At 46.5% G+C, this 63,322-nt stretch overlaps 2 protein-coding genes across 3 annotated transcripts in view; both read right to left on the bottom strand.

Annotated features, from left to right (window-relative positions):
• Positions 1–21,249: 21,249 nt before the first annotated feature.
• On the bottom strand, positions 21,250–38,925 carry P3H4 (prolyl 3-hydroxylase family member 4 (inactive)). 2 transcript variants are annotated; one of them, XM_063137846.1, is made up of 9 exons: positions 38,657–38,925; positions 38,332–38,554; positions 33,455–33,604; positions 32,130–32,301; positions 26,874–27,002; positions 26,160–26,305; positions 25,641–25,724; positions 23,298–23,439; positions 21,250–22,776 (listed from the first exon to the last, which is right to left on the bottom strand). In XM_063137846.1, the coding sequence occupies exons 1-9, from the start codon at positions 38,923–38,925 to the stop codon at positions 22,763–22,765; spliced, it is 1,329 nt and encodes a 442-aa protein (XP_062993916.1). In that variant the 3' UTR covers positions 21,250–22,762. The 2 variants fall into 2 exon arrangements, with proteins under 2 accessions (XP_062993916.1, XP_062993917.1); XM_063137847.1 differs by lacking the exon at positions 21,250–22,776 and having other exon boundaries at positions 23,290–23,439; positions 38,332–38,516; positions 38,625–38,925.
• A 23,616-nt stretch (positions 38,926–62,541) lies between these two features.
• Positions 62,542–63,322, bottom strand: part of LOC134406863 (gastrin/cholecystokinin-like peptide) — a 1,644-nt gene continuing 863 nt past the window's right edge. Inside the window, exon 2 of the mRNA XM_063138482.1 lies at positions 62,542–62,633. Coding sequence (XP_062994552.1) covers positions 62,542–62,633 — 92 coding nt within the window. The remainder of the gene's footprint in view (positions 62,634–63,322) is intronic.

Raw genomic sequence — 63,322 nt, 5'->3', positions numbered from 1 at the left:
TAACACTTGCATTTCAGCCCTCGATTGCCACAGGGGTGAGTGGGAACAGGGCATGCATTTTCCAGGCCTCCAGAAAGTGTGCCGATCGCCCACGCCATTAGCATGGCTGAGAGGATATCTGAGCATGTGCAGATATTCCCCAGCCAGGCTAATGGGTGGCCCTTACTGGAGGTCTGGAAAGTCGCCTGCTGTTCCAGATCTTCTTGTTAAGGTTCCCAGGAACCTCACGGAGGCTCCCCAGAACATAGTTGGCAAACCACAGCTCTTAGTCCAAAGCCTTTACCAGTGGTGGGCAACCTTTGACCTAATGTCTTGTGGCCCTCGGCCTAATTTCAAAAGACCTCTGCAAGTGATCAATTCAGAGCTTTGGCAAGAATGAAGAATCCCTTCCTGGGTAGCCTACTGGATTTGGGGGCGGTGGGGGAGAGAAAGAGGCAGAGGAATGGACTGTCAAGAGAGACATACACAGTAGAGGCTGGTGGCTCCGATGATGATGGTGATGATGATGATGATGATGATGATGATGATATTTATTGATATCCCGCCTTTTGCCCAATGCTGGGCCTCAAGGCGGCATTACAAAATTTAAAACATATACATTTAAAACCTATAAATAGAAGTTTACAAAAGTTAAAAATATATTCAATATGTTCCAATATTAAAACATTTAAAATGTGAGGCAGTGAATCCACTCCAGGTTTCAGTCAGAACCAGAACAACGTGCTTCCGCACCGTGGAGAGCTCCTTTAGAGTTCTGACTGAAACCCAGAGTGGATTCACCACCCAACTGACTTTGGAGCCACCAGCCTCCACTAGACTTACAAAAAAGAGGGTGGCAGAGAGGGAAAGAGAGGGAGGCCATGGCTAGACCAGGCCTATATCCCGGGATTGTCCCGGGATCATCCCTGTGCATCCAAATGACACACAGGGGATCCCGGGAGCAGGCAGGGACGACCCCTCCATTTGCTTGGGATAATCCTTAGGTCTAGCTAAGGCCACAGAGACAGGATGGCAGAAAGAGAGCGGAAGGGGGAGCCTCTCCTAGTTTTGGCTCTGACCTTGCCCACCACGTGGGCGGCCACCTATGCATCAACAGAAAAGGGGACAAAAGACGACGCTCATTTGCACATTTTCCAGAGTAGATTCAGATGTGTAGGTGCGCATGTAGAAACGATGGCTATAACGGAACAAGAAATACATTTCACCATAGTGGAGGAGACTGCGGCCAGGTAGGCCTGCTGCTCTGTCTGCTGTTCAGGTGTTCACTGTGGATGGGCACCTTCCAGGCTCTGCCTTTCCCTTTGGAGGGTTCTTTATCTTTAAAGTGGACATGGACGGGACATCCCTTCAAACAGAGGGTGCCTTCAAATAAAGGACTGTGTTCTGTAAAACAGGACACATGGCCACCCTACGCTACCACTGGCTTCACCCTCATCCACCACTGGCATACTTCACTCACACCCACCCACCCCACCTCCAGACAGATTATCTCCAAGGGAATGTGGCCTCGGAAAGGAAAAAGACTCCCCGCCCAGGCCTTCAGACCTCTTCATAAGCACTTCGAGCGTTATGGGAGTGTCTTTGGCGTGGTAGGATTCCATGCCGCAGGAGAGCACATGTGAACAGCAGACCATGTGGGCAGAACCCATTGCGCATCCGATTGGTACCCGCCCTCCTGGTGTGTACATATTCGGAGGAGGTTTGCCGTGACTCTTATATTAGAGCAGAGGCTAGAGGAGGTGCAGGGTAAACGTAAAAGTCCAGGGCAGGATCTACACTACTGCTTTAAAGCGCTTTATAACAGTTTTGACAACTGTTGGGGCCCAGGACGCACCATATACAGTTGTCAAAACTGTTATAAAGCGCTTTAAAGCAGTAGTGTAGATCTGGCGATAGAAACTGGGGCAGGAGACAAGAGTAAGGCCAACAGTCGAGAGAACAGGAAGGGGGGCAGAGGGAAGCTGGGTGGATGTGGCAATAATAATAATAATAATAATGATGATGATGGTTGGATGGTGTGACAAGGCTGTGTTGCCTGCCTTGTCATCTCAGCTCCAAGAGCAACCAAAGAAAATCTCTGCAGCGCCTGAAATCTCTTGATCAGATTTGGGGGCCACTGCAGCAGAGTCGCCCTGACCCAATTATCAGAATGCATTTCCCCGGCGAGGAGCGAAGCGCCTTGAAGCTTCAAAGAGCTTTGTAGCTATACAAGGCCCAGCGTGCTCCCCGGAAGAAAGGAAGCAGCCATCAGAAGATCCCGCGCCAGGTTGCTTTCATCTTGTAGACACACACACACTCCAGCTGTCGCATTTCAGCTTCTGCCTTGTGCCATAATGAGCCGGGCCTCCATTACCCATTTATTTATTCCGTTGCCCCAATGCCGACGCTGGGATAAGCAGGTCAGGGCAGTTCAGGCCCCTGTAAAATGAGACACACGTCATTACTGCTGCTATGCACAGGGCACCCGTAGGGCGGGGGACGTGTTTGAATGGGACGTGTGTGTGTGAAACCAAAACAACCTTTGAAGAAAACCAAACACACACACACACACACGTCCCGCACAAAAACAAGAGAGCTGTGAGGAGATAAGTATTATCTTGTCAAGGGCAGGGCAGGCCTCAGTCAGGATGGGACAGATACACAGATGTTTTCAATCCATCTGGCGTCACAAAGGTGTGGATGTAAAAAACAGGCATCTAGAGCCAGTATGGAACAGGGGCTGCGACACTGAACTCGGCCAGAGGCAGAGAAAGAGGCAGATAATCAACTTCAGACAGACTCACAAGGTAGAACTGGGAAAGTCAGTCTCCCGTCTTCCTTGGACTTGTTTCTGCCATCTTGTTGGGGGCGGGGTGGTGGTGGTTTAAAAAGCGATTTCAAGATGGCAATATCTTATTCAAGTGACTTGAAGGCAGGCAGAAAAAGGGATTGTCATTGATTTGCCTCTGGGCAAACAGGTTTGGTAGGCTTTTTGTATCACTTTAGAAACCTGCCAACCCTGTTCAACAGTGGTGCAGAAGAAACGTGTGTGCACTATTGAAAGCCAAGCTCTCTCACACCACTTTCAGCTCTCTTAAAAACTGTTGCATTCAGCTGGTCTATTGTCTCCATCCTAGACTAAGTATTTATTTATTTATTTAAACGTTTATATCCCGCCCTATATCACAAGGAGCTCAGGGCGGCGTACAGATAAAATCATACATATAAGATAGAATAAATATACAACCTCATCCTTTTTGAACCATAGACACCACTATGAACCATAGATTGACAATAATAGAACAGCCACTTCTCTACTGCCTTCAAATCTGATTTACCAAGGGGGGGATCTACACTACTGCGCTTTGAAAAGGTTTTGAAACCTGTATATGCAGTATGTCCTGGGCCCCAACAGTTGTCAAAACTGTTATAAAGTGCTTTAAAGCAGTAGTGTAGATTCCCCCAAAGGTTGCTTCGTTTCTGATCAATGTCACCTGAAGTATTCCCCCTCCCCGCACCGTCCCCAAAGCTTATTTGTTCCTTAAGGTTTGTAGCTGTGCTTGCTGGGCCAAATAAAAGCGTAGGATAATGGTTGGGGAAGGCGTGATGGTGTGCCACACGCATCCAGACCGGCTGTGGTGCAAAGCAAAGCAAAAAGAAGCACAGGCGAAGAAGGCAATACAGTCAGCTACAGAGCCTTAAACTGCTGCTCATATAATAATAATAATAAGAAGAAGAAGAAGAAGAAGAAGAAGAAGAAGAAGAAGAAGAAGAAGAAGTAGAAGTAGAAGAAGTAGAAGAAGAAGAAGAAGAAGAAGGAGGAGGAGGAGGAGAAGGAGGAGGAGGAGGAGGAGGCGGCTGGTTTTATGCTGCCTCCTGCTGTAGTTTGTTGTTTTAATTTTGCACTTTGATTTTATGTTTTAGTGGCATTTTATTATCTTCGTTTGTAAGCCACTTTGGGAATTTTATCCAGTTGAAAGTTGGGATATATGTTTCCTAAACAAACACACATGAGGACTAGAAGTCTGAAGATGAAAAGAACCACAGGGAGCCACAGCACAGACAGAGTGACGTGATCGGAGCTGTGTGAGAAAAGGATGGATCTAGGAAGGAGAGGAGGAAGCTTCCAGCAATGACTGTTTCCTTGAAGTGGTCTGATATTTAAAGGAGACGTTTGGGGGTTCAAAATGAGGGTTGCCTGAAGATGTGTAGCCCTCCAATCAGAAAGCTAAACCGCTGTGAGTGGGTTATTCTGCAGTTCCATAGCAGTGAGCAGAGAGCCCTCTGCACATGCTCAAAGGCATTAGCTCCTGCATTATTTGCTCACATGTCCTGGGGTTTGACACCAAAAACAAGTTATGAGCATGAGCTGTGGTGAACAATCGCTCTGGGTTCTTTCATGTCTGCCTAAAATTAACTCCGTGGCAATACAGGGGATAGAGCCTGGAGCGGACCCATGCTCCGGCCCTCCCTCCCCGAAGAGGCCCCTGCCCCTCCCTGCCCCATGCCCGCAGGACGAACGCACTGACTCAGTCTCCTGGTTTCAATGCTTGAAGCCAGCTTCAAAATGCCAGGTTCAGCAAAGGAGGGGGGCGAGGCTGGGCGAGGGCGTGAGCCCCAGCAACCTTGGGAAAGGCCTTGCTCACTTCTGCACAAGCGCCAGCTCATTGGGAGCACAAACACGCCTGCCTGGCACCGCCTTGGCCCTGGGCGGCTGGCACCTTTGGCACGGAAACAGCCGGGCATGTTCAGCCACCTGCATTTCGCTGCCATTCCGCCTGCCACACCCCCTCCCGGGCTGGTTGGCTCATATAAAAGAAGGCCGCCTCAGACGCTTGTGCCGCCACTGGGGCGCCCGTTGTTCTCCTTCCTGCTGAGCCCAGAAGACCACAAGGCCGTCTTCCCTAGCAGCCTTCCAAAATGCAGCTGCCTCCCTTCTTCGGGGAAGAGCCTTTGAGCCTTTAACCACTGCGCGACAGGAAGGATGAACGAATCTGGCAGTCTGGGTTTCTCACTCTTCCAACCTGAGGTTTACTATGTCCCGAACTCCGGGATTTTTATTTTGTGTGTGTGTGTGTGCTTCATACACACATTTTTGTTGAATATACACATTTATGTGAGCAACTTTCCTAACATGCATGCATTTTTTGTGTTATTTTTGCCAATATAAACATGTTTGTGTGGGCTTCCCTCATTTTGTATGTTGTATGCATTTTTTGATTGGAGAACTCCGTTGCAAGATTCGGAGAAGTGGAGATTTAGAAGGATAGCACCTGAGATTTGGCTCATGTATTGGTCTGAAAGTGGCCCCGTTCAGACAACACACTAAACCCTTCTGCTTAACCACAGAATGGTTAACCGAATGCATTTTGTGGTTAAACAGCATGGTTTAGCATGTTGTCTGAATGGGGCACTTTGAAATTAGGTAAGTTCACATTCAAATGTGAACCAAACAAACTTTTTCCCTACCTCTAGTGACACTGACAGGTAGGAATGAACAGTTCCACTTTCTTCATCAAAGCATCTCTGTGGCCCAGACATTCACATACCTATTGAGAGACAGTATGGTGTACTGGTTAGAGTGTTGGACTGGGTGTCAGGAAATCCGGGTTCTAGTCCCCACTCGGCCATGGAAGCTCACTGGGTGACTTTGGACTAATCGCAGACTCTCAGCCCAACCTACCTTACAGGGTTGTTGTGAAGATAAAATGGAGAGGAGGAGGATTATGTATGCCACTTTTGGTTCCTTGGCGGGAAAATAGCAGTATATAAATACAACAAAATACATAAAACCTTTCTCCCTCATTTATTATACAAAATATACAGCTACCAAACAAAACCAGATTTCCATGGAGACAGTGAACTAGGGTCATTGTAAGCACCAGGCATAGCATTATGTCACTAGCAGAGATCTCTGATCAGCTTCACTGTGGACAAGACAGGTAGATCCTGACCCTCCAGTCATTTGGGTCAGGACTTGCTAGTCTTGGGATGGATGTGACCTAACGAGAGAGAGAGAGAGAGAGAGAGAGAGAGAGAGAGAGAGAGAGAGAGAGAGAGAGAGAGCGCTCTTCATCCCAGAGGGAAGGAGTGGGTTGTGGTGACTCTCAGTAGTGAGGGAGGTGTACTTTGCACATCCTCAGAGATGCTGGCTCTATTATTAAGTAACTTCCAGAGTGAGGCCTAGCACTGAAAATGACTGAGCTCTCACACAAATTAAACCCTGCCTGGCAGTCAGTCCAAGCTAGAATCTCTCATCACCTAGAGGAAGGGAGTTAGGAAGGTAATAGGCTGTGGTTGCTCTGTGATGAGGGGCCAGGAGTCTGTATATGCTCAGAGGCACTCCTCCGAATATTCTTTAACATATTCAGGCACTGCTATTCGAGCCTGATTGAACACATTTTTTTTTTTTTTAAAAAAAAACAGCTTGGAAGTGTCCTGCTCAGTTCCCAGGTGAGGTCTGCTCAAACGAAACTCCAAGAACAGGCCTGAACAGGCTAATCGGTTATAGCCTTCTAGGAAATAAAATTAATGTACTGGAGAGGCCTGAAAGAACACACCCTACAATTTCCCCCTTCTCCTAAAGACAGATTCGAATGGCCAGCTGACATCTGTCCATTCGTGTGGGGTGGGTGGCCACTTACACACCAAAGACCTGCATAACATTTGTGTCTGCTAATGTAAATGTACAGATGCAAATACAAGAATCTCACCACAGTGGCAGAAACTGTGACCAGATGTGCCTGTTGCTCAGTGCGCTCTCCAGGTGCTAATTGTTGATGAGCAACTTCAAATTCATGTGCTTAGCCATTCTCCCTTAGTGGGATCCGCACGTCGCTCCCAGAGCGCTTCTATGCGACCCCAGTCCACCCCGAAAACGATAGTCTGACTTCCCTGTAAAATAGGGTGACCAACTGTCAGGATTTCCCCGGATTTGTCCTGGTTTTTGTTCTTTCCATGGTGTCAGAGGGGATTTTCTATAATTTTCAATAATGTCCTGGAATGACACACCTTCCTCTTTAAGGCTGCCATTAGCATGGCAGGAGGGAGTGACATGCTTTCTTGAGGCACATCATTCCCCCACCCCGAGCTCCAATTGAGGTCTTAAAGGGGAAAGTGGGTCATTCGTGGACATTATAGAAAAGGCCCCAATTGGAGTGGATGGTGGTGGTGCAGAATGAAAGCCTTTCCCCTCCTCCACTCCAATCGGGTTCTTTAAGGTGGCGGGGGAATAACATACTTTCTGCAGGACTCAGAAAGCTGCTTCCCCCCCACACACTAGGTGTCCTCTTTTTTGGTTTCCCAAATATGGTCACCCTACTGTAAAAGAAACGAGGAAGAGCCGTCCATGCTGCCGCTGACGACGACAAGGAGAGCTCTCTGCTGGCGAGGAGAGCTCAGCAAAAGAAGGCGGGGTAGAGAGCTTCTTCCGCTCTTCACCCCACCTTCTTTTGCCGAGCTCTCCTCGCCGGCGGAGAGCTCTCCTTGTTGTCGGCGGCAGCAGCGGCGGCGGCATGGATGGCTCTTCCTTGTTTCTTTTACAGGGAAGTCAGACTATCGTTTTCGGGGTGCACTGGGGTTGCATAGAAGCGCTCTGGGAGCAACGTGCGAATCCCCCATCTCTGAAGATGGGAATAGCAACAATGTTAAGTGCCCTACATTACAGGGTTCTGGTGATGGCAAACAAGGAAGAAATAATACCAATTCCTTTACTTGTTCAAATGATGTAAAGTAGGGTGACCATATGAAAAGGAGGACAGGGCTCCTGTATCTTTAATAGTTGTATTGAAAAGGGAATCTCAGCAGGTGTCATTTGTCATAATCAAGCTGCAGGTGCCCTGCCCTCTTTTAAATCTGCTCACTCTGTCTTGATGAAGAGGGAATTTCATCAGGTTCTCCATATATACAAATGACACCTACTGAAATTCCCTTTTCTATGCAACTGTTAAAGATACAGGAGCCCTGTCCTCCTTTTCATATGGTCACCCTATGTAAAGTCAAACAAATCAATACATACCCTAACAGGCAGTGGGATGCTATGCCCATTGCAAAAAAAGCATAAAAGAAGTCACTAACACATGAAATAGTTATGTCCTAGGTGGCATTAAAAGAGGATAAAATACATTTCACAGCAAAGAGGAGAAGTCAAACCAACTGGTATTAGCCATGGTAGGTGAATGGAGCATGCAAATACAAGAGCAGTCTATCTCTGAATATCAAATGCTGGTGTCATGCCCAACTGCTTCCTAAAAGGAACTGGATGTCCCCATGCAAACAGGGTCTCAGTCTGATCCAGCACAGCAGTTGTTGGTTTTTTTCTGGCACAGAGATACACAATTTAACACCCACTTTTCATCAGTCCAAAGGCATCACAGATGACACACCTGCTTCTGCATTCACCATCTCTCATAATTGTTTAAAATCTCCATTTCTCCCATAAACACTGAAAAAACCCCATCACTCTTTAGTCTCCTGGGTTGCAAGTACAAAAAGGCTTTTAAAAAGATCTTAAGGGGAAACTAATCTGGTTTAAATGAGCTTGACTATCTACCCTAAGGCGACAGCGCTTCATGGGGAAACCTTCCCCCTTAGGTCAGTCGTCCCCAACCTTGTGCCCTCCAGATGTGTCAGACTGCAACTCCCATCATTCCCAGCCAGCAGAGGGAATTGCAGTCTGACACATTTGGAGGGCGCCAAGTTGGGGAAGACTGACCTAAGGTAAGGCTGTGTCCATTCTGTATACTTTAGCAACACTCATACTGCCCAATAAAACAAAAAACACCACCTTTGATTTGAAAATGTTGAAAGCTGAAAATCCCTTCCAGGAAAATTCCTTCTTCTCTTGGTCTTGGAAAGAGATGCAGACAAACTGCCAGGACAACAAACAGCCGCATCCCCACCCCAAAAGATCTCTCTCTGTGTGTAATTTGTGCATGTGGGTCACAAGACATTTGGGGTCATGGATGCTTCACTTTGGGAATTTATGATATTTATTTACTTATTTACTACATTTTTATACTGCCCAGTAGCTGAAGGTCTCTGGGCGGTTCACAAAAATTAAAACCATGAAAAGCATAAAAACAACCAACAATTTAAAAACACGAATACAAAATACAATATAAAAAGCACAACCATAGCACAAATCGATATAGGTTAAAATATAGAATTAAAACAGCAAAGTTTAAATTTAAGTTAAATTAAGTGTTAAAATGCTGAGAAAATAAAAAAGGTTTTCAGCTGGCGACGAAAGGAGTACAGTGTAGGCGCCAGGCGGACCTCTCTGGGGGGCTCATTCCACAGCTGGGGTGCCACGGCAGTGAAAGCCCTCCTCCTAGTAGCCAGATGTAAAACGATTTCCCAAAGAGGAAACACAAAATTAAAATTCTGCTCGCTTTAACCCATCATCGCTCCATTCAGTCCCTTCCTGCATTTTCATTTGTTTGTTTATTTATTTATTTATTTATTTATTTATTTAGGCATTTGTTGTAACGCCAAAAGTGCTCCCGGGTTTGGCCTGTTGATAAATTGCAGGTCAGTGTTTTATCCAAGCAGCTGCTCAGCCCTGGAATCTGTTTTCAGCAGGGCGGGAGGATCTGATGGGACTTAAGGAAGTGGAATTGTAGTACCAAGAGTCTCTCCAAGCATGAGCAGAGTGTTTTTCTCTCATCAGCGAGTAATTGTAGGCCCTTCCCTCAAAAAAACATTTTTAGGATGTGGGAGAAGGGCTTTTGGGGCAGAGATTGTGGCTTCCAGGCCCCAGGCTATAATCTTACATACACACTTACTTGGGAGTCAGCCTCATTTAACTTAATGGGGATTACTCGTGAATAGACACAAGGACAACTGCATGGCCAGACATTCATCCTAAAGAGGAAATGGTGCTGAAGGGGGAATTTTGGAAGGTTGTGCACAGGTGAGAAATCCTCTCCTCTACAGCCTGCATCCTTATCAAACACAGCCTGACCAGAATGTTTGCATCTTGGCTAGAAGGCACAAAGGGAGGATGCAAAACCTGGGGGGAGAAATCCAGCGGAATCGTTCCTGCTGATCGTGAACACACATTGCTGTCACAGCACACAGCCCTGAGCACTAAGGTGTCCCAAGGCAGTAATGGGCTGCATTTGCCATGGAGTACACTAGTAGAGTTGCTGCCTGTCGTCCTTAGGAAGGACTAGCATCGGTGCAGTCGCTGGCTGCACAACACACCTGGGCAGCCCCAGCAAAGATCATTCAGGAAAGACATTCTATATATGCTCAGTGGCCCTTTGCTTGTAGGCCCTCTGTTTTATTTTCATGCTTCTTCCGCCTCTTGGGGTGGTGGTGGTGTACTCTGCATATAGTCAGAGGTATTCAGCGTGGGGGCCAGAGTTTCTGCTAACTCAAGGTGCCAGCCCCACTATTAAAGCAGGCAGGAGGAGCATCTGTCTTTGCACCTGGCTACTGTAAGCAACCAAGAGGAGTATACTTTACTCCATTTCTTTAGGCTGCACGAGAGCTACCAGGTGCAGGGCGGGCTGGGCGGGCGGGCGGGGGGGGGGGCAGTGGGGCCAGTTGGCATGGGCCTACGATTTTGAGGGGGCCTACTCCGAGGCCCCCTGGGCAAAGTTGCTTGGTTTTTCTGATGATGATGAATTTGCCCAAAGAAAAGCACGAAAATCATTTTTGAATGTGAAGAAGTGATGTCTTATATACATCTTGAATAAAAGTGCTTGCCATTACCTTTTTTTTAAATAAATAGTTCTAGTTCATATGTATTTAGAACTGATTAAAAAAGTACTTAATGAGCAGTTTGAAATGGAGCCTACGTTTTCCATCTGGAAACCAGCTTTGCCCGGCCCTGACCAGGTGTGGTGGGAGCCAGTCTCCCATATTATTATTTCATTTCATTTCATTTCATTTCTATACTGTCTATTAGCAGAGGCTTTCTGGGCAATTCATAACAATCGGGTTTGTTTTTTTTAAGTACAAAAACCTCATTATAAACACATTACAATACAACATTATAATAAAACATGGTCTTTTTTTTTTTAAAGATACATTTAAAACAATTACATCCAAAGACCTGCCCACTCCCTGCTCTGGGTGGTTCTAGTTCGCATGGAGGGGACGTGAGTTACTGCGCTTGGAGGTGTGGGAGAGGACAATCCGACATGAACTCATGACTAGTCCCGGGGTGAAGTCATCAGCTCTTGGGAGAGGCCGGGAAGCAGCAGGACGTCAGAAGGGCGTTTGGGAGGGTCAGGCGCAGCACACCGGAGCCTGTGGAATGGCCATAAACCCCTTGCCAAGGAGTGGCACATGGAGCTAGGCGGTGCTGGCAGCAGGTGGAGCCCGGGAATCATGTGACAGGCGGTGAATAAGCCCCGATTCTGCCAAAGGGCTTTAGGGAATTGCTGACTGGGTGGAGATTATAGGAGAAACTGGAAGGCTGGGGAAGAAGGAAATAGCCTGTGATATCAACCTTACTCAGTGAAAATGAGTGAGAGAAGCACCCTCCAAAGCTTTACACCTCACATCTGGGGGAGACAAGTTGTTGTTGTTAAGACACAGGTTACGCTTGCGTCAAATTCATGGGGCAGGAAATGCTTTATCCTCTGTTGACGTGTTGGCACAGATCAATCTCTCTTTCTCCCCCCCCCCACTCCCTTCTCCCTGATTGACTCACATACACACCTCTCACTTGATTTCCTTATACACCATTACTGGCAAATGGATTATGTGAACAGCCTCGCTGAAAAGTCTTTTTTGAATGGTGCAACAAGGTGTGGAGTGCTGACCTGGCCCATTCACACACGGAAAATGCCATTTGATGTGTGTGTCATCACATTATGAGCAGGCATGTATGAACCAGCCCAGAGCTTTCCATTCAGATACAATTTTGTTTTTGTTTTTTGTTCGACTTCTTAGTGCGTACAGAGTTCTATGCCCGGTTCACACATAATTACAACCCATGGGTTGTTGAGCTGGAGTGTGAGCGAGTGTGCTGCTTCCCAGGTGAGTGCTACATCCGCTTTCCAAAACAATCCAGGAACAGGGCCTTCCTGGGTTGTTAGCTATTACGGTTGAACTTGATTTCCTTATACTTCATTACTGTCAAGGTCCCAGCCTTGCTGCACCATTAAATAAAACCAAAAAGTGGAGGCTGTTCACACTCTATTTGCCAGTAATGAAATATAAGGAAATCAAGTTCAGTCCAATTAAACAACCTGGAGTTTGAACCCATGGTTTGTTGTTGGGTAGTTTCCGAAAGTGGGTGCAAAGTGGAAGCGGTGGGAGGCAGGACGCTTGCTTGTGTGTGGTCCCACCCAATTTATGGGTTGTTGGTGTTATGGGCGGACCATGTCATAATCATGGACTTGGATCTTAAGATAAGCTAACTTTCAGAAAGTTTGTGAAAGGTTTCCCTTCCCTTCCTATGCACAGCAGTGACCTGTGGCCCATCCCAATATTGTTCCAGAGGACACCTGATGAGGATGGCCAGATGCAAGACAAGGCAAGGGCCCTGCACCTAGAAAAGCTGTGTAGAAGATGGGATTTCAGCCGGGGGGATGGACGTCTGCCGGCAGTCTGCAACAGCGCAAAGGATGGGAAACTTTACTTCCTTGAGTTAACTTATCATCACTGGTGCAGTTAGGTAATTTTAGACTCTGAACTTAAGGTCTTATGATAACCTACCTCTCTCAATGGTAATGTGTATTATTTCACTTACTTCAACATGTGCTAAGCCAGATTTCCCGCATTTGGGGGCCCTCTTGCTCATTCTGCTTAGTGGACCCTGGACCTCTGCCCCAAACTTCTGCCCTTAAAACCCCACATCATAGGATCCAAACCATTGTATTCATCCTCACAACAATCCTGTAAGGGAGACCAATACCAAGGTGATCTGAGGCCAAAGGGAAGTGGCAGGCTGACCCATAAAAGTTATACTCAAGAAGGATTTGAACGCAGATCTCCTTGATCCAACATTCTATCCACTAGAACAGGGGTGGGCAGAAGGTAGAACAGCATCTACTGATAGATCTCTGAAAAAGAACATGGGGGCAGGGGGAAGCCAAGAGTGGATTTTCAGGTGGAAGGAGCTGTGAGCTTGTTTCTGGTACTGATCATTAATTCTTAAGGGCTGAGCATGCACCAAAAGGCACCCTGGTCTAATACTTAGTGCCTGCCTGCCTAATTCGGTATTCTGCACGTGACTCCAGTTGGTGGACCTCAGGGTTCTGGTAGAACACCCAAAGTACTTCTCATAAACATTGTTGTTGATTGTTGTTGGCATTTCAGTGACCTCATTCTGGTTCCTGACTTGGAGCTAAGCAGAAGCAGGGAAGAGCAGCTGGCCCAGCTCAAGTAGGAGCTATAAAAGTAAGCCAGATTCCCAGGGAGCGAGCTAACAGGAAGAGCAAACAGGAGTTTGACAGGGGGAGTGTAGGGGAAGAGGAGACCAAGGACAGGGGAAGAAGAGAAGCCTCAAGGAAACCCAGGAGCCTGCCAATTCAAAGAGGCCGTGTGCTTGCCATGTGCTCCTGAGTGCTGAGTGAGAGGTCGGTGTGAATAGTTGCTGCAGGAGCTGAAGGGGGAGTGGCCTGATTGTCAGTTGAACTCAGCAATCAGTGCCTAATTGCTGTTGATTGTTGTTGATTGTTGTTGGCATTTCAGTGACCTCATTCTGGTTCCTGACTTGGAGCTAAGCAGAAGCAGGGAAGAGCAGCTGGCCCAGCTCAAGTAGGAGCTATAAAAGTAAGCCAGATTCCCAGGGAGCGAGCGAACAGGAGTTTGACAGGGGAGGTCAAGGGGGAGGCCTCTTAAAAATAAATAAAATAATAAAAAAATAATAAAAAATAAAAATAAAAAAGAGGTGGGGGAAAAAAAAAAAGAAAAACATAAAGAGAAAAAAAACCCCACAAAACCACCACCAAACAAAAGCAAAAAAACCCCAAAAGATTACTTTCCCTTAAGACATACTCATATAGTTGTGTACCTTCAGAGAGGACACAACAAAGCAAAGGCAATTCTACTATAATCAGAAAGGAAAAAAACCAAAGCAGAAATCGACAATATGGATGGAAAGGAGTCCCTAGAGGTGGTGACCTGCAAAGGGTGTGCAATGTTCGTGTTTCTGCCTGAGCTCAACATGGCGTATACCTGCAACAAGTGCAAGCTGGTGGCACTTTTAGAAGAAAAAGTGAGGGGACTTGAGCAGCGAGTGTCCACCCTCCAAGGAATAAGAGAAGTCGAGGAGTTCTTAGACCGAACGGTGGAACTGCAACAGCAACAAGAAGCACATGAGATTGAAGAACAACAGCCAGCTGAAGCCGAAGTGGAGTATGCTGAGGGGAGGAAAGCCAATGAAGAGGAAACTCCTTGGAAAAGAGTGACAGTTAGGAGAGGAGGAATTAGAGGGCGTTCTGCACCGGTGGGGCCATTGGAGTTAAGCGACCGCTTTCAGCTTCTGGAGAATGAGACTGAAGGACAGTTTGCAGAGGAGGAAGTACAGGAGACACCATGCAACAGTGACCAAGGGACAGAAGGTAGGTCAACCAAGAAGAAGAGAAGAGTAGTCTTTGTGGGAGACTCCCTGCTGCGTGGGATTGAAACCCAAGTATGTCGTGAAGACCCATGGACTCGCCAGGTGTGCTGTCTCCCTGGAGCACAGATTAGAGATGTGACTGAAAGGTTACCGAAGCTCATAAAGACAACGGACACATACCCCTTTCTTCTCATCCATGTGGGAACAAATGATGTCGCCAAGCAGAGCTACGAAGAAATCATTTCAGACTTTGAAGTTCTGGGAAGGAAACTGAAGAACTTTGGGGCCCAGGTAGTTTTCTCATCCATCCTCCTGGTTCTTGGAAGAGGATTAGAAAGGGAAAGAAAAATACTCCGGATGAACGACTGGCTTCGAAGGTGGTGCCGTCGTGAGAGTTTTGGATTCTGGGACCACGGGCTACGCTACTTGGAACATGGACTGCTGGCAAGGGATGGGTTGCACCTCACAAGGGCTGGAAAGAATGAGTTCGGCCACAGCATGAAGAACTTCATCAGGAGGGCTTTAAACTGAATCTTACGGGGGTGGGAGACGTAAATTTTGAGGCAACAATGGATGAAGGCCAATGCACCACAGTACAGAGAACAGCTCCAACAGAGTCCCAAAATAGTGTCTGCAACAAGGTAGGAACAAAGCCAGACTATAAAACACATGGTCTTCGATGTCTATATACTAATGCCCAGAGCATGGGAAACAAACAGAATGAACTTGAACTCTTATTACATGAAGGCAAATACGACTTGATAGGTATAACTGAAACTTGGTGGGATGACTCCCATGACTGGAATATAGCAATTGAAGGATATAACTTGTTCAAAAAGAACAGAAGAAATAGAAAGGGAGGTGGAGTTGCACTATATGTTAAAAATACCTATCCCTGCACAGAAATACAGGCAGATGAGATTGGGAGCCCCGTCGAGAGCGTCTGGATTAAAATAAATGGGGCTAGGAATAAAAAGAATATGATAATCGGAGTCTACTACCGACCACCCAATCAAGGAGAAGACGAGGACGAAACTTTTGAGAAACAAATTACCAGTTTTTCAAGGAAGTGTGATGTAGTAGTGATGGGGGACTTCAATTACCCTGATATCTGTTGGGAGACCATTACTGCCAAAAGCGGCCCTTCCAAGAAATTCCTGACATGTATGGGTGATAACTTTCTCCTACAGAAAGTGGTGGAAGGAACTAGAGGATCGGCAATCCTTGACTTGTTATTGACCAATAGGGATGACTTAGTGGATAAAGTGGCAGTTACGGGAACTCTGGGGGAAAGTGACCACGTCATACTTGAATTCTTGATTATGAAGGAGACAAAAGTCGAGCGTAGCCATACACGTACTCTGGATTTTAGGAAAGCTGATTTTAATAAACTCAGAACTATAATAAGTAAGGTCCCGTGGCAAGGGAGCCTAAAGAGAAAAGGAGTGCAGGATGGGTGGGAGTATCTAAAAAATGAAATTTTAAAGGCACAGTTACAAACAATTCCAACAAGGAGAAAAGATAGAAGACAACAGAGGAAACCAATGTGGCTCCACAAAAAGCTTATTGATGAACTGAAAACAAAAAGGGATACATATAGGAAGTGGAAGGAAGGCCAGGCTACAAAAGAAGAGTACAGACAAGTGGCGCAGAAGTGCCGAAATGGCATCAGGAAGGCTAAAGCTGTGAATGAGCTGAGATTAGCGAGGGATGCTAAAAGCAATAAAAAGGCTTTCTTCAGATACGGGAGTAGTAAAAGACAGAGGAAAGAAATGGTGGTTCAGCTGCTTAATGAGGATGGCAAATTGATAACAGATGACAAAGAAAAGGCTGAAGTGCTCAATTCCTACTTTGCCTCGGTCTTCTCCCAAAAGCGGGTCTATGACCCCCCTGGAAAAAGTGAAGCAGAAGTTGAGGGGGCAGGATTGCAGTTTGAGATTGATAAACAAATGGTCAAAGAACACCTAATTTCCTTGAATGAGTTCAAATCTCCAGGGCCCGATGAACTGCATCCAAGAGTAATGAAGGAGCTAGCGGAAGAACTCTCAGAACCTTTGTCTATTATCTTTGCAAAATCATGGAAGACGGGTGAGGTGCCGGATGACTGGAGGAGGGCTAACGTTGTCCCTATCTTCAAAAAGGGCAAAAAGGAGGAACCTGGGAACTACAGACCAGTCAGTCTGACATCCATCCCTGGGAAAATTCTGGAGCAGATTATAAAGAAGTCAATCTGTAAACACCTTGAAATCAATGCAGTGATTACTAGAAGCCAACATGGATTTGTCAGGAACAAATCCTGTCAGACTAATTTGATCTCATTTTTTGATAGGATAACCTCCCTTGTGGACTGTGGGAATGCTGTGGACGTCATATATCTTGACTTCAGCAAAGCTTTTGACAAAGTACCACATGACATTCTGATTAACAAACTAGCTAAAAGTGGGCTAGATGGAACAACTATTAGGTGGATCCACAGTTGGCTACAGAATCGGACTCAAAGAGTACTTATCAATGGAACCTTCTCAAACTGGGGAGAGGCAATGAGTGGGGTGCCGCAGGGCTCAGTCCTGGGCCCAGTGCTCTTCAACATTTTTATTAATGATTTGGACGAGGAGGTGCAGGGAACGCTGATCAAATTTGCAGATGACACAAAATTGGGTGGGATAGCTAATACCCTGAAAGACAGAAACAAACTTCAAAGTGATCTTGATAGGCTGGAGTGCTGGGCTGAAAACAACAGAATGAAATTTAATAAGGATAAATGCCAAGTTCTACATTTAGGGAATAGCAACCAAATGCACAGTTACAAGATGGGGGACACTTGACTCAGCAATACTACAAACGAGAAAGATCTTGGAATTGTTGTAGATCACAAGCTGAATATGAGCCAACAGTGCGATATGGCTGCAAGAAAGGCAAATGCTATTTTGGGCTGCATTAATAGAAGTATAGCTTCCAAATCACGTGAGGTACTGGTTCCTCTCTATTCGGCCCTGGTTAGGCCTCATCTAGAGTATTGCGTCCAGTTCTGGGCTCCACAATTCAAGAAGGACGCAGACAAGCTGGAGCGTGTTCAGAAGAGGGCAACCAGGATGATCAGAGGTCTAGAAACAAAGCCCTATGAAGAGAGACTGAAAGAACTGGGCATGTTTAGCCTGGAGAAGAGAAGATTGAGGGGAGACATGATAGCAGTCTTCAAATACTTAAAAGGTTGTCACACAGAGGAGGGCCAGGATCTCTTCTCGATCCTCCCAGAGTGCAGGACACGGAATAACGGGCTCAAGTTAAAGGAAGCCAGATTCCGGCTGGACATCAGGAAAAACTTCCTGACTGTTAGAGCAGTGCGACAATGGAATCAGCTACCTAGGGAGGTTGTGGGCTCTCCCACACTAGAGGCGTTCAAGAGGCAGCTGGACAACCATCTGTCAGGGATGCTTTAGGGTGGATTCCTGCATTGAGCAGGGGGTTGGACTCGATGGCCTTGTAGGCCCCTTCCAACTCTGCTATTCTATGATTCTATGATTCTATGAAGTCTGCCCACCCTTATGATAGTACAGATGCCTGGCTCACCCCAGGCCCAAATGATCACAGACTCCTTGCTTTTTAAGATGAAGGTCATCCTCTTTATGTAAAATTTGATCCTGTTAGCTAAGTGGATTAGGTCATGTGGACATTTTGAAACAGAAGACCCTGCATGCATCTCTCCTTGCGATTGAATCTTGTTCATACAAACACCTGAAACACAATTGGTGGGAGAGGATTTTATTCCAGAATTGGCAGAAATCTAGTGTAGAAACACTTACCTCTTCACCATTATATTCTAGAACAATAGTAGTAATATACAGTACACTAGTTCCCCAACCTTGTGTCCTCCACATGTGTCAGACTACAACTCCCGTCATCCCCAACCAGCTTAGGCAACAGATTGGGAAAGGTTGCAGGAAAAGCGTCCATAGCCGGTTTGTGTGAAGCTCAAAACTGCCACCTAGTGGAGAGTTCAAAGAAAATGTTGCACTGGAGAAAATGGAAGGACACAGGACCGTCAGAAGAATTTAGGGTGACCATATGAAAAGGAGGACAGGGCTCCTGTACCTTTAACAGTTGTATTGAAAAAGGAATTTCAGCAGGTGTCATTTGAATATGTCATTTGTGAACCGCCCAGAGAGCTCCGGCTATTGGGCGGTATAGAAATGTAATAAATAAATAAATAAATAAATAAATAAATAAATAAGGAGAACCTGGTGAAATTAATCACAACAGTTAAAGGTGCAGGAGCTATACTAGAGTGACCAGATTTAAATGAGGGCAGGGCACCTGCAGCTTTAACTGTTGTGATGAAGAGGGAATTTCACCAGGTTCTCCATATATACAACTGACACCTGCTGAAATTCTCTTTTCAACACAACCGTTAAAGACACAGGAGCCCTGTCCTCTTTTTCATATGGTCACCCTACCTAATACCAAGTCAGATTTTTGGTCCATGTAGCCCAGTATTGTTGGCACTGACTTGCAGCAATGGCTCCCCACGGTTTCAGGCAGGAATTTTCCTAGTCCTACTTGGAGACACCAGGGATTGAACCTGGGGACCTTCTGTATGCAAAGTAGGTGCTCTACCACTGAGCCATGGCTGCTAGCAGTGGTCTTTCTCCCTCAGTGCTGATGGGGAAGCAGCAATAGGATTATAGCTAGACGTTTCCGGGCCTTGAGGCTGAGCAGACAAAGGTGTTTCCACCTTTCACTTTTTGATCAAGTATGACAATTCTACAATTTATGAGACCAACAACGTCTCTTCTCCCCCTTGCTCTCCCATCTTCCTTCAGCCCCCCCCCCCCAGACAGCTGGGCCTTGGACTGCTGCAATGTGTTGCCCTGCCATATTTTGTGACCCGGAGTGTTGATGCTTACAACCCTGCTGTTTAAACAGACAGCACAGACCAATCTTGTTACTGATATGTGACCTATCTGAAAGCCCACGATTAATTTCAAGAAGGAAATACTTAAATCGGCTAATCCAAAGGATGACAATTCTCACAGTTGGTTCAAAAGTGCACGTACTTCCATTATCTGTGTCCCCATGCTGCACTCTCAGGAAGCTGTCAGGGCTGAGCGTCCACTGTAGGGAGGCCTGCCCTCCCGGCTGACTGGGCCTGGGAAGCTGCCATTTAAAACTTCCCACAATGCCCTGGAGTGATGCTACTTCAAGGTGCTTTGTGGGAAATTTAAATGGTTTCTCCAGGCTGGCCCCAGCTCCTGTACAGTAAGCCTGTCTGGAGGGAGGAGCCCACCAGAAAGCTATCTAGAATGTGGAGCCAACTTTGTGTACATCACCTGGTGATTCAGAGCTGAATATGGGCGCTGCCTTCACTATTGCAAAGTATTTTATTATATTAGAGGCAATACAAAAAACTCTGGTTTGGATCTGGACTCAGACATAGGCCTCATCTACACCAAGCAGGATATTGCACTATGCATGTATATAAAAGGCAGGAGCCACACCAAGCAGGATATAGAGGCATGAAAGTGGCATATGGTATGTGTCAATGGGCCCCAACTGTTGTCAGTGCACTTCAATACCGCTATAAAGCGGTGGTGTGGCTCCTGCCTTTTATATACCGCTTTCATACTGCAGTATCCTGCTTGGTGTAGATGAGGCCTTCGAGCAGATCCACTGAAATCAATGGAATTTGATCATGATTTCATAGGATCTGCTCTAAATATGACTAAGGGCACAATGCTATGCATGCTCAGACAGAAAAAAAGTATTGCAATTCTCAGGAGTTGTGGGACTTTCTTTCTGTCTAAACAGGCATAGGTTTGTGCCCATAGTCTGGATCCAAACCTATGTCTCTAGCATTTAGTCTGTGATGGCTATTTTATACCTGCAGATCAGCTTTTGATGTTGCAGTAAAAAAGCAATCAACATGCATTTGTGGACTTACACCCAAGATGGTTTACAGCGTTTATATACTGCTCCACATCTAAACATATTCCAGAGCAGTGAATAAAAGATTAAAGGATAAAAAGAGAAAAGAAATTTATTCTTTTATTCACACTAGAGGCCTTCAAGAGGCAGCTGGACAACCATCTGTCTCGGATGCTTTAGGGTGGATTCCTGCATTGAGCAGGGGGTTGGACTCGATGGCCTTGTAGGCCCCTTCCAACTCTGCTATTCTATGATTCTATAAAGCACCATATTAAGAATAGTTATTTTTAAATCAGAGTACCGATAAAAACCGTGGCTGGTCAGTCAAGGAAGGCTCCCTGGAATAAAATGCTTTCAGGAGGCACCGGAAACAACACAGTGTTGACACCTGCCTGACCTCCAGAGGCAGGGAATTCCATAGAAAGGGGGCCACCACCCTGAAGGCTCTTCTCCTGGTGGATTCCAATTGGGCCATAGGTCCATGCAGAACTCCAGGAGCGGGCCCTCTGATGACCTCAGTGACCAGGCACGTTGTTAAGGGAGAAGGCATTCTGTCAGGTATCCCAAGTTGTTTCAGGCTTTATACACTAGTACATGGCCACTTGGGCATCCAGCAAGAGGTGTTTAAACCTACTCCATAACCCCACTTTCCCTCCCTTTCCCCAATAACTATCCATACCTCCAGAACCATGATCCCAGTTGTTGTCAATGCCAAACACAGGAAATACAAAGAAGGTTCTTGTTCAAACTATAAGAAGGCAAAGGGTCAGTGCTCTTGAACAAGAGAACAGATGAGAACAAGAACACCACACCCAGAAGACAACTGTAAAAGAACTGGGAGGTATTTTATTAAAATTTAGCTACAAAAGTTTTAAAAAAAACCTGTACAAAGCAAATTAAATTAATGGAAAACAACATTACAAAGAAGGCACTGTGAAGTTTTAAAAGGCACCTAACACGCCCATCTGAATGTACCTATTGTTCTGCTTGAGAACCAGATCTGAAAGGAGCCCACAACTACCGGGTTCTGGCACACAACATGAATGCCCAATACCAGTCAGAACCAGAGCAATGCATTCTGGGATTCTGGTTCTTTAAAAGGCATGGCTCAGGGGCAGGGATGGGCAGAAGGTATATTTGAATTTACTGGTAGATTTTAGGGCGACTGGAAGGAGTTTCCAACTCCCAGTGGGGTAGCAACAGAAATAACGAAAACACCTTTGTTTTCTTAAATTAGGCTGCTGAAACAAAGGGCTTCTCTACATGAAGCTTTTATTCTGCACCTTTACTGAGGCTTCTACTCCTGGTTTCTGTGCAGGATTAAGGTCTGCTCCTTTACACCTTTTTCTCTCAGGGTTTATCTTTCCCTGTTGTTCTATATATTCCATTTTACTACCAATAGTTGGTGCTGTGGTATGGCAGAACTGGGCAATTACACGGGATTCCTATGGTGCTATAAAAGCCATCCAGAAAATAATACTAAATTGCCCCATTAAGAAAAAAAATACACAACAATGGTTGCAGAGCACAGGAGAGGCCCTGGAGGATGACGTCATCGTGTAAAGGACCCGTAAACTACTATTGGTGAGCAATCACGAGCACACAATAAAAGCCTTGTGTAGAAATGCTCAAAGAAACAGGGGAAACAGGAGTACATTTGTGTGTGAAAGGACTGACATCAATCCTGGTCCTTAATACAAATTCTTGAGCTCCACACGTCCCACACACTCTGGTCTAAGTGTGCAGAAGCTCCTCTGTGCTGCCATTTTGCATCTGGCTCTGACTGGTAGATCATGAGGATCTACTAAAAAGCAAAGAAGATCTGCCAAGCCTGAAATCTGCCCACCTTTGCCTTCCAGGTCAACGGCTTATATTTGGTTCCAGGGGGAATCAGCAGCACTGGAAACCAGTTACGCAGTCCACCACGTTCTGTGGGTGTGCGCGACCATGGGTAGTCAAGGTCACTGGTTTCAAGTAGATGTTGTGTTGGGCTCCTTTGCATCTAGGATTGTTTCCAAGCATGCTCTCAGAGCTTTTCTAGAAGTGAAGCACCATGGGACAAAAAACAGCACCACAGATTGGCTCAGAGGCACCCAACCAATCCAATCAGAATTCAGAGTTCTACATGAGAGGTATTTAAGGAGGAACCTTCCCAGGATGGGGCTTTTTACTGAAGAACCTAGAAGAACCTGGAGAGTGAGGTTTCCAAGGCACAAACTTGTTGGAACGCCATCAGAGGGGTGCACCTGCCATTTCCAGACAGCCCATTTCAACCCTGGTGGGTGCAAGGAATTAGGATGCCCCCTCACCTGCAGGTGACGTGGGGGATCATATCACTCATTCCAGCCTCTCTGTGAACAAAGAACACAGTGCATTAGAACAAGTCCTTTCCCAAATTTTGCACAGGGGCATGGCTGCCCGAACGTTGTTCACGCACTCCAGGCAAGTCAGGCCAGAATGCGCTTACTCACTGCTGCCCCCTCCAGGATCCATGCAGCATGCCCCACAGTCCACTTGCAAGCTTCAGAACTCAGAAACAGAAGAGGAAGAGGATGGGGTGGAGACCGGCACAGCTGCGCGAGAACTGGGATCACCTGCCAGACTTCCACAGGGGAGCCGCAGGAGCTCTCATTTCCTGTTCCAAGCTCTTGCAATGCCTTCTAGGAGTTGCCGAAGCTCAGAAGCCAAACTGAGCATCTACGGATGGATGGATGAAAAGACATACCCAGGTGAAAGCAGAGGTGGCACACTGAAGACACAAAGGGTGAGGGGAGACAAAACACGAACACCGAACAGGAAAGCAGGAGGGAGTACATTCAGGACTGTGTGAAGTAGGAAGAAGGGTCAGCCCTTCAGTCCTGCCATTAATAACCTTGGTCAGCTTTGTCGCCTTTTGATTTGGGCTCCTGCCACCACGGGGACAAAAACCCCTCTTCGTAGTCACCGATCCCCTCAAACTCGGCATCCAATGGCAATGCTGCTTCCTTTGCCTCCTCCTCGTCACCCACCTCTCCCTTAGGAAGGAAAGAAAAAAAGGGTCACAAGGGAACAGCTCAGAAAGGGCTTGCCTGTCATTTCCATGGCTGATGTTTTGTGCCATGCACAAAATACTAATGCACCGCACAAGGGCAAAAGGGGGCCCTGCGCAGAGAGTCCAGTGCTGAAAAGAAAAGAAGACAACTACCTTTGCAAGTTTCTAGTCCACATGGCTGTCAAAATGAGCTTGAAATCATGTAATGCAAGGTGAAATGTTAGACGCTGTGGCAAAATGGAGGGTTTAAATATATCTATGGCTATAAGACTTTACCCAACGGTGTCCTTCTGCCAGTGAAACAAACACCGCTGATGGGTCTGATCCTCCCTCCCTCCCAGTACAGACCTCCTCCCCAAGTGCTCCCCGAATATGCTCCGGGGGGGGGGTTGGGGGTCCCTCCAGAGCATTTTTGGGCTGTGTGCAAGCGGAAGCCTGCTCACGGATTCATCCCACTAGCCATAGCTCAAATGATTTACAAAACAAGGTAGCCTAAACATTTTTTAAAATATTGTTGTTTCTTACCATGCTATAAGCAATTATAAAGCCAACGAATGATCTCAAAGCCAGCACTCTGTGAATATAGAGCAGTAAAAACCCCAAACCATCACTGAAGATCTGCCAAGAGTTCTGTGGCATCTTTGAGATGAACAGATGAATTGCGGAATGAGCAAGGGTCATAAGAGTTGGCAGGAGGTAACTTCATGAGAAGCATGCAAAACAAAAGCACGTGGGCCTATGTATCCTGGGGACCGGACTTCTCCAACCTGGTACACTCCAGATGTCTTGGAGTCCAATAGGGGTGGGCAAAGTGAGTCTTCTCTGCATCGAAATCTGATCTGGAGCTCCGTAGAGGTGATTATCTGCCTTGATTTAGGAGCCCCTCCCCCCCCCTTTCCACCTTGTCGAATTATCCTTGAAGAACCGTTCAGTATTTGGGCAACTGGTATTAACAGAAATGCTTACAGCACCCTCATTTTTTAAAGATAAATAGATAAAACTTGGCACAGTGATAGCTCTTAAAGAGACCTTTAGCCCCACCAAGTTTGAATCAAATTGGGTCATGCTTTGATTTTATAGCAATTTTTAAATGGAAATTACATAAATGCTTACATCTGTGTGATTTTTACAGATAAACAGATGGAACATGTCAAGATGACAGCTCTAAAGGAGGGCTTTAGAGCTGTTTGAATTAGATCGGTTTACGCTTTGATTTTTTAGGATTTTTTTTTAAAAAAATCCCCACTCCAGCCTTCTCCAACCTGGTGCTCCCCCCCTCAATCTATTGGACGGAACCCCCCACCCCTGCACCCAGGCACTGAAATAAAGAGCCTGCCTGTGGTTTCCTCAGGTGTAGAGGCTTTCTCACTCACCACAAGCCATCCCAGCAGCACTTTCACACTGGGGAAACGTGGATGGTTGACTTCTATGAGTCCGAGCAAAAACCCGCTCCCTTTCAGTAGCCACCAGTTAGTGTTTCCCACTTCCCTGAATGGAGGCGAACACCGCTGTGGCCGTTCCTATTGGTTAGCCACAGAAGTCAATATGAAAACTACCCCTCACCCCACTCACCGTCTTCTAAATATGGAGATACACACAGAGCAGGTTAATTCCGGAGACTTTAGAAGCACCGATTGGGCACGTCTCTGCTCTGAGAGTATTCAATGGGTTGGGAAGCAGCCAATCTCTGCTCTGGAAGATCAATTTTTGTGGTTACCAGATCATTCCAGAGTAGAGTGCACACCCCTAGAGTCCAACGCATCTGGAGGCCACCAAGTTGGAGAAAGCTGGTGTAGATTAATAGCAAATTCAATCTCAGAGTGTGGATTTTTCTGCAGCCCAAGCCTAAAGACCTTCCCCTCTTTATTCGGAGAATGTGATAATCTGAAATGTGTTTCTCCTCCCCATTAAGTTCCATCGACTGTCTCCAGCCCCAAAGTAAGCAAGCTCTGCTCTGCTGAGCTTGGAGTCCCAATCCAGGGCTGACGAAGACTGAGAGTCAACTCTTAGTTGATCACGGTTTTATCCTACCTCTTCCTGTGACTTTGGTTAAGCTAAGACAGAGAGAGAGGGAGAGGGAGAGGTCGGCCTCAGGTCACCCTGTGAGCTTTGTGGATGAACAGGGATTTGAGCTGGGGCTTCCCCCCAGTGCGCCACACTGGCTCTGGTCTCCTGAGCCCTCACCTCATCGTCTGGTTGGAGATACTGCCTGGCAAATTCCAGGAGCTTCTTCTGCGTGGACGTCTGGTTGTGGTAGCGCAAGGCCTCCTGGGAGGGAGGGAGGGAAGACAAGGGTCAGTCATAGGAGACGAGGGAGCCACAAAATATCACATCAGCCTGCCCACACTTTAAGAGCAGCAAGAGAGGCCCTTCTCATTTGCCCACCCGTGTGGGCAGTTAGGTGGGTGACTACACAAGAGGGCCTTTTCGGTAGTGGCCTCACACCTCTGGAAAAAGTTACTACTGAGGGTTTGAAAGGCCCCACCATTGCAGATTTTAAGGAAGGCCCTGAAGACTTACTACTTGACCCTGGCCTACCCCAACCTGGCGCCCTCCAGATGATTTGGATTATAGCTCCTATCAGCCCCAACCAGCATGGCCAATAGCCAGAGGTGATGGGAGTTGTAGTCCAAACCAACTAGAGGGCACCTGGTTGAAGGCAGCTGCACTGGTCCTGGAGCCTGTCCCTGCTCTTCTCCTCACCGGCCGTGGGTTGAAGTCGTCCTCTTCCAGGTGCCAACGCTCACGGTAGAAGCGATAATAGACCAAGTTCTGCTGCATGACCTCGTCCCCAGGGTCAAAGAGCATATAGCTGGCCACGCTCCGCACGGCGTTCTTGATATCGTTCACTGTGCAGAGGACGATACACCGAGTTAAAGGGAGAGATGGTGAAAGCTCAGCACTGGGGAGGGGGTGAGCAGAGAGGGAGGAGAAAGACCCCCAATGCCAGCTTTGCCCAGCCCGGTGGTGCCTTCCAAAGGTTTTGGACCACAACTGCCATCAGCCCCAGGCAATGTGGGCAATCATTGGGGACGATGGGAATTGTAGCCCCAAACATCTGGAGGGCCACAGAGTCCCTGGACAAATTCAGATGGTAATGGCTACTTGTTCAGTGGGCATGAAATATTGGGATGGCCAGAGCAGGGGGGAAAGGAATGGAATATCCCAGAAAAGAGCATGGCTGGTTAGCTGGAATCCTAAACAGGAGCACCCTATACTGCAACATTTTGTTGCAGTCCCACTTGTATCTTTGGATTCTGGATACAAAACACAGGAGAAAGATGAAGGGAGGATCTGTCTGGCAAACATCTGCTACCCGTATCCCAACCCAGAGGCTTCTGCAACAACCCCTTCCCTGTCCACCAGTGACCGGAATCTCAGCCCTCCCCAAATGAAGCTCCTCCCCCAAGGACTCACACTTGTAGTATGCAAACTGAAGGTAGTGATACATCGTGGCCACAAACTTCTCCACAAAGTAGCCCCCCACGTTTGGTGTCAGGTCAGCCTCACAATCCACTTTGCACTGCAGGACATCAACAAAATGATCTGGAGGGAAAGTTGGTGGGGGAGAGAAAGGAATAATAATAATACTATTATTATTACTATATTATTATTATTATTATTATTATTATTATTATTATTATTATTATTATTATTATTATTATTTAAAAACCATACAAATCCACTAGCCGACAGTCAACAAAAGGCTCATCTACACCAAGCAGGATATTCCACTATGAAAGCGGTATGAAAGCGGTATATAAAAGGCAGGAGCCACACAACTGCTTTAAAGCAGTGTTGAAGTGCACTGACAACTGTTGGGGCCCACTGGCACAGACCATATACCGCTTTCATGGTGTTATATCCTGCTTGGTGTAGATGTGTCATGGGCCCCAACAGTTGTCAGTGAGCTTCAATACCGCTATAAAGCAGTCGTGTGGCTCCTGCCTTTTATATACTGCTTTCATACCACTTGCATAGTGGAATATCCTGCTTGGTGTAGATAAACCCAACGTTCAGAGATTATTACCCTTTCACAACCATTTGTGGAATTGTCTTGTGTAGCCTATTTCTATGCATATTTCCACAGATGCCATTCTCAATTTTTCTATAAGATTTAACTCCAGAGGGATGCATCTGTACCATCTTCCTAATTATTCAGAATCCTGGGCAAACCTTCCCCATTTCCACTTCCAAGAAACATTTTCTGTTCCTTGGGGCAGTTCTGGGCTGGCTCTCAATTCATCTAGCTTTCTCCAAGGATTGAGGCACTCTCTTTTTTACTGAGTGTTTACACATTTGATTGTTTTAAAATGCAAATGCATAATTGCAGGTAATGGACTGACATTACAACGTTAACAAACAACACCCCATCTCTAATCAGTTGATGCCATGATGGACCCTTTTCTTCCACAGGGTAGATAATTAATGGGGCACCCTCTTTCAATTATTACTACCACCCCTGTTTTCCAGCACCCGGACAATCAAAACAAGATCAGAGGGAGGAGTTCTAAGTAGATTCTCCTTTTTAAAAATGGGAATTGAATTTTCCTCAATGAAAAATGTAGCTGGGGGGGGGAATCCACCAAGATGAGAGTTTAGAAAGGGATATCAACAAGGAGAATGTGATTTAAAAGATTAATGACTTTTGCAGACACAAATCTTCCCCAGATGATTCCTTCCTTATGAAGGATCATGGTGAGAAATTGTACTGAGACTTAGGCCAGGGATGGGATGACTTTAGGCTTGTGGGATCAAAATGCCCAAGATGTTTTGCTGCCTGAGGCAGGATAGCAAGTGGTGCCCTTCTTGCTAAGTGTTAAGTGGCCAAGTTCTGGCCAAGTTATTTCAGCGCCTGAGACCGAAAATCCATAACTGCCTCTCCCTGGCAGTGAAAATGCAATAATAATTAGGCATGTGCTCCGCTCCGATTAGAAGCGCAGAAGCAGGAGCGAATTGGCCTGCTCCGCCTTGCCCAGAGGTGGAGTAGAAGCGGACCGCGGACCCCTAGAAGCAAGGCGAAGAGAAGCGGCCATTTTCAGAGCGCTCCGGTTTCCGAGGTCCGATCCGATCGCCATCTTGAAACATTTCGCCCAAAGGATTGCATTGCGGAAAAGAAAGGGGGATAACTGTTGTTTTTGAAGCTATCTTTCTGAAAATTCTTGTGCTTGGAGAGTCGAGGATGGGGGTCATTTTGAGACTACTCTCAGCTCTCTGCGTGGTGCGGTTTGTGTGCTAGAATTTTTTAAAAAACCGGCGGGAAAATACCTTTTCCGAAGGGCTGAGGGGCAGAGTCAACTCCCGGTCATGATCACATGATCCCAAAGTTGGAGGAGGGGATAGGCAAAACGGGTAACTTGGGATTCTGGGAACTTCTTTCTTAGTCTGAACGGACTTTTCCCAGTGTTTTTTAAAACAGTAGCCCCACCAAATGCACAAACACAACCTGAAATCATATACTAAGCCAATAATAAGAGATAGAAACACAGCACTGCTACCCACCCTAACTTTGGGGAACAACTGAAAAGATGTGGTTCAAGGGGATGAGCTCCCCTAGGGCATCCCATGTGGACGTGCCCCCACTCTCTCCTGTACTTGGAGGGCCATTAGAGCCCTCCAAAGAGAGTAACCCGGTGGAGCAATGCCTATCATGAGTTGAAGTGAGAGTTCTACTCCTCGGCTCTCGTGGTGAAGCAGTGGCTTTCATGAGTTGAACTGGCAGCTGCTTCCCCCTCCCCTGGGCACATCCCCCTATTGCTGGTAAAAGACAGATATAGCCTTTTTAAAAAAGTTCTTCTTGTTGTTTATTCAGCAACACTGCTGCTTTTAATTCCACCCCTCCTTTGTTTATTTATTTATTTATTCCATTTTATATGCATTACTGGCTTATCCTTGGCTCACTTCCTTATGCCCCCAGAAATGTCTGCTGCCTGCCTGCCTTCCCTCTCTCCTCCCCTGCCCGCCTCGCAGGGATGTTGTGTGTGTCTGGCTTTGACTCAGGGGAGAAGTCCTTCCTGCGCTCACTTGGAGTTTTGGAAGTTCCAAATCCATTTTTCAAGTGTGGAAGAAGATTCATATAGGTTTATCTCTACTCCCCAATTCATGGCATCTTGGGATTTCCTTTGAAATGGCCCCATTGAGATGTCTGCAGGTTTAAGCCCCGCCAAAAAACAGGGGATGATGGGACTGCCTTGAGTCTGGGTGTGCGTGTGTATCCCTGGATAAGCTATCATGGTGGTGAGTTTGAGGTTTTTAACGTGCAAATTGACAGAGCTATGGAGAGGGGTGTGAATGGGGTGCCCGATTTTCATAAATTCCCCCAAAATCAGGGGATGATGGGACTGCCTTGAGTCTGGGCGTGCATGTGTGTCCCTGGATAAGCTATCATGGTGGCGAGTTTGAGGTTTTAACGTGCAAATTGACAGAGCTATCGAAAGGGGTGTGAATGGGGTGTTGGATTTTCATAAATTCCCCAAAAATCAGGGGATGATGGGACTGCCTTGAGTCTTGGCATGCGTGTGTGTCCCTGGATAAGCTATCATGGTGGCGAGTTTGAGATTTTAACGTGCAAATTGACGGAGCTATCGAAATGGGTGTGAATGGGGTGCCCGATTTTCATAAATTCCCCAAAATTCAGAGGATGATGGGATTGCCTTGAGTCTTGGCGTGCGTGTGTATACCTCCATGAGGTGTCATGGTGCCAAACATGAGGTTTCTAACTTTCACAGAAAAAAGTTGTATACTTTTTAAGCTTAATGCAAGCCTATTGGGGGGGGGGGGAAACGGAGCTCCGATCCGGATCCGGAGATCCGCAGCGGAGCGGAACGGGCATGGGCGGAGCGAAGCGGCCCGATCCGCAAATCGCGGATTTGGAAGTGAAGCGGAGCGGGGGGTCCGTGCAAACCCCTAATAATAATAAATTAAATCATTAACGATTTGCTGCCTTTTCATCTCGCTCAAAATCTGCTCACTCTGCCTAACGGTAGGGCTGGCCCTGTGTGGGATCTATGAGAACCCCGAGGTCCAGCAGCTGTGGAGCCACGTAGAAAACAGTAGTTTTGGAAGGCAGAGTTAGAACTTACGGAATGAGGTGCCTTTGAGCGCATGCTCAGCCCAAGAATTTACGTTCAGTAGCAGATCTGGAGCTCATACACAAAACCTTCCACACAACAAATCTTGCTTTCTTGAGTACAGCAGCCTAGTTTAGGCTATTGTTAAACCACTGAAAGTCAAACACCCTTGTGGATCTACTGCCAATCACCCAGAGACCTACCCGTAGTTCCTGATCTACCTTCTACGTAGGCTATGCATGGATTGTACACACAATGACCAGCAGTTGGTGCCACGGTCTCAGAGCCATTTCTTCAGCTGCACATCATGACGACGGTGGCCGGCTACTGCAGGGTGCGTCCGTGTTCAGCAGGGAAGGGGAATGAGGGCCCCTCTAGGTATCGTTGGACTGCAACTCCCCTCACCACTGGCTGTGCTGGCTAGGGCTGATGGGAGTTGCAGTTCACCAAAATCAGAAGGGCCACACGTTCCTCACCCCTGATGACCAGCCCAGCTCTCATCGTAGTTTCTCCACACGCCCCCTCCCCCCACAGGAAAGAAGCCCATGTAAAATGCTCCTGTGTGTTTGAGAGGGGGTGCTGTGGTGGCCATTTCTTCCTTTGGGGGCAGCTCCTCTCCTGGGGTGCTCTTCTAGCGGGCCCCTTGGCTTGCGTGGGTGGCTGGGGGACTTTTCAGGAGGCTGCCAGTGAAAGAGGAAGAACTGAGAAACTCCCACGTACGCTACTGGGGCTCCCTGCCATAGAAAATAAAATAAAACCCAACATGAGAAGTGGGCTGAAGTAAGAGCAAACTAGAGGAATGTCAGGGGATGGTTCTATGCCCCAATCAGAACAAGGATGAAAAGGAACAGGTAGTATAGTCAACGGATGAACAGTGGTAGGTACTGGAGTAACAGCACAAACTATCAACTTAAAAAATAAAGTTTAAAAGGGGTTGCATTCTCTGAATGCTATCAAGGAAGGTGAGGGCAGTGCTTAATTATTCCTCCTCCTCCTCCTCCTTTCTTCTTGTTTTAAAAGAGGTGCTAGTCCTGGTGAGGGAAAACTCAGTTCTTTATTTAAATATTACCTTCTACTCCATATTTGCTGCTCTGAATGAGAGCCATAAAAGTGAGGGGATGGTACTAAATCAGTCTTCCCTAACCTGGTGCCATCTACGTGTACTGTACTGGAACTCCCATCATCCCCAGCCATCATGGCCAATGGCCTGGAATGATAGGAGTTGCAGTCCAACAGATCCAGGTCGGGGAGAGCTGTGCGAAATGTGTGTGTGGTTAATAGAGCTGGCCGTGGCTAGGGACCAAACAGTACCTGGTGGTCGTTTTTTAAAGGTACCCCACTGGATCAGAACAAGTCCGTGGCCAACTGAACTGAAAATGCAGCACATCTTGAAAGGGTAAAACAATTTGGCAGCTCCTCCCACAGCCTTCGCTATGCCTCTGTGTTGACTATTGCATTGCTTTATCAAGATTCTTTTTTTACTAGGAGGGATCATCACACCTACATGTGCAATGGCTGATGTGTCCCCAGAGCCCATATTTTGTTGCAATGGCTGCACCTTTGCCCTAACCTTCAATGGCTACCCCTTCCCTAGTGCTCTTACCTGCAATGGCCGGGTAGAAGTCCTTAAATTCGCGAAGCTCGTAGCTGCCTTCACAGCCAGCCAAGCAGTTCTCATAGGCCTTGTAGTACTCGGACAGCGCATGCTCCATGTCGGCTATGCTGCTCCGGAAATCTCCACTGTTATAGAGTTTCACTGCTCGCACAAAAACCGCCTGTAGACGGGTAGAGGGAAGATGGAAGGTCGGATTCAACAAAGGAGTCTGCAAGCTGGAAGCTAAGAATTGCCATGCTGGGTGGAGCCCAACTGGCTGTCCAGGTTGGTGTTCTTAGAGCAGTTAACCAGATGCCGCAGCACAGTTCGTAAGAAGGGCAGAAAGAGAGGCAGGCTGTAGCCAGCCCAATGAAGAGAGCAGTTCATTTGGTTTGTAGGCCTCTTAAAGACAAAACTTTGAATTTGTTTGTAAAAAAAATTAAAAAAATTAGGATGGCAGAGAAAATTTAGGCCCACCCCCACAGGCCCGAATGGAGAGATCCACCCCCACTGCTATTCCCACTGTACCTGGTACTTAGAGGTCCCTGAATACACAGGGTGCAATTTTGCCTACAGCAACAACAAACCAACGCTCCGTATCCAATGCTTGTGAGGGCAATGTTTTTAACAAAAACAGTGGAGGCCACTGACCTGGTCAAGCTAACATCCGTTTCCGAAATGATCTCTGAAGTATGAGTAGGTAACAGAAGGGGAAATTCCCTTAGACAGAACATGAAATGCCACCCCGTCCTAAAGAATAGCATTTCTGGTTCCAAACACACTGGAATAACGTTGATCACAGTCAAGATTTTTGCACATTTGTGGTTTGCCACTTGGTGGTTCAGCCTTCTTTGGGGGCCAGAGAGGCAGCCAAAGACCAACGTGTCATAACAACGGAGCCCAAAGATCTGGCACACTTAGCGCTGATTGTTTAAGGCAGCCTTCCCCAATCTGGGGCCCTCCAGATGCTTTGGACTGCAACTCCCATCAGCCGCAGCCGGCATGGCCAGCATTCCTGACCTCTGGCCATGCTGGCTGCAGCTGATGGGAGTTGCAGTCCAAAGCATCTGGAGGGCCCCAGATTGGGGAAGGCTGCCTTAAAGATTCTGGACTTTCAAGAAGGAACAATCAGTGTGCCAGATCTTTGGGCTCCATTGTTATGACACGTTGGTCTTTGGCTGCCTCTCTGGTCCCCAAAGAAGGCTGAACCACCAAGTGGCAAACCACAAACGTGCAAAAATCTTGACCGTGATCAAGGCTTCCGACTGTGGTCCTGCCCCAGCTGACCAGCTCCCCTTTTCTCCAGTGCCCCAAACGGCGCTCTTTCCATTCACCTCATATGGCTGCGCTTCCAAGTCTACGAGGTACTCGTCCACATCCACCATAGTCTTGTAGTAATGCAGGTACCTTTGGGTCATCTCGTGCTTGGGATTCTTCTGCAGGAATGTGTGAGCGGCCGAGACAGCTTTCTCTATCTTATTTGTCTGGCGAAAGCGCAAAGAAATAATTTAAGGCAGGAGACATCAACTTTTTCAGGACCAGGGCTGACCTTTAACCCAAACCTGCACCCATCTGTTAATTTTTTAACCCTATATTTGCATGGTGGGAGTGCCGCTGTCGTGACCTGCCTCAGATCAGCCCGTGACTCAGCAATGGTCATAATCTGAGCCAGTCAAAGGGCTCCCACTATACGGCCTCCCCACAAACCAATGCTGGGTAAAATATTGCAGGCAGTGACAGCTCCAGGTTTTGGAGGGCCCTTGGGCAAGACACCCTCAGTGCCCCACCACCACCAGTGAGTCTCCCTTCTCACTGCCATGGTCACCAGCTGCTCTTGCTCCTCAGCCTGTCTCTCATTGTTGCTGCCACTGGCTTGCTTGGCAGGCGGAGCGCAAAGGAGCAAGTTGGCCAAGGTAGCTGCTGCAGGTTGCAATGGTAAGGAGGAGGAGGAGGAGGAGCAACTCCAGGGGGCTTCCGTCAGTGAGCCCTTGGCAGGTCAATCAATTTATTGAAGGCAACCAAATACAGGTTGGTGCCCAACCACGCCCACCCTTGATGCCAGCCCTATAAGGATGTACGTGCAACTCCCATGCTATAAAAAGGGGTGGTGGTGGTCAGATTATACAGGTGAACACATATGCCACTTCATGTGTGAAATTCTACACATGATATGCATGTTGTGTATGTGTGTGTGCACCGGTGCTCTGATACCCCACTCTGCTACATGCCAGGGAACATGTGAGCTCACCCAAATCAATCTAAGGATCCAGGCCTTAATCACACATGTAGATTAAAAAAGCTAGAATGAAGTCAGCAGGGCTCGCTCACACCGACTATATCGAGATATCAGGCTTCTTTTAATAAATTCAGGGACGGTAAGGCTTTCTCTGCTAAGAAGTTCTCCCGCACAAGCCTACACTGAAATAAGAGGGAGCAAAGACAGACGTCTCTTTAAACGGGGCATCTCAGGAGGATGGGAACATTTCCCAGGGGAACGGTGCCCTGAGACATTCAGTGTGAAAGCTCAGTCCTGGAACATGCATAGTAGCAACACGGAGTGTGATTCGGAGTATGGGTCAACTGCCCCTTTACCCTCGCTAGTGCCTAACCACAGCTGGCCTCTGCACACCAGCCTTATAGGGTAGGGCACATGGGCACAATGTGGGACCCGCCAAGCTGAATGCAGCCCACCAGCCACATATGGATCACCAGAGGATTGGCTGAATGGCCGGTTTCTGATGCCTGCTTGAAACTGCAGGAACACTAGGCCTGCCAAGCAAGTGGCAGGAGCCAAAATACAACACCAATGAGTCACTTGCGGTGCAGTCCTGGGGTAGGACTGCTAGGTTGGATCGCTCCTTTAGAGTTCTGACTGAAACCCAGAGTGGATTCACTGCCCCATTGACATTGGAGCCACCAGCCTCCATTGTCTCCAACCCGTACCAACTATCCAGGGGAAGGCCTCTTTCACCACTGATTTTGTTTTCAGCCTTAAGGGCTAGAAACTTGTGATTTAAAGGAGGGAGGGGGGAAGGAAATCCAAGATTCTCAGAACATTACATTCTGCATGCACCACGGATACTAATACAGTGAGTTCATGGAACAGAACCCGCACAGTCCCAATGGCCTGGCTTCTGCAAAGTTGACTTCCATCGCCATTAGGCTGAGAGGCTCTGAGTCAGCTCTGCCGATCAGCCAGCCTGCGTTTAAGTCATCCACCCAGTGCCAGCATTTCCCTTGCAGCCTGTCCGGGAGTCCTGCCTCTGAGATTTGCATTCCCCCATCAGCAAGGGTTCTCTAACCCCCACTAGTGCCTGCTGTTCTCATCATGGTGTCAAAATGCCAGGATGCTCTGCTGATGCGGGAAGGAAGAAGCACCACTGGGCACATCTCCTCTGCTCCAGGGCAAAGAAAGGAAGTACTGTTTTCAGGACGAGGCAGCGCACAGGGACAGCTTTCTATCTGCTGACTCACTTGCCTTCTCCTTTGGGCCATTCAGTAGTATTGGGCAGGAGAGTATGGATTTTTTATTTTATTTTGGGGGTTAGTCCTTGCCTGCCTGAAGCAGCACACTCTTTCGCAAACTCTACCCTCAGAATACAAAAACAGCATCTCCATATATTTTCTGGTGAGAAATTTCCCCCGAGAAGTTTCTATTTCTATGAGGCTGTAACTGGACTTTGCAACACAAGACCATAAATGTCCACTGTGGAGTCTGGAAGGGCAGCAATAGAAGGAGTATCTCTCTTTAGTTTTAAAGAGAACAAGTTTCTAGACCTCATTAGAAAGATTTTCTCTTGTACTGCAAAGTCCAATTACCAAAACATAGATTTCTGCTGAGACCAGGAATATAACTGAGCAGCAAGGAAACTCACCCATCCTTCAACATGTCCTCTGCATGAGGCCTTCCGATACTGTTTGGGGTGGACAGCAGAGTAGTCTTAATTTGATTAGAGCACGGCCTCATCTACACCAAGCAGGATATTCCAGTATGAAAGCGGTATGTAAAAGGCAGGAGCCACACTACTGCTTTATAGCAGTATTGAAGTGCACTGACAACTGTTGGGGCCCATTGACATACCATATACCACTTTCATACCACTTTCATAGTGTTATATCCTGCCTGGAGTAGATGTGTCATGGGCCCCAACAGCTGTTAGTGCACTTCAGTACCACTCTAAAGCAATAGTGTAGATCCTGCAGTGCACTTCAATACCTCTATAAAGCAGTCGTGTGGCTCCTGCCTTTTATATACTGCTTTCATATCACTTTCATAGTGGAATATCCTGCTTGGTGTAGATGAGCCCCAGGTTTAATTTGAAAACCGCAGGCTTAATTTCGGGATAAGCCAGGCAGGCTGAGCCTACTCACCACTTTTCCAGAGAAGGCCTGGACAACCCACCACTTTTGTATTTACCCATGTGGTGTTACTTGCGCAACCTCATCCCATCCATGTTGGAATGGAGGGAAGCTTGGGAGGAATGGAATGGGGGCGGGGCGGGGCGCTGCTGATGCTGCCCCTGCCTGGGGCAGTTTGCCTAATGGCAGGGGCAATCCTGGAGAGAGGCCTAGTCTGCATGACTCAAAAAAAGGCAAGTTCACGAGCCAAAACAGCAAAAATTCAGGAGGCAGGAAAAAACCACACAGCACAACCTTCATGTGTTTCCTGGAATGTAGGCCAGAACGGTGGCGAATCTGGATGGAAGGGGACGAATGTTCACAAGAGAGAAACTAACGGCCACAAAGGAGCCACTTTTAATTGCTCTGCCCATAGCAGCTGCCTCCGTATGGTGATTTGCTCCATGGGAAAAGCGCCGGCCTCCTCACCCCACTAGGTCTCAAGTCTGCAGACCACCTCATGTGTGCACAGTGCAGCGGGAAGCGACGCAAAGCCCCCGTGGCTAGTCTGGTATCTCTGCCATCACTTTCACACACAGGCAGAGTCTTAAATAGCCTCCAAACTCCAGAAAGAAGAGGCCGTGAGGAGGAGTAACAGGCCCAGAGAGGCTCTGAAGGGAATCTGCTCCCTTGCAACACTTTCCCCTTGGTCCGCTTGAGAAAGCCAGGAGTCCTGATGCGGAGGACGTGGCATTTGAGTGCCTTTGGTACAGGAGGGCCAGGGGGGACTACCTCATTGGTGAAGGAGGTGGGGGAAGAGAGGCGGGGGGGGGGGGAGGGAGGACTGAAAGAAAGAAAGAAAGAAAGAAACCAGAAGCTGTTGGCAAAAGCATTGCTCGCTCATCTAACCCTCCTCCTAGAGGCCCAGACTTAAAGGGCCAGGGCAGATTAAGGTGCTTAAAGGGAAAGCGTATGAAAAAGAGGCAAGTTGGGAACCACAAAACCACAGATGGGCAATATTCTGTTATTGTTGTTGTTGTGCTTGTTTTTATGCTTTTTATGTTTTTAAACTTTGTATATTTGTTTTTAAAGTTTACTGTTTTAAACTTTTATAAACCGCCCAGAGAGCTTCAGCTATGGGGCAGTATATAAATGCAATTAATCATCATCATCATCATCATAGTTTGCCCAACAAACTCATAGGGGACCGTTTCATATATCACAAAAAATCTAATATCGTATTTCTTCGATTGTAAGACGCCATCGATTGTAAGATGCACACTAATTTCAGTACCACCAACAGAAAAAAAAAAAACCCTAAGACACACCCGCGATTCTAAGACGCACCCCATTTTTAGAGAAGTTTATATGGGGAAAAAAGTGCGTCTTAGAAGATATAGGGTATGGAAAACGCCTCTGTGTAAGAATTAGATCGTCACGTCCCATAAGTGTGCAGCAGGCGAGTGGGTGCTTTGCTTCATGAACAAAACAAAACTCCCAAATGGAAGAAAAAAGGCGATCTACACGCATGTTTTACGCTATGCAGTTCCTACACAGAAAATGTGGCGGGGACATGGATGCTGAAAGCAACAAGAATGCCGAAGAAGCCTAAATCTGAATGGAAACAGCACCTCCTCGTCCAGAAACTCTTCCGCCTGGCGTAGCGGAACTCTCTCTCGCCCACTAGCAGCGAAGGAGGCGCACTGTTCCAGCTCAGGGCGGCTGCCGTCTAGCCCGGGGTCGCGCCTGGTCCTGACGGCGGGCAGGCTCAGCCCCGACGTCTGGCTGTAGGACCAGGGCGTCACCCTGGCACGGACGGGGCATCTGCTCCATCGGAGCCCGCCAGAGTGGGTCAAGGCCTAAGCCAGCTCACCTTGAAGAGGGCGTAGTGCAGGTATTGATAAGGGCTGCGGCGCTGGAAGTCCCGCAGGGTGTCGACCGGCGGGTAGCTGAGCTGGAAGACCGGCAGGCTGCGCTTGCACCGCCGCAGGCAGGCGGCGCGCTGGAGGACGAGCCCGAAGAGCTCCATCTCCCGCAGCCACTCCCCCGGCGCGCCCCCTGCAGGCGGCGCGAGTCCCGCGCCGCGCCGGGCGCTGCTCCGGCCAGCCTCCGCCAGCGCCGCCGCGCCTTCGCCTTCGCCCCCGAGGTCCCCGAGCGCCGCCGCGCTGCCCGCCAGCGTGGCTGCCCCGGCGGCCAGCGTCTCGCCCCCGGCGCACTCCTTGTGGCAGTGCGCCTCGCTGTCCCGCAGCAGGCGGTGCAGGCGCAGGCTGGCCTCCAGGTAGCGCACGCTCTCCTTCCAGCTCTCGCCCTCGTACTGCTCCAGCGCGTAAGCGTAGGCGCTCTGCAGAGGCATCAGCTCGGCTTCGGGGAACCCGCGGAAGCTGTACTTCTCGTACTGCGCGGCGGCTGGAGGCGCCCACGCGGCCAGCAGCAGAGCCAGCAGGAGCCCCCGGCTTCTCCGCTCCATGCCGCCCCTGCGGCCGGCGGCTCGGTCCTTGAGAGCTGCCCAGCCGCTCGGAGGCCCATCGGGAGTCTCCGGGAAGCAGGGGGGAGCAAGACGCGGGCCGGCCCAGACGGATTCCGCGGGGTCTTAGTGCGGTGCCGGGCAGCTCATCCGCCGGCAAAGGCGGCCCCTTCCTTCCTCTCTCAAGAGCGCTGGAGTGATTTTAACATCCCACGGAGAAGGCGGAGCTGATGATCCGCTGCCTGTGATGATTCCCCCACACACGTCGTGAGCTGATGCATTCCAGATAGGGTTGCCCTATTCTGGATCCACAAAACCGGGACATTTTTTTTGGGGGGGGGGGCAGGGCCGGTGCCGGACTATTTTGCGCCCTAGGCAAGGTGAGCTACTTACACACACACACACACACACACACCCCGGAAAAAATGCCAACTTTGATTTTTAAGAACATATGTTTCCTGGAAAAAATAAGAAGCACAAAACTTGAAACTGCTGAATTTATTTTAAAGTGCAAGAAATAAATCATGCCAATTATAGCAAACAAATTGGGAACGAATGTCTAAGGGTCTAAAATGCATTATTTAATAGGAATATCACCTCCAAATCATCCCCCCCAACTCACACATGCACGCGTGCACACACACACACTCAGCATCACTCACTCCAAACAAACACATGCATGAACACATGCATTCACTCAAAGACCCCATTCACCCCTCTCCCTCTCCCTCTCTCTTCCGGGCACGTTCCGGAAGTCTGAACGTGGAGCCGCCCCACCCCCACCCTAGCGTCCCTGGCTTCACTTCAGCTGGGCGGACGAGGGGCGCCATCTCGCCCGCCCAGGCCCAGCTGAATCCTCGGGCTGGCCCCGCTCACCGCCAACGCGCGTGAGTGCTGCGCTGTGCCCGGCGCCCCTCTTAGCTTGGTGCTCTAGGCGGCCGCCTGAGTGGCCTCTATGGTAGCACCAGCCCTGGGGGAGGGGGGTAGGATTCTTTTTTTTAAAAAAACCCAGCAATATGTAAAGTCTGGGGCAAGAAAGAAAGCTATCTAAGCTTTAGTTATCTAACACTGCAATCCTATGTGTGTCTACTCAGAAACCAATCCTATTAAGTTAAATAGGACTTATTCCCAGGTAAGTATGCATAAGATTGCAGCCTAAAGTACTTAAGCACCTGCTAATAAATAATAGGCAAAGAACAGTTTAAGCAAACAAACAGGAAAAAAAATGACACTAAATTACATTTCTCTACTAGTTCTCAAAAGCTAGAGGAGACTTCAATATGGACACTTACACTCCACTGAGCAGGCTCAAGGCACCATTTCGGAGGTTAGAATTTCTCCGGCCGGCTGGAACAGGAATCCAGGATTCTTGACTGACCAGCCGGGACATTTTGGAAATGCTTGGAAACCGTGACATTCCCGGTTTTTCCGGGACGTATGGCAACCCTAATTCCAGAGTCTAGTCATTAGTGAGTTGACCCGGGTTGTGCGCAGGACTGGCACCAGACTATTTTGCGCCGTAGGCAAGTGCGCTGTACTAAAGCCTCTGCCCCGCCCCCTGCACCTGCTCCTGCCTTCAAAGCCAGGACGCTGGGGTTGGGGGGCGGGGCAGAGGCATCAAAGAAGCGCGCCCGGAAGTGGCTTCCGGGCGCGCTATTCTGAAGCCGCCACCCCCCAACCTCAGCGTCCTGGCTTTGAAGCCAGGAGTGGCTTCCGGCCGGGCGCTGGCTTCAAAGCCAGGATGCTGGGGTTGGGGGGTGGCCAGGGCAGCAGCTTCTAGGAGAGCAGCTTCCGGGTGCGCCGTTCGGCGTCTTCCCTTGCTTGGCGCTCTAGGCTGCCGCCTGAGCTGCCTCTGGCAGCGCCAGACCTGGTTGTGGGAGACCTGGATTCTAGACGCATCTGCCTGCAGGCATCATGATGGATTGAGTAGACTGTTTTTTCTGAGAAGTTCAAAGCGCTTTATAAATCAAAATACAACGTCAAACCAAGTACAGAATAACATAACTGCACCCAACAGCAAGATAGAAACAGCCACAGGAGACACGATTTAAAACAATATTTGCCAGCCAAAAGCCTGAAGGAAAAGGTGTGATGATAGGCAAGGCAGTCACTCTTTCAGCCTCTCTCTGCCCTGCAAAACCTTGGACCCCCCCTGGCTCCACATTTGTAAAATAGGAACAGTCAGGCCTCAAAGGGGTTTTGTCAAAGATGAAAGGCTAGTGAGAAACCACTAATACAACAACAATATAATACAAACGTTGACAATTCATGAAGCGACTGGAGTAAAATAGAAGTATCAGCACATTAAAATTAGATTTTACACACAGTGCTTTGTAAATTTTACTTTGTTAATGTAAAATCTGCAGTTCACTATGTTTGAGACTCCAAAGCCCACACACTTGACCAAACAGGAGCTTCCTCATCACAGTGTCACCCTGCCAAGTGGTAGGGATGTCTTTTGGTTTACTTCTCATCACGTGAAGAATGTGAGGGGCTAAACCATTGTCTGCATAACCACCCCATTTATTTATTTACTTATTAATATAAGAATATTCAAATCCAACAGTTTCACAAAAAAATGCAACGCTGAATGGGGCAGTCATAAAACGAAGCAAATTAAAGCAGCAGAATTAAGATCAAAACAGACATAGGACTCCATCACACTAGTGATTTAATGCACTCTCACCATGCCTGGTGTGTAGTTTTGCAGCACGGTACTCACATTATGCCATGCCTGCCCTGCAGACACTCCACCTCTTCCCTAGCCTTTTCCATCTTTTTCTAGAATGGGGAAAATCTGGATTATTTTCCCCAAGCACATTTAATGCACCTTGAAGCCTCCATGTAGTGCTGTCCCCTCACTTTTTCCATTGTTGGGGGGTGCATATGCTTTGAATGGAGTTTGGCTGACGAAAGGGGAGGGCGAGGTGGTTCTCCTCCTCCAGTACTCTGTGTCAATTGTTCGATTGAATGGACTTTTTACTGCTCCAACCCCCCCTCCTTGCCCACAGCTCTCTAATTTTTAAAGACAAAGTGATGAAACTTGGGACCTTGAGAGCTCTTCAGCAGAGCTTTAGGCATGCCAAGTTTGAATCAGATGGGTTAATCCCTTGATTGTTTAGGAATTTTTTAATCCCCCCCCCTTAAACCCTTTCCCTGATAGTCCACCAATGCAAAAGTCCACCTGTTTGCATTTGTGAAGGATCTATTTCCCTTTACTTAGTGTTTCTCAAAACTTCCTGCCTTTTTGGGAGACAATAACTGAAGCCTGCTAAGTAATCCACAAAGCTTTATTCAAGCAATAAACATCTCTTCCCACCTGAAGAGAGGCTAATCTCTAGAAACTTTCCCCTAGGCAAAACTATGCAAAATAAACAAGACAATTGTCCTTTCAAAAAGAATGGAAACCCTTTCCCCAAGATGCATTAACTTCAGAGAGACGATTCTGAGGCAGCTTCTGACAGGATGGGAGCCAGGCCGACTTTCTCTCGCCTTCTTTTAGCTCTGCCTATTTTAGTCTGCGGCGTACTCTAGGATCAGCTAACCTGTCTGTGCTCTATCCTTCGGAAGAATGTTGGCTTCCCACTGACTGTGTATTATTTGCCCTTGACAAGATAAGCTCTGGAGAGAGTTCACTCCAAGCTGGTGAAGACCCTGTGAGAGCTTTCTCCCCCACTGGTACAGGCTGGCCTATTTCTGGCACCAACTTTTCTACTTCAGAGTCTGATTTTGATTGATCACCTGAAACACCTTCTTCCAACCCAGGGGGAGCAGGGCTAGACATGAAACTCACTCTGCCTAATGGCAGAACCAGCCCTGAAAAGCAGCCAACATCTGCTTGGTTTGCACTGCAGTAAACCTGTCGAAAGTATTTGTGCTCCTCACTTACTCTGGAATCACAGGGTTGGCCCAAGAGATGTTGCTGCCAGAGGCAGAGTAGCCAATGACACCTCTCCCGCTTCCCCCAAGTCAAGGTGCACAGTACCCAAAGCCAATCCAGTTGCTTTGGCAGCTGAGGCAGAACATCCAACAACTGCTCTCTGGCAGTAAAAATACAACAATAACGCCTTTAAAAGATAAAAATGTGCTGTCCTTTCATGGCGCCCAGGATTACCTGCCTGAGGTGGCTGCCTCACTCTGCCTAATGGTTTGGCCTGTCTGCTTAGCTGACTATTAATAGGAACTCATTGTTAGCAACTAAGCTACTAAACAAGAGAACATGGCTCATAAAAAAAAAAAAAAAAAGCTTGACTATGAAAAAAGCTTTACTGGGGTCTGCAAGAGCCCGCAGAATGCTTCCTGCTGAAAGAGAGAGTGCCTCCATTTTGGGATCACTAGAACATTAGTTAAAAGACAACAACCCTTTGCTATGTAGGAATCAGGTAACTATCAAGCTCTAAGATCTGGTGGAAATAGGATTCTTTTTGTCAGGACTTTTTGCTGCACAAACATCCATTAAATGTTTCCTTTGCTTTTCCTCACCAGAAGTATTTGCTCTATTTAAAAACACCCCCTCTGCTTTAAAACTACAGATTGTGGGTTTCTGTTCTCGCAGAGGGGGCTGAGGCTGCCAAGTCTTTTTTGCACGTTGGTGTTAAAAAAGCAGCTGACAGTTCTACAAGCTGCACTATTATTGTTCAAATCAGAGGTGCAAAAAATGTGGCCGGTGGGGTGCATACGGCCCGCCAGACCCCCCTGCATCTGACGCCCCTGTGGTGCTGCGTTCCCTTCCTTTCCTTTATTTCTGATGAGAGGTGGGAGGTAAGGGATTCCCTTGCTAGAAACCCAAAGTAGGTGTGTCTCTCTCCCACATCCCAATATGTACACACGTGTGCTTCCTTACACCTTCATGTGCGCACATCTACCCTCCCCTCCCAGTGTGTGTGTGTGTGTGTGTGTGTGTGTGTGTGTGTGAACAGCCCAGGCAAAATTAGATCTGGCCCTTGGGGCCAAAACATTTGTACACACCCGGTTTAAATACCATATGCAAACATTTGAGGAGACAGAATATTCCAGGTCTCTCTCTCTCTTCCCCAGATGTTTTTGGGCTGCTGCTGCTGCTGCTGCTGCTAGAGTGGCAGGGCCATGTGTCCTACGTCACAGTCTTCCGCTTGAAAGGCTTTCTGTCCAGGTCTGGTTTAAAGATTAAGGAATTTAAGAAGGGAGAGCAGAGGATGAGAAGTTGCCCCATCAGCAGTTATTTATTTATTACATTTATATCCCACTTTTTTTCCTTCAAAGAACTGAAGGTGGCATACATAATCCTCCTCTCCATTTTATCCTCACAACAACCACCCTGTGAGGTAGGTTGGGCTAAGAGTCTGTGACTGGCACAAAGTCACCCAGTGGGTTTTCATGGCCGATTGGGGACTAGAACTTGGATCTCCCAACTCCCAGTCCAACACTTTAGCCACTACACCACACTGGCAGCTAGTACCAGGACAGCAAGTGGAGCAGGTGTACAGATTCCCTGGTCACAGCTTTCCTCACTATGGTGAGATGCATTGTATTTCTCTTTAAATTATACTCCTCATTTCTAAATTAGCATACCTATATATTAGTATATGTGCGTTTTATGCAAACTGATGCCCTCTTTTTGGTGATGTGTACGTGGCCATGCTACGGACCGCCTCTTGCAAACATCTGTGAATTGCCCCTCCTTTGTTTTCTGCAGCAGCCATCAAAAGATGCGGCTGTTATTTTTCCTCGGCTTCGCTTTTTAAAGAGTTTCTGAACTGGAGACTTCGGCATTTGGAAAGATGCTTCGCTACTCCATTCCTGCCACTGTGTTGGAGCGAAGCCCAGAGTTAGCCAACATCATCTGCTACCCTTTCAATAGAACCTTGAAAACTTGGGCCAGAGAGTTTGTATGGTCTGGGTGCAAACCGTAGTTCCAGTTATGGCTTGAGGTACAGAGCTGCTACCAGCTGTCCTTTATTTTATGGTCTGTTGCATAGTTTAGTCCCTACTTTTTTGAACATCATGACCCTGTGGAACATATTTCAACGATTCTTTCCAGTTTATGACCTGGCTGTCAAAAGCCAAAAGAACTTTCTCGTAAATGCTGCTTTCTTTGGTACCAACAGAAAAGCAGAAGTCTTGTTTTAAAATAATTTTTCAAAACCCCAAGTCTTCCCTTACAGCAGTGTTATATGTCTCTGACTGTCTCATAATACTAGAACCCGGGCTCACGCCATGGATCTGATTGGTGGGAGGTTAAGGACAGATAAAAACAAGTCCTTCTTCACACAGCGCATGGTTAAACTATGGAATTCACTGTCACAGGATGTAGTGATGGCCTCTAATTTGGATGGCTTTAAGACGATTTCCCCAACGTAATTGCAACTTCAGTTTCAAGTTGTTGTTTTCATTTATTTATTTATTCTCTTTGTCTCAGGTGTTGTAACTATGTTAAGACATTTGAAACATGCTTTGTTTTAATATTCTCTGCCTTCAGCATAAAGATTTAATGATTGTGTTTTTGCTGTCTTAATGATGTCTGCTACTGTCTCTCGTTGGGTCTGTGACCGTATAATAAATGATGATGATGCTTTAAAAGGGGACTAGAGAAATTTCTGGAGGAGAAGATGATCAACGGCTGCTAGTCCTGATGGCTATGTTATACCTCCAGTATCAGAGGCAGTATGCCTGTGTGCACCAGTTGCTGGGGAACATGGGTGGGAGGGTGCTGCTGCACTTGTGTCCTGCTTGTGGGTTCCTGGTCAACAGCTGATTGGATACTGTGTGAACTGAGTGTTGGACCAGATGGACCTTTGTTCTGACCCAGCAGGGCTCTTCTTATGTTCTTATATCTTTTCTGCAGACACAGGTATGTGCTCCTGTTTCCTTGTAATGTGTGCAACCCATCCTATGCAGACTTACTTATAAGTGCATATCATCTATGTTTGCAATCCAGTATGTGCCCAGCCCCACTCCTGAGCTGTGGCATCTCTCAGCGTAAGGGATTTTAAACATGTTGCTTGAACCAAGACGTAGAAATAAGGAGGGTGGTGGTGGAGGAGGAGAAGATGTCCCACAGGGTGGGCAACTTGTGGTCCTTCAGATGTATCAGCTAGATGTATCCCATCAGCCTTAGCCAGCATAGCCAGTGATGAGGGATAATGGGAGTTGTGCCCCCCCAGATGTTTTGGCCTACAGGTTGCCCACCCCTGCTTCAGATGATTTCTTCTCCCTACTACCAACTCTTCCTTGGTTTGAAGTATTCAGCAGTGTGTGATTACAGCTGGCTAAGCTCTTCCCAGGCAGAGTGCCACTACCCACCCCACCCCATCCCAGCCCACCTACCCCACCTCTCCCCATCTCCCTCTCTCACACAAACACAGCTTGATTGCTTCTTTTTAGGACTGTTTGTTGGCAAACCATGCTAGAACCTAGGGATCTGGCCCAGCCCACTTTCCTGGTTTTTGAACCGCTCATGTAGCAAAATATCAATTGCACGCTTTTCCTTGCACAGACATGCATACAAAATCGGTCTGGAAATGGGCAAAATGCCCACAATTTAATTAGAATCTGTGCCACTGCCTTCTTTCACCATCCATTCCCAGTGGTCTAGCCTGGCCTGAGTCACTCCTGGGTCACTGGCCACTTAGATATCTTCATCCAGGTCTTCAGAGCTTCTGCGGCGTCCAAAGTCCATCCAGGAATTGCCAGAATCTTTTTCCTGATTCTCTTCTTCGGCAAGCTCTTCTGTTGGGGGAAGAAACACTGTGGTTAATGAAAGGCAGCCGAAGGCCATGGATTGGCCAAAACTGCCCACAGTCTTTTGTATCCATGGTCCCATCCCACTCTGTGCAGCTGATCAGGAACAACAGCACCCAAGGGATCTTCCACCCCAGGGCTAACAGCAGTTTGGCAGGCCTGGGGTAGGGACTTATCAGGACCTTAGGAAAGGGAAAAACCTTAAACTCCCTTCCATACACAGTTCAGAACCTGATTAGCCTCCCTTCTGGAATTTAAACTTTTTAAATGAAGCATCTTAATTACATTCATGTAATCAACACAACACACTGCTAATGGAGCCCAGGAGCCATTTTGAAATCATGAAGTTCTACAGCAGGGGTGTTGAATCCTTTTCAGCCTGGGGGCCAAATTCCATTTCAGAGTGGCTCTTGGGGGGGAGGGGCGTATTCCAGGAGGCAGGGCTAAAGGCAAAAGGGGCGTGGCTAAAGGCAAAAGGGGCAGGGGCAAATATTCTGGCATATTGTAGTTTAAAGCTCTTACTGCCAGAGAAAGAGAGGGGAGGGATAAAAGCTGATGAGGGGCAGAAAGAAGACGTTGCTGTTAAGTATATGAAAAGAAATACTTGCTTAGTCATTAAAATTGTGTGTGTATGGCTATCTCAGGGTTAAACAGAGAAAGTCTATCTGTGGGCAATTACCTTGAGATAGAGGCTGTTCTGGGAACCTTGCCAAGATTCTAAGTTAGCCTCATCACAGCTGTATGTAATGTAGATAAGAATTGTGTAAGATGTGTATATAGTTTTTCACTTGTGTAAAATGGAACTGATCACTGCTTACTGATCACTGCTCTCTGATCACTGCTCTCTGTGTATGCCTCAGTGTGCTGATCTGAACTGATCTGAATTGAACTGCACAGAAGCCTGAAGGAAATAAACCAGCTCTGCTGTGTAAGACCTGCGTGATGTGTGTTTGTTTCTGAGCACAAACAGAGTTCCAGAGAGAGAAAAGTTCTGGCACAATAACCCAACAAAGGTTATGGGCCCAGTCCAGTCCAGGAAGCCTACGCCAGCCTAACCCAGGCAGAAGAACCAGAACTTGTTGGGAACGGTGCAGTATCAGAACCAGAACCAGGAGTCTGCTAAAACAGAAGACTGTTGATGGAGAAAGACATCAAGCTAAAGCCAGTGCTGCAAAGTGAGGAAAAATCTCAGTCGGCTGACTCTGAGGAGGACTCTGAGCAGGAGGACGGTGAGATACAAATTCCTAAAGCAGAGGAAATGGCAGGAGCTAATATGTCTGGTTTGCATCAATTGTTAGAAAAGCTGAATGACTCTAACTATGCATTATGGTCTTACAAAATGCAAATGTATCTGATTCAGGCTGAACTGTGGTATGTAGTCACAGAGGATCCACCAGATAGAGCAGATCCACAGAATGCTAAATGGTTTAAGGACGATGCAAAAGCAATGGCAGTTATTGCATTAGCTGTGAAAGACTCTCAAATTTCCTTCATTCAGTTTTTGAATACATCAAAAGAGTGCTGGAATGTGCTACAAGCTGTATATCAAAGAGAAACAGCGGGCAGTAAAGTAATTCTAACCCGGAAACTGTATGGAATGAAGCTGAAACCAGGGGAGTCTATGTCAAACCATTTGAAAAGCATGAGAGAAATCTTCAATCAACTCAGGGCACGAGGGATGGAGTTTACAACTATACACCAAGTCTATGTGATTTTGTCAAGTCTTGATTCATCGTACGATGCGGTTGTCACCATGATGGAAAGTCAAGAGGAGAAAAATTTAACCCTCGAGTATGTAGCTGGAAAACTACTGGAAACCTATGAAAGAAGACAAGCTTCAAAACAACAGAGCCTTAAACATCCTGTGGCTGAATTTCAACAAAGCCATAAATCTTCTGACGTGGTGGCTGCATTAAAGGCAAGGAAATGCTTTAATTGTGGTTCCACAGAACACTTAAGGCGGGATTGCAACAAGAAGAAGAAAAAGCTGTTGACAGCAAAGTGGAGAGAAGAAAACAACATGAATGAAGCTGAATCAACAAAGAAGTGTCTTCTAGCAAGAGTCAAAGAGACAATGAATCCTTGGTTTTTGGACTCTGGGGCTTCAATAAGTATGGCAAAAGACAAACTTTCATTTGTTAACTTGGAAACTTCTACTTCAGAGCAAAAGTGTGTTACCCTTGCAAATGGAACAAAAATCCAGATTTGTGGTGTGGGTAATGTATATTTTGATTGTCTGGGAGTTGAACTACAAAGTGTTTTATATGTACCAGAATTAGAAACAAACCTTCTAAGTGTGTTTCAGTTAACAGAAATGGGGTATGAGGTTTGTTTTACTGAAGAAAATTGTACTATAAAACAGGGAAACAAGGTGTGTGTGCAGGGAATAATGAAAGAATCTTTGTATGTGATTAATACTTGTACAAAAAATGAAGTTGTAGCCAGCAAAGTCACAACAAAAACAATAGCCAATTGCAAACCACACCAAGAGTGCATCCATTTAACTCATAAAAGGTTTGGTCATGCTAACTATAAAACAATTTCTAAGATTCCAGAATTGTGTGAAGGGGTGAAAATCAAACCATGTTCTAACTATGTAGAATGTAATGTATGCAGTGAAACCAAGTGTCATAAGTCAAACATTCCAAAACATAGTGAGAGAACAACAAAAAGAATTTTTGAATTAATACATGCAGATCTTGCAGGTCCTTTTGAGACAAGTCAAGGAGGAAACAGATTTTTCTTGTCTATTGTTGATGATTACAGTAGATTTGGATTTGTGTATGTGTTAAAACAGAAGAGTGAAACTTTTGGAAAGTTTAAAGCCTTTGTTAAGTGGAGTAAAAATAGATTTAAAGAACCTATAGCTAATCTAAGAACGGACCGGGGAGGTGAATTTCTTAGCAACCAATTTAAAAAATTCCTCAGTGATGAGGGTATACAACATGACCTTACTGCTCCATATTCACCATTTCAAAATGGAGTTGCAGAAAGGAAAAACAGAACCTTGCAGAACATGTTAAGAGCTCTATTGAGAGAGTCAGGATTATCTAACCTGTTCTGGGCAGAAGCTTTGTCCACCTCAAATTATTTGTTAAACAGGCTTTACCACTCTGTACATGAAAAAACTCCATATGAAATGTTTTACAAAAGAAAACCTAGAGTGTCACATATAAGGGTTTTTGGGAGTAAATGTTTTGCTCATATTCAGAAAGAAAACAGACCAGGAAAGCTAGCTCAAAGAGGTTTGGAATGTAAACTGTTGGGATATGATACACAAACAAAAGGCTATCGTTTGTGGTCTCCATATCACAAAAGTGTAATTGTGAGCAGAGATGTAGTTTTTCATGAACAAATGCAGGAAACAAAACAGTATGTAAATTTGCCTGTAGAACAGAAAGCTGTAGAAACAGAAGAAATTCCTGAACAATCTCAGCAAGAGAGGGAGGGGGAAGAAACTGTAAAGGAGGAAACTGTGCCTGTAACTATGCCAAAGCGACCAGAAAGGGAACGCAAAGCTCCAATTCGTTATTCAGATGAATACCAAAGTAAACAGGTTTCTCATAGAGCTTTACTAATAGCCTATGAACCTACTTCATTTGAGGAAATTCAGGAAATGGAACCTACAGAAGCTCAGGGCTGGCATGAAGCAATGTCAGAGGAAATCAGAGCAATGGAAAAAAATGAAACGTGGGAGCTAGTACCTTTACCTGAAGGTCGTAAAGCCATTACCTGTAAATGGGTATTCAAAGTAAAACAAAATGAGAAAGGACAGGTGGAACGTTACAGAGCAAGATTGGTAGCAAGAGGATTTGCTCAAAAATATCTAATAGATTTTGAAGAAGTTTATGCACCTACAACAAAATACTCAAGTGTAAAACTTTTGTTAAAAATTGCAGCAGAAAAACAATTGAATGTATTTCATTTTGACATCAAAACAGCTTTCTTATATGGAGATTTAACAGAGGAAATTTACATGACTCAACCAAAAGGTTTTGTTAAAAATCCAGGGTTAGTTTGTAAATTGAAAAAATCCATATATGGTTTGAGGCAAGCAGCAAGGTGTTGGAATAAGAAACTGGACAATGTATTGATCAAAATGGGTTTTAAACAAAGCAAAGCTGATCATTGTTTGTACACAAAACAGGATGGTTCAAATGTAGTGTATTTGCTGATTTATGTAGATGATTTGTTACTGGTTTTTAATGAAGAAGAACAGAAAAACACATTTGTAAACCAGCTGCAAAGACATTTTGAGTTAAAAGACCTTGGTTCAGTGAGAAGTTATTTGGGAATGCAAATTTCAAAAGATTCTAACACAGGGTCATTTCTGATTGAACAAAGTGGCAAAATTAAAAAATTGCTGGAAGAACACAGCATGGAGAATTGTAAAATTGTTGCCACTCCTATGGTCACTGATTTTCAAAATCAGACAGACAGTACTGAAATGGAAGACATACAGAAATATCAGAGTGTGATTGGAAGTTTACTTTATCTAGCAAACCTAAGTAGACCAGATATTACATTTGCTGTAAATCTTTTAAGCAGAAAAATGACAAAACCTTCTGTAACTGATTGGACAGCTGTAAAACGTGTATTGAGATATCTAAAAGGTACAATCAATCACAAATTGGAAATATCTACACACAAAGATGGAAATTTCTGTGTTTATGCAGATGCTGACTGGGCTAACGCAATTGATAGAAAGTCTACCAGTGGAGCAGCATTCTTTTACAATCAATCCTTGATTGATTGGTATACAAGAAAACAAAATTGTGTAGCAACCTCTAGTGCAGAAGCAGAATATATCAGTTTATCTCTGGCTTGTAATGAGATTGAGTGGTATAAACAATTGTTTGCTGATCTAAGGTTGGAAATTGAGACACCAGTAACCATATTTGAGGATAATCAGGCATGTATTAGTATGGCTACATCTGAAAAGTGTAAACCAAGAACTAAACATGTGGATGTTCGTTATTCTCATGTGAAAGATATAATTCAGAAGGGCTGGATTAAGCTTGAATATTGTCCATCTGAAATGATGTTGGCTGATTTATTCACAAAGCCAGTATCAATGGTAAAACACAAAGAGATGCTTTTAAAGCTGGGTCTCAGATTGTAACACAATTTAAACAACATGCGCAAGAGGAGGACTGTTAAGTATATGAAAAGAAATACTTGCTTAGTCATTAAAATTGTGTGTGTATGGCTATCTCAGGGTTAAACAGAGAAAGTCTATCTGTGGGCAATTACCTTGAGATAGAGGCTGTTCTGGGAACCTTGCCAAGATTCTAAGTTAGCCTCATCACAGCTGTATGTAATGTAGATAAGAATTGTGTAAGATGTGTATATAGTTTTTCACTTGTGTAAAATGGAACTGATCACTGCTTACTGATCACTGCTCTCTGATCACTGCTCTCTGTGTATGCCTCAGTGTGCTGATCTGAACTGATCTGAATTGAACTGCACAGAAGCCTGAAGGAAATAAACCAGCTCTGCTGTGTAAGACCTGCGTGATGTGTGTTTGTTTCTGAGCACAAACAGAGTTCCAGAGAGAGAAAAGTTCTGGCACAATAACCCAACAGTTGCTGGGATCCCGTGGAGTGGATCTAGTGAGGCGAGAGTTGGGATCAGGTGTTGGAAGTGACAGCAGAAGAGTCTGGAGAGAGGACACTACAGCTTAGGCAATAAGGGACAGAACAGCTGTGAGGAGCAGGGAATATGGCGGCCTGTGATGCTAGTCCTGATGGACTAGCATCATGGACTAGCACCTTGGCGTGGCCACACCGTCGCACTGTACAGGACTTCGTCAACCAAGAGGGCCAAAATGTCAGCATACTATATAAGAAAGAACATGGCCCTGTAAATATATTATATCTTCAAGGGAAACTTTTAACTTATTTATTATAAAAAGTTGTCTAAACAGAAGTCTTTTTGTTGGTTTCAAACTCACGGTTGAATTGTGGTCTTACAGTTGACACACCTGTGTTACCTAGTCCTAGTAGATGGTTTCAGTAAAGGACTAAGTACCTAGTCCTTCACTGAAACCATCTAAGCAAGGAGCAATCCCCAGAGCATGGGGCAATTCGTGCCCAAATTACGCATTGCATGAAGAAATAGTTCCTATTCCTAGCCAATAAAAGACCCATGGTGAGGGTTTTCAGGGAGAACTGTCAGCCTGCCCAGATGTTTTGAGAGAGACATCCCAGTATCCAGGGAAGTGGCCTTATATGGAGTCGGACCCTTGGTCCATCTAGTCCAGTACTGTCAACACTGACTGGTAGCAATGGCTCTCCAGGGTTTCAGGCAGGATCCTTTCCTCGCCCTACCTAGAAAAGCTGGGTCCTTCTGCATGCAAAGAAGGTGCTCTACCACACTGAGGTATGGCCCCTCCCATTAACGATTGGTCCTACTGGCTGGGGATAATAGGAATTGTAGACTAATACATCTGGAGGGCACCAGGTTGGGGAAAGCTGCCTTAGGGTCTGCTGTGTAACTGGTTCTGTCTAGGACCCTACCTTCACAGTGCCACATTCGTGCTGCTCTGCCACAAAACCCCACAGGATTGCTGCTGTGGAGTGGTGGCGAGTAATCTTAACTGGAGGAAGCAGTGTGGGCTTTCTGGCAGCCATTCAGCTCATTGGACCTGCCCCCTGCTCCTCACCCGGCTTCCAGCAACCAATCAGAGGTCACTTTCCACTTGGGAAGGCCCCCGGCACAATGTCAGAGCGAGGTCAGATGACGGAAGAGCCAGAGTGACCTCGCCGTGGCGGGAAAAGTCAGGACAAGTCCCCGACTTTTCCAATGCGCAACTTCACGGGAAAGCCTAGCGGTTGCTGCGAGGTGGCTGCTGCGTCGTAAAACTGAAACAGTGCCACTGCGTAGCCACCGCGGGGCTTTTAAAACATACAGCCAGCGCCTAGGATTCATTGGCAGTGTATGGAAGAGAAAGTGGGTAGAGAACGTGTGGAATTTCTTCTACCTTCAAAGAGGTGGGGAAGGAACTGAGCGATCAATTGCTTCTCTTCCTTAGAAAAGTTGTTTAGTGCTTCCATCCTCCGGAGAAGCCTCCCACTGCCATCCGTCCTTTGCCTCTTGAACAGTTCTGGTGCAGCCTTTGCAGGCCTGCTAAACACACCATTTACCCAGTTAGATGTGGACACAGATAGGGAGAAGCACCTGGTGATTATGAGGGTGGTCAGCAGCAGGCTGGCAAATACCTTGGTAGACATGTCTGGGAGGGAACATTAGGAAAGAGTTAGGAGGTTCATCCAGTATGCCATCACACACACCAGCCACTCCCAACACCTCACCACCATCTCTTTCATCAACTACCCAGAATATTAAGTCCTGCTTGATTTATTTTAACAATTAACCAGTTCGGTCCTTGACGGATTTCGCCAAAACAACAACAGCCACCCAGCGAACTGGAATCTCTTTCATCTTAGGACAGGGCAGGGCAATCTGAGAGGGCCTAGGGCAGCCTTCCTCATCCTGGGGCGCTCCAGATGTGTTGGACTAAAACTCCCAGAATGCCCCAGCCCGCTGGCTGGGGCATTCTGGGAGGTGCAGTCCAACACATCTGGAGCGCTCCATGTTGAGGAAGGCTGTCCTAGGGGGTCAGTTTCCAACCTCTTGGACCCACTGGTGGCTGCCCCTTGCCAAAATTGGTACCAAAATTAGGTGGCAATTCAGCAGTGGGGGGAAAAGGCACATATTCTCTTTAAAACAAGGTGTGTTAGGAGCTTGGGCCTTGTTTAAATGCAAAATACTGTTCCTGGAAGCACTTCCATGTGCTTTTTTGCTGCTGCTGCTACTATGCAGGTATAACTTCTACTCATGTGGGTTCTATGGGGCTTAATTAGAATAAACTTGCAAGGAATATAACTTGAACAAAATATGCCTTTTGTAAACATCCAATTACAGAAATATGCCACAATTTGTCCTTCTATGTGCAAACCAACCAACCAAAATGGATCTCTTGCTTGTAGCCCAGTCCTGTGTGGTTCTGTATCTCCAGGTGCAGAGTATTTCGGAAGTCCCTTTTGTAGATTTTTTTCCTCAACGTTTATTTCACAGGGCAATCCCCAACCAGTAACACAACAGTTCAGTGTATTAGCCCTGCACTAAACCATCTACTCCATAGGGCAGCCTTCCTCAACCTGGGGCGCTCCAGATGTGATGGACTGCATCTCCCAGAATGCCCCAGCCAGCTGGCTGGGGCATTCTGGGAGTTGTAGTCCAACACATCTGGAGCGCCCCAGGTTGAGGAAGGCTGCCATAGGGGTTACCCAGGCATTTTGGGGTGGTGGTGGCAGGAGCCGCCCTCCCTTCACCCCTAAGGCTTCCAGTTGCAGGACTCCTAGCACTACCAATGAAAAGGTCTTGTGCAGCTACTCCATGTTTTTCTCCTTAACTGAACTTCATATCTGTGTATGGGGGCCAGGGGGGAGACAGAAGAAGTGGTGGGGAAGCATGGGAGGGGGGTTACAAGTGGAAGATGTCATCATCTGTAGGAAAGGAAAGGAACCTCTCGTGCAAGCACTGAGTCATTACTGACTCTTGGGGGGACGCCAGCTTTCACTGACGTTTTCTTGGCAGGCCTTATAGCGGGGTGGTTTGCCGTTGCCTTCCCCGGCCGTGATTACCTTTCCCCCAGCTAACTGGGTACTCATTTTACCGACCTCGGGAGGATGGAAGGCTGAGTCGACCCGAGCCGGCTGCCTGAAACCAGCTTCCGCTGGGATCGAACTCAGGCCGTGGGGAGAGTTTCAGCTGCAGAAACTGCTGCTTTACCGCTACTGCAAATGAGGCAAGGCAAATGCATGAAAAAACAACAACACTAAACTAGAAGCACCCCTAGTGTACCATCCTATGTCTCCAAGGGGAATAAAAACCACATCTCTAAGAGCAAAGGAGTGAATTTCCTAAATGAGCTAGCACCTCTCCGGAGATTAAAACCAGGGGAAATCTATGGGGAAAATGAGGAGAAATTCCTCAGAAACACAGGTAAGAGAAAGACTGACTTGGCTTGTGTTTCTAGAGCAGACGTCCTAACCTGGTGTTCTCCAGATACATTGCACTGCAACTCCCATAATTCCCAGCTAACATGGCCATTGTTTCCTTCAAGGGCTCTTCCTTCTTACCTGTACGAGTTCTCTGTCAAAGCTCTGTTCCAGTCTCAAAAGGATTCTCCTTTCTATGTTTTTCCTGACCAAGCAAGTTGCCCCTTTAAAGAAAGAGGTGAATATGCACCTCCCACAGCCTGTACTTCAGAGCCATCCCTCTTATGTCCTTGGCAGGTGATCAGCTGAAGTGGTGGACAACTTCCCACCCACCCACTCCTACATGCTTTGTTGGTCATGGATGACAACTGCTCCCTGAGCAGTTTAACATCCAGTTGGTCTAGTTTAATTAACCCATCTTTATGATGATCTAACAGAGGTTGGCCACGTGTGACCCTCCAGATTTTTTTTTTTTGAGCCTACAACTCCCTTGATCCCTCGCCATTGGCTTTGCTGGCTAGGGCTGATGGGAGTTGTAGGCCAAAAGCTGTGGAGGACCCCAAATTGCCCATCTCAATGAAGCAATCTGGACGTTAGACCTGCTCCATGCAACGTTTCTCTTTGCCTTATGGTACAATCTTATGCATGTTTAGACAGAAAAAAACCCCTACAACTCCCAGCAAATGCCATGACCACAGCCGTTGCTTCTCACTCACAGCGACTAGAGCAGCCTTCCTCAACCTGGGGCGCTCCAGATGTGTTGGACTGCATCTCCCAGAATGCCCCTGCAGAGCTGGCTGGGGCATTCTGGGAATTGTAGTCCAACACATCTGGAGCGCCCCAGGTTGAGGAAGGCTGGACTAGAGGGTCTGGGTGATAGCCTAATGAGGCCAGATTTGGTTGGGGGCCAACAATTGCTGGTCCCTGTGCTGCAGTTATCACAAACATTTTTTTTTAAAAAAAATGTGAACCATCCAGAGAGGTTTAGCTATAATACAAAATGAATTGAAATGAAATGAAAATCACATAGTTATCAATGTGGGTTTTTACTTTTTAACACCCACGGTATTATTGAAATAATTGGAATTTGAATAGCAAGGAAAAGGGCAAATCGATGGAGAAGTGACCGCTTCACACCTATTGGGGATTGTTTAACACTCAACACTTCCAAGAGGAGCACAAACAATTTATGCTACCATTACTGGAAGAGCAGGACAACAAGACATGCATTCTCTACTGTTTAAAATCAGGTATCTATTTGCACTCGGTTGACCACTTTCCAGTTGTGCACTCTTCCTGTTTTAAACCATTTCTGGGGTGGAGGTAGGGCTGCAACCATTTCCCTCCCCCTGAGTGAGACTCTGCCTTTAATCAGCCACATAACAGGCAGAAATTCATCGAGTGAAGCTTTTCATCACCGTGCAACATCCATATACCAGAAAGACAGCTTTCTGTGATTTGGTCTTTTAAGCAGATTGCTTCATTATTCAACCTGGACAGATAACCAGAGAGGCAGAACACTGAAATGCCAGCCCTGGATGCCAGTTCTACTTGAAGCATGTCCTCCTGATTACAAAAATGAAACATTAAAGCCATGTTAGGGAACAGCGAAGCAGGGATGCTAGGAACAGCTATGAAAAGCTTTGACATGGCTTCAGATCAGGGATTTTGCTAGCGACTTCAGAGAGCAGCATAAAATGAGGCAACTTGTAAACCCTAGAAAGCTGGAAAAATATAGTTTTTGTGAACCGCCCAGAGAGCTTTGGCTATTGGGCGGTATAAAAATGTAATAAATAAAATTAAAATAAAATAAATCGTTAGACCATTGTCACATGAGCTCCAGCGTCCTTCCCCTCCCCCATGCCTTTCCTATACAGATTATATCTTCAGGGACCACTTAAAAATCAGGTTAGTTTGATTAACCTACACAGCGAAGAACACATCTATGTGAAGGCACATTATCTGACTGTTACACATGTTACATGTACAGTTTGGCAGAGAATAGATTGACTAGGGCTGCATTGCTGATTGTTGGGAGTTTCCTTTAAGAATCTGCTGGCTAAGTTTCACAGTTCAGGAAAATGAAGACAGTTGCTGGAAAAGATCTCCACTAAAACCATACTATAGGCACCATGTTCCAGACCTGCACTCTCTTGCAACACAGCCTTGGATGCCTGATTTAACTACCTTCCATTGAAAACACCTGATCCATCTCCATCCTGTGCTACTGAGGTGAAAGGACCGGCCACCCGACTAACCCAGAGGGGACATGTCGTCTGCTTTGCAGCAGCTTTTTTATTAGTTGCTTGTTATATGTGTGTTGTGTTATTATGTTTGAATACACTGATGATTCATGAACTTTGAAACTAGCCTGCATGGTTCGTTCTCTCTCTCTCTCTCTCTCTCTCTCTCTCTCTCTCTCTCTCTCTCTCTCTCTCTCCTGGGATCAAAGTATCTGTGCTGCTGTAATCACCTTTTTGGAGAGCATTGTAGAGTTACAGAACTCGGTGTGCTGTCCACAGGATTCCAAGACTCTTCACTCCACTGAAGCAAGACATCATGTACTTTTGCCATTTGGGATAGTTTTTTTCACTTGAGCAGTTTTGCCATTTTGTTTTTCTTTATTTTGTCATTTGGGCAGGGGGGAATTATTCAGATCACTGTAGAGTTTTGCAATTTGAGCCAGTAGCAATACATCATTTGGGCCATTTGGACCAGTAGGAAATGTGGAGCCAGGGTGGCCATTTGTCTTTCATCGTAAAAGCAACCCTCTGTTTAAAGGCATCTTCAGTTTTCAGCGCCAGTAGAAATCTGTTTCACAGAATATAAACGCTTTCTCTCCCCCCTACCTCCCACCAGCCAACAGTTCCTCCACCTCCTCTCTCTCTCTCTACCTTCACTACTTTTAGACACGCATGTTCTCCCTTTCTCCCATGCATACACACACCACATGACCCCAGCCAGCTGCCTTCCATCCATACACACAAACACACGCACACACTACAGCCACTCTTTTTCATGACCCCACAAAATTTCCTCCCTTAACCCTTTCTCAGCAGCTCAGAGGCATCCATGAGAAAACAAATTGGCAGTGGATGAGGCCTGCACTTTGCTTTGAAGTGTTATTCAAGCTGCTGGTTAAAAAAAGAAAAGTTAATTAAAGAAAAGTGGGAGGGGTAGAGTAACTCAGTGGGCATGGGGGTGCAGTGATGCCCACAGGTGTCATGTCGCCTGCCCCCACTTACTTGAAGGGCTGTCCTGGCCATGTCTGGACTAAAGACGTGTTAGCACCTGGACAGCAGTCGCCTGGCAAAAACCTTCCTCGATATGGTGAGATGTACCATCTTCCTCTTTAAATGATAGTAATTATTTCTAAATTTGCATCTTTGCATATCAATTACCATGTGCAGAATTTATGCAGATGGAGGCCATCTTTTGTTCCGTTTTTTGGTGAATCATTTCCTCATTTTTAATTATGCGTAAATGACCGTGCTATTTGGAGCATGGAAATTCAAAAATAACAAGCACATTGATGCAGAAAAGGAAAAGGGGAAATTATCAGATTGCATGTAAAACTTCATGTTTCTTCTTCTTCTTCTTCTTCTTCTTCTTCTTCTTCTTCTTCTTCTTCTTCTTCTTCTTCTTCTTCTTCTTCGAGGTGGTCTCTGCTTCAGCAATACCACCCCCTCTTCGGAATGTAGGAAACAGTTCAGTGGATTAGAATGATGGACCATCAAAAACGGCAAATCACTCTGTGAGAACTCTTGCAACGGATTCCAAGCAGGCCCAAGACATTTCACTGCCTCTGGTGAAGGACATGATGGTGTCCCCTCCATTCCATGCACAGAAGCCCACCACACTAGCAGGTGAATCTTTCATTAACACCGTCCTCCACCACAACTGAGGGCAGCAGGCTAGTTTATGGGGTGCAGAGCATGCTGTGCAACACCTTGCCTATCATCTGAGGCTGGCCTTGAACAGACAGAATTTGTACCTAATTGGAAGAGGCCTTTCAAGAACAAAAGACAGGTTTAACATTGTGTAATGCTCAGGTCTTCAACATGGTGCCCATCATGCTCTCTGCTCCTCCTGATTTTTATTTTATTTAAGATCTTTTCATTGTTTCATTTTTTTAAAAAAAAAAACTGGGAGGCTTACTGGTTTACAGTAAAGCAAAGTGTTGCCCAGGAGTACCATCTTTATTTGGGTTCAAAAGAGTGGTTTGTAAGTACTGCCTTGGACTTAGGATTTTGGGCAAGTTACTTTTCTTTTAGTCTCACCACATTGGCTTCAGGAAAACAAATGTTCTGCAACCAGCCATATGAACCATGACAGATATTTTATGAATGGGAAAGACAACCCCATGGCAGCCATTTTGTGAAAGCACACACAAGACTTAAAAAAATTCAGATAGGCCCACTGACCCCAAAAAACTTGGTAACCTGGTGAGGTGTGTGTGTGTTTTGAGTCTGATGAGCTCAAGGTCCCTGCCCAATCAGTTATTCTGTGATGGTATAGTTGGGGTCTTGACAATAGAAGGACTGCTTAAGTGGTCAAACCAGCCAAACAGGTCTGGCTTGTCAAGTAAAACAGTATCCAAGTAGCGTTTTTTCATGAGATTTCTTTATATAACTAGAATCTTATGGAAGGAGAGAACCTTTTGGGAATCAGGGCTTAGCTTTCCCCTCCCTGTGGAAGGTGATGTCATCAAATTTTTGTAAAGAAGCTGCATGTTTAGTTTTTGAGGCAGACATTGCTTCAGCTGCAAAGACTGAGACCAGATCAGGCCGAGAGACAGAGAGCTGGTTTGGAGATGTGCAGGCATCTGCCCTCGTGGAGAGTTCTGCAGTTGCACACGCTTGTGTGACATTTTAGGTAGTGCTGATAAAGCTATTGCCCAGCTGTGGATCATGCAAGCATGGCTACCCTTGTTTTTTCTGAATATATGTATAAAATTTTTGTGAACTGCCCAGAGAGCTTCGGCTATTGGGCGGTATAAAAATGTAATAAATAAATAAATAAAATAAACATTATACTTCAAAAACACCTTAAGCCTCCAGGGACCGCGCTATAGGAAAACAAAACCCTGGGTAACACTTGCACACCTGGGTTCTCTCCACTGGGAGAATTAGGGTGCAGGGGTGTAACAATATGAAGTTGCCTTCTACTGGGGCACGCTGCTGCTCCATCTATACTGTAGAACTGTCTACTCTGACAAAAGCTGGCCCTCCAAGGTCTCAGGCGAGGGTCTTCTTGGTCCTGTAACTCTAGAACTTTTCAATTGGAGAGGCTGGAGCAGAAGCAGGATCTCGCCCATGTGTGCTGCACCACTGAGGTATGGCACCTCCCCCCTTAATTGGGGAATATGTAGCCCTCCAGATGTTGTTAGAACAAGTCCTATCAACCCCAGCCAGAATGGCAACTCTCATGGCATGATGGGAGTTGTAGCCCAACAACTGGAGGGGCACAGGTTCACCACCCCTACCTTGATTGCTTGTGGACTTTTCTATAAGAGGCATGTAATCCACCCCTTTACTGAGGTTTCTGCTTCCAGATTCTTCGCAGGATTAAGCTTGGCTCCTTTACATATTTTCTCTCTTTCTGCCTTTCTATATGTTCCATTTCACCACCAGTAGGTGGCACTGTGGTATAGTGGAATTGCACAATTACACGGGGCTTATAATGCCATTCAGGAAAAATGCCACATTTTCCACCTTAGGAAAACAAACAAACACCAAGATAATCCTTGCAAAGTGCTAGTATTAATATTTAAAGCCCTAAACGGCTTGGGGCCAGGCTATCTGAAGCAACGCCTCCTCCCGTACGTACCTGCCCAGACCCTAACGTCATCCTCAGGGGTCCTTCTCCGCAAGCCCCTGCCAAAGGAAGTGAGGCAGGTGGCTATCAGGAGGAGGGCCTTCTCTGCTGTGGCACCCCGGCTGTGGAATGAGCTCCGTAAGTAGGTTCACTTGGCACCTACATAATATGCTTTTAGACGCCAAGTGAAGACCTTTTTATTCTCCCAGCATTTTAACAATCTATAAATAAATTTTAACTTGGTGTTTTAAATTTGTAATTTTGCATTGCTGCTGTTTTTATCTGGTTGAGCTTTTATATTGTATTTTACAGTATGGTTTTATACTGCTGTTTTACACTTTGAATGTTTTTAATTTTTGTGAACCGCCCAGAGAGCTCCGGCTATTGGGCAGTATAGAAATGTAATTAATAAGTAAATACATCAATAAATTGCAAAGCGGAGAAGAGGCCTTGGAGGCTGATGATGTGGTGTAAAGGACCCGCAAACTACTGGGAGTGAGCAATCAGAAGTGCACAATAAAATTGTGTAGAAAAACTGTGTCTCTTGCCATAACAACACAGATCAGGCATTTGAACACAACAACCCGGAAACGCTGGCATTTCCTGGATGGTTTAACCCAGAACTTGCAGGGACAAGTGGAGCACATGAGCTGCGCACTTGTCATTTCCGCTTTTAATGAACAACCCAGCAATAGAAGGGAGATTTCATCTTCCCAGGACCAACTCTTCATAGTCTGAAGAATACAGCAGTGGCTGATCACAGCTGTTTAACCTTGCCAGGCAGAGTCCCACCCTACTCACACTTGAAGCGCTGCTTGTTCTGTTGGGGGTTGTTCATTGGCAAACCATGCTAGAAGCCAGGAGTCTATCCTTGTGCTCTTTCCCAGTTTGTGAACCACTCATGTAGAGAGATGTCAATAGCACATTTTTATTGGCATAAACATGCATGAAAAACAGGTCTGGAAAAGGGCAAGATGTTCATTAAGGAAGGTTTAATATCTCTGCCGCTGCCTCCTTACACCACCTGCTCCCCATGGCCTGGCCTGGGCCACTCTCGGGTCACTTAGGCATCTCCATCTCAGTCTTCAGAACTTCGGCGTCCAAAGTCCATCCAGCTGGGGAAATGAGCGTCTATCTCCTGCAAATTATCTTCCTTGGCAGCAAGCTCTGCTATTGGTGGGGAGAGACACTGTGGTTAACTGAAGGCAGTTGCCTGTAATGGATTGACTAAAAACCTCCCTGAATCTCTTGTACCCTCGATCCTAACCCACTCACTGCTGAACATCAGGAGCAGTGTTGCCAGTAAGAGCTGGCAACAGTGCCAACTGGCAATGGAGAATCCAGAATCCTGAACATTTTGGAATCCTGAAAATTAAAGCCCTCAGAGTTGTAGAACAAAAAACAGCATCCTTGAAAACCACAGAGGAAGTTTAATGGTTTAAACCAGGGATTAATTGTTTTTGTCCTGGGGGCCAAATTCAATTTGAGAGACGGGCTTTCCATCAGTGGGTGTGGCTAAGGGGAAGGGGCAGGGCCAAGGGCAGAGAAAGCTAAATGGGCAGGGCCAGATGTAATTCTTACCAATTCTTATGCCTGAAGCTCAATTACATGCAAGAGTCCAAATGCCTTTAAATACTATCTTATTTCCGGTTAGTGATGACAGCAGAAGAACCTTGTGGGCCAGCTGGGAAACCCTTGCAGGCTGGAGATTCCCCATCCCTGTTTTAAGGCAGGTTTATGTTCAGATTAGAAAGAATCATAGAATCATAGAATAGCAGAGTTAGAAGGGGCCTACAAGGCCATTGATTCCAATGCAGGAATCCACCCTAAAGCATCCCTGACAGATGGTTGTCCAGCTG

The sequence above is a fragment of the Elgaria multicarinata genome, chromosome 11, assembly GCF_023053635.1.
Source record: "Elgaria multicarinata webbii isolate HBS135686 ecotype San Diego chromosome 11, rElgMul1.1.pri, whole genome shotgun sequence".
Classification (NCBI taxonomy): Eukaryota; Metazoa; Chordata; class Lepidosauria; order Squamata; family Anguidae; genus Elgaria; species Elgaria multicarinata.
This window is presented reverse-complemented; position numbering and strand designations above follow the sequence as displayed.

Coding starts and splice junctions, on each gene's coding strand:
- P3H4 (XM_063137846.1), bottom strand. CDS start 38,925: ATGGAGCGGAGAAGCCGGGGGCTCCTGCTGGCTCTGCTGCTGGCCGCG. Junction 32,302..33,454: donor TGGAAGCGCAGCCATATGAG/GTGAATGGAAAG, acceptor ACCCGTCTACAG/GCGGTTTTTGTGCGAGCAGT. Junction 23,440..25,640: donor ATCTCCAACCAGACGATGAG/GTGAGGGCTCAG, acceptor TTCCTTCCTAAG/GGAGAGGTGGGTGACGAGGA.